Genomic DNA, 72,089 nt, shown 5'->3' with positions numbered 1-72,089 from the left:
GCATCGGTAGCCTAGGGCTTGTCTTCTTGTGCCTGGGCCTTGTCTAGCATTGTTAGCCAAGCAGGAGCCAAGGGTTGGGCCTAGAGGTGACATAGATCAGGAAGCCCAAGGCTCGGGGAAGCCCCTGAGCCCCAGGCGGAAGCTGCGGTCGAGTTAGGCTCGACTGGGTCTCTTTGCTAGAGGGTGCGCACGAGCATGCCCTATGGGCATAGCCTCAGAGCCCCTAGGCAATCCTAAAGGGGTCGGTCGGGGGGTCTTCTTCGTTTGGCAACCATTGGATCCGAGGCTTAACACACCTGCATGTTAGGATCTCGTTAGGAGCCCCTGAGCCATTCGTGGCCTCACCTGGTGTGATGGCGAGGAAGGGCTGAATTCGATCTTCTGGTGACCAAACCCTCCATGGTGGGGATAGCTTCCACTGGTGAGAGTGTTGTGCCTTGCTCGTGGCCTTCTTCTCTAGTGTGATGGATGGTGCTCGGCTGTCGAGGCTGAGCGAAGATGATGTTGATCCCTTCGCGAGTCCATATCGCATGGGTCTTCGACCTGAGCGAGAGCTCAACGGACTCGTCTGGGAGTCGCTGACTACAGGCCTAGGGCACCCTCCTTTCTGACTGGAGCCTACTGTGGGTCGAGTGATCAAGGGCGTTGGGCTCTGGCTCGGGGCCATCTGATCATCCGGAGCTCCACGCCCTTCTGAGGGCTGCGATAATAGGCCCCGATCCTCTCAAGCCGGCCTTCTAGGGCTGACCCTCTGCAGCCATAGATCAGGGAAGTGGGAGCGCTCCGAGGCTCGAACAGGGGCCCTCATTGGGCCCACTGCTCAGCGGCCCTCAACCCAACTCTGGGGAGTTGGTTGGTTTTTGGGGGATGCGCCACCCGAGCACTCATTGATTGGGGGGTCAGGCTGCTCCACCTGGGAAGCCGGCGCAGCCCCCGATGCCATTGTGGGGCCTCCTTGCCAGCGAAGGGGGTGGCTCCTGGGCGTGTCCCATCTACTGATGCCTTGCGTAGGCGGTTGATGGCATCTGGGCCATCGTGCCTGGTGGAGGAGTTATGACATGCGCATACCCCCATGCCGTCCCATCTCATCTAGGAGATGGGACGCTGGGGCCATGTGGAGCAGATCTGGTGGAGGAGGAGCCATGGCACTTGGTGCGCGTGGATCCAAGACATTGATGATAGCCGGTGGGACCGAGGGGAGGCGGATCCCCCAAGTCCTATGAGAAGGCATGCGTAGAGTGGGCGGCATGCGCGGCGGAAAGTGGAGCGGGGACTTGACTCATTGTTAGTGGTTCCTTGACTCCACCTTTACTACGGCCATCATCATGCAACCGCCTAGAGGCATGCTACGGGGATTAAAGAGACGCCTAGCTGGTTCCCCAGGGTCCTTTGTAGCCGCTGATGGCTGATCGAAGGGCCCAGAGCCGCTCACAGCCCACCACCTTTGGCTATAAAGGGAGGCCCCCAGGGGACATGGCATCTTCAATCCCTTCCTCTGGCCCCCTCTCTTCTTCTTCCTCAGATCCATCTTCTTCGGCGGCGATGGCGATGGCGATGAAATGCGACACTTCCCTCCGAGTGAGCTTGGTGTTGTCCACCGGGTACCTGCGTCTTCGTGGGTGGAAGGACTCCAACGAAGGAGGGGCGACAACATGACGCTAGAAGCGTCTGCTGCGTCCCCCTTCCTAAAGGGCGTAAGGACCAGCGATGTCGCTGGAGTTCTTGTACCCTCTAACAAGGGAGGGGGGTTGCGACGCGCCGGTCGCTGCCCCTCCGTCCTAGCGACGACGAAGGAGGGCCCGGGCATGTTGGTGGTGCAATGGCCATCGTTGTCCGCCCCCAAGCCCCAGGGAGGAGGCCTAGGGTTAGCCCGTCAGACCCAAGCCATGCTCACCGCGGGGCCCTGACCCAGAGGTCGGGCGTGTCCCATGGTTTCTATTGTTGTATAGGCGGTAGTAGATTGCGGTTTCTGCCGACGTATATTGTAATCGGACCGTTCTCAATTAATGAAACGAAATTACTTTTGTGTGTAATCCCATTTTGCTCTTGAACCATGCTCAGAGACTTGATCGCTCATTGGGCTGGGCTGTTACGACGATGGCCTCATTGGCCAAGATCGCCGTGCCTGTGCTGCTAGTGGGTAAGTCCATGAGAACCCCAGGTTTACGGTTGTTCCGTGCCCCGGTCATGTCCCCTAGAGGGGAGATCCTTGGCTTCTCGACCGAGCCACTCGTATAGATCCCGAGCCCATCTATCGGTACTCGGGGGCTCACTGCCTCCCTCGTTGGGTCACCACGAGTGGCTCAGGCCAGTACTCGGACATCGTTCATCAAAACGGTCGGGGCGCTCTTGGGCGCCCCAGCTACAGCCACGTGGGCTCGCCTTCCGAACGTCCCTCGCACTTTTAGTTGCTTCGAGCGACCTTGAAGCCTAGTGGGCCGGCCTTGAACCCTCGGCTATGCCCATTTAGTAGGAAAAAATATACTAAATGTTGAGTGTAAAAACACTAGGAGAAGCCCATATCACTAGGAAAAGTCTAAAATTCTGGTTGTGATGCTTCGAATACAGTACCAAATATGTTATAGCCAAAACTTTTTTGTACGGCTAGCAATGTTAAATTAGTTGCAAGACCTAACTATGATCTTTGTTGAGGGAGGCCTCGGTTTGGAGGACCCTAAAATCCATTTGTTGAAATGTGACTTCACAAACCGACTTTGGAAGGAACACTTTGAAATGAGATCAAGACCACTCTGGCTCGGGGCTTCACCAAGAATTTGAGAAGAAAGCCAAAGAGACCACTATAGGCATCACCTTCAAAGGTGTCAATGAAGAGAACCCAAGGATGGCCGACCTCAAAGACAGTGGCGAAAGCACATAGCACACAAATATTACTTAAACATAAGATACGCTCATATAGCCTTCTTGGACCCAAGCAAGTCAACGAGAAAACATGCTGAGGCATTCATGGATGTGACGTGGAAGATCTGACAACACGATTGGTTGAGGTTTTCGAACAATTCAAGATGAATAAAAAAACCCACATAATTCTAGCCTACAACTGCGAGTATGCGTTCTCGGCTCTTATTTTTATGCTTCTTTTTTAGTTAAGATTATTCATTAACTAGGATTTTATGATTGCAGTAACCATTTCGTCTTCATTGCTATCGATATTAGTAAAAATCATATCAAGGTGTGGGACTCAAAGAAAAAGCCACTTTCTTTGCTCGATCCCCTTGTCAAAGTGCTGAAGTAAGTGAACCTAATAACATATTATTTTCTAATCACACATAGCACATTCTAATGTTGCCCCTTTTCACACTTTATAATGTGGCATAGTGTCCAGGGAAGAATGATCGATGGGATGAAGGTCCCATTCCAGGTTGCACCACTGGAATTGAAGAGCCTAAAGCAGCCGGCGGGAAACAATGAATCCGGATTCTACGTAATGTGGGCAAGGCTTCGCTACCTTGGCGGGAAATCAGATAAGGCAGATGATTTGTTGTGTATAATCCTCATTTCATTTATATCTATTAATTCAACAAAATGATCTACTATTTCTCTTACATTTGTGCCTTTCGATATCATCTTTTTTTAAACTACAGCGCAAGAAATTTAACCAAAGGCTGTTAAAAATGGAGATCATAGCACTATCATCGGAGCTAGCATCCTTCATCTTATCCGAGATATTGGAAAGAAAAGGAGTATTCTCCATTGCACAGTTCTAGAAGTTCAAGGCACGCTAGACTATTGTAATTTCTGTTTTATTTTGAGGGGTCGAGATCTTGATAAGTACATTTGAACTGTAACAGTAACATTTGTAATGTTTAATGTTAATGGACCCATCATCTACGTAGCAAATATAAAGCAAAACCTGATTCCATAAAAAATAATAAAATAAATTATGAAATAATAAAATGCGAAAAACATATCAGTGCCGATTAGCACAAAACTGGCATTGATGTTGAAAAGAGCACTGCCGGCTTGAGTACAAACCGACAGTGTTGTGCAAGACATCACTGCCAGCTTGAGATACAAACCGGCAACAACACTACCGGTTTGAGCCACAAACCGGCATTGATGGACAAGAAAACACTGCCGACTTGAGCCTTGAACCGACAGTGGTGGTCAAGGCAACACAGCCAGCTTGAGCCACAAACCGGCATTGTTGGTCAAGGCAACACAGCCGGCTTGGGCCACAAACCGGCAGTGTTGTTTGACAGAACACTGCCGGCTTGAGCCATAAACCGGCAGTGTTGGCTCAAATGGACACTGCCGGATGGCGTCAGGAACTGGCAGTGACATTTCATATCACTAGTGGTTTGTAGTAACCGGCAGTGACATTTCATATCACTAGTGGTTTGTAGTAACCGGCAGTGATATGAACCCCCTCACTGCCGCTATGTCACTATTGGTTCAAAATCCAATAATGAAGGGGGGTTTTGAACCGACAGTGATGTGGAGGGGTAGTGAATGGTGCCTAGCTAAGTGGGGCAGTTGCCAAATTTTACTTTGCTTTGCATTCTTGTATGTGTAAGGACCATTTTAACCCCGGAATAGTTTAGACAACAAACCCAAGGGGCATGAGAAAAATAGTTTGTATATTGTAAATAGTGCATGTGCTTATACACAATGAAAGGAGACCGATTGGACGGTGCATATTATCATTCGTTGTCTTTTTGCTACTTTTCACCCTGATGTCGGAGACTTTAGGCTCTGAAAATAATCTCTATGTGGTGGAGTACGGGCCATGTGAGGTTGGTGTTGACTTCTAGATCTTTTGGCCCCGTTTACTCGGAGGAATTTGGAGGAATCTACATGATTTTGGATGAAGCTGGAGGAATCTTTTGTTTGTTGATAGTCTACTATAAATTCTCTTGGTCAATCTGATGTATAATATAGCACAGAATGATTATTTAAATAAATAGTGGATATAGACTCTAAACAATAAAAAAATACAAATAGGAAAGATATGTAAATAACTCCAAATTTCTATACCAATAGGCAAGTTATCTTTTCTGATTGAAAATCAGGCACTAGGTTCGTACCTTTCTTTTTAAAACGAATTACTAGTGGTGGTTTAAAAAATAAAGTAGTTTTTTTTAAAAAAATCATAAAATACAAACTACAGTAAAACCATCTAGAACATCAGATTTGTTCGATATTGATAGGTTAATGATCAAAGATTCCAGGTTTTAGAGCTGAATGTCAATAGTCTCTTGTAGGCAGGGTGACCATGGGGCGATGACTGAGTTCCTCTATTCCATCTGGATCTGGCCTCTCCATGCATCTTGTCGTCTTTGGCAATGGATACTTAAACGGCTACGAGATTATTGTTTGGTTGGACCTGACGACGATGTCCAATCTAGCTGGGTAATTAAGATGGTTTTATAGGGCCCACGTTATCTGATCGTCGTACGAAGAAGAAAGAAACCAAATGGAATCTGACACTGCGGCCGTTGAAAGACTACTAGTAGTAGTAGTACCGTGCATGCATAGCCAATTGACCTATCCACCTCACCCAACAACCCCAACAAACTAATATAGTACTAAGGCCTTTTTTTAGATAGTAAGTTTTTTCACTCTCTTCATCCCATCAAATCTTTGGACACATGTATGGAGTATTAAATGTAGATAAAAAAAATAACTAATTACGTAGTTTGATTGTAAATTACGAGACAAATCTTTTGAGCCTAGTTAGGCCATGATTAGACAATAATTATCAAATATAAACGAAAATACTATAGTGCCAAATACTGATTTCTAACCTCAATCTAAACCGGTCATAGTACACGAAGCAAGGAAGCTGTCACCTTCTCTAGAGACTAGTACAACGTAACCTGACAAAAACGCAGACTTGAGAACTGTACATTGTACTGTTATTATACTGTATGGTGGTTATAGTTCGTTCACTAGGGAACAAATAAATACGATTAGCCACTAAATACAAAGTGGTACAAGCCACTCGTGTGTCTCTGTGATCAGGAGTCAACGAGTGTACGTATGTACCCTGGCAAGATAGAGAAATCTTGTTTGTTATCGCTCGATCAGTCAATTAATATGCATGTGACTCGTATTGTGGGTGAAAAAGTAGGAAAGTTTCAACCATTCTGAGATTATCCCTTATCGCTTGGGCTTGTTTGGCTTATAAGTTGTACCTTTTCAGCTAACGAACAATATTTTTCTCTCACACCAAATCAGTCAACAGTACTTTCAGCCATGACTTATCGACCAAACAAGTTCAAGCGAACAGGGCGTATAGCTAGTCTAACATTTGTCAAACTAAGGGCCCGCAGCCGTCGTTCTATAATATCGATATAGATACGTAATGGATTACTAGTCATAGGCTCTGCTTGGGTGCCCATATGTTCACCTCAATCTATATGTGTTATAGTCCAACATTGATGAAGCTAGACAAAGTTTTTTACAATGCCGAATGGGACTGCACCATTCACCTCCCATGTTCTTCACGCTCTATCCACCTCCCTATCAGACCATGTCCCGCTACTACTCTCCAATCAAAGTGGCCCGCGGCGGCCAAGGATATTCTGTTTCGAAAATTTCTGGACCATACTTCCAGGATTCAAAGAGGTGGTGACGAGGGCATGGACAGCAACCTCAAATCATCATGAACCTTTCCACATCCTCTACAACAAGCTGCTTGTCACAGCCCAAAACCTAAGAGGTTGGAGCAACAGAATCATTTCAGATGCTAAAATGAAGCTGCACATGGCTCTAGAAGTCATTTTGCGTTTGGATGTCGCCCAGGAAAATAGAAGTTTATCTCCAGCGGAACTTGACCTCAGAGCTAAGCTTAAAAAACGGGTTCTCGGCGTGGCGGCCATTGAGAAGGAAGAACCACATCCAAAGATTAAGCTCTGAGGTCAACACTAAATATTAAGCTGGGAAATATCCAAAGCCTCGCGTGTCTCCAATATTAAGCTGGGAGATGCCAACACTAAATATTTTCACCGAAGAGTTAACGCTAGAAGAAGGAAGAACCACATCCAAAGATTACGAAATGGTCAAGGCTGGGCGGTCTCACATGCCAAAAAAGTGACGGTGGTCCAGGAGCACTTCCAAAATATCATGAAACGTCCGCCGCAAAGACGTGCTGGTTTAAATTGGGGGAGACTGCAAATTTCTACGCATAATCTTAACATGCTGGCTGGCGACTTTACAGAATCCGAACTCAGGAGTGCCATAAATCAGATGTCGACTGATAAGGCGCTTGGACCGGATGGTTTTATGGGTCTTTTTTTCAAAGAATGCTGGGATATTATCAAAGGGGACGTCATGAACACGGCTAATGCTTTCCATTGACTATGCACCTCCAATTTAGCTATCCTCAACACAGCAAACGTCGGGCTTATTCCAAAAAAGGATGGGGCGGACTCGGTATCAGATTTTAGGCCCATAAGCCTAATCCACTCCTTCGCGAAGATCATTGCAAAGGTCTTGGCAATGCGCCTGGCACCTCACATGAACAGTCTGGTCTCCAAGAGCCAAAGCGCCTTCATAAAAAAAAGAAGCATCCATGACAATTCATGTCGGTCCAATGTGTTGTGCGTCGATTCCATAGATCCAAGACCGCAACCCTATTTTTCAAGCTCGACATAACCAAGGCATTTGACTCAGTTCGATGGGAATATCTACTCACCCTAATAAGCAAGCTTGGCTTCCCCCAAAAATGGTGAGACTGGGTGGCTGCCCTTCTATCATCATCATCTTCCCGCGTCCTTCTCAACGGAGTCCCCACTACACCTATCAAGCACGGCCGAGGATTGCGCCAAGGCGACCCTCTTTCACCCCTGCTATTTGTCATTGCTATCGACCCACTACAAAAAAATCCTTGACCTTGTGACGGAAGAGGGACACTTAGCAAAATTCAGGGGAAAACACACTGTCATACGGACATCCATGTATGCGGACGACACGGCAATTTTTGTTAAGCCATATAAGAGGGATGTCACTACGCTCGCTGAAATTCTCGCCAAGTTCGGGGACGCAACTAGGCTGAAAACAAATGTTGAGAAGTCATATGTCATCCCCATAAGATGTCAAGGTGTCAATCTGGATGAGGTCTTGAGCAATTTCCCAGCAAGATGAGCTCGCTTCCCAACAAAATACTTGGGGCTACCTCTAACAAGCACCAGATTGCGAAGGATCGATTTTCAGTCTCTTGTTGACAAAGCCGTGAGCAAGCTCACTGTTTGGAATGGCAAGAATATTAACCATGCAGGAAGGTCCACCTTAGTCAAAGTAGTACTCACCTCCCAAGCTGTGTACTGCCTCGCATCCCTAAGAGCTCCCAAAGCCACGCTGAAGGAAATTGATAACCTTAGGAAGAGTTTCCTCTAGGCTGGATCCGAGAAGTTAACCGGGGGGAAATGCAAAGTGAATTGGCCACGTTCCACAAGACCAACCGAATCTGGGGGTTTCAGCATTCTACATCTTGGAAAATTTGCAAGAGCACTACATCTCAGATGGCTATGGAAAGAATGGGAGGGAGAAAGAAGGCCGCTAACTAACTTAGACACACCATGTGACACGAATGATAGGCTCCTATTCGCTGCGGCAACATCAATCACAGTTGGCGACGGTAGGAGAACATCCTTTTGGAGCAGCGCGTGGCTCCAAGGTCAAAGGCCCCAAGATCTAGCGCTAAATATCTTCCAAATTTCAAAAAATAAAAACAAGTCGCTCAAGGAAGCTTTGCACAACAGAGCCTGGATTAGGGACATAGACCTACAGCATGCAGGTTTCACTTCCCAACACTTCGTGGAGTATGTTCAGCTTTGGCACGCCCTAAACCACCGTCAGCTCTAATCGGACAGGGAAGACAACATCATTTGGAATTTCGTGCCAGATGGAAAATTCACAACAGGATGGGCCTACCATGCGCAATTCATTGGATCAACGACGACCAATTTCAAACGACTGGTTTGGAAAGTCTAGGCGCCACCAAAATGCAAGTTCTTTGGGTGGCTCGCCATCCAAAACAGAATCTGGACCGCCGATAGACTACAAGCGCGAGCATGGCCAAATAATGGTGTGTCCTCTTTGCAGACACAATCAAGAATCTAGAGTCCATCTCTTTCAAGACTGTTGTTACACTAGGCGCATTTGGGAGGGCATTGCAATGTGGCTAGGCAACGAACACCTGCGGCCTTCCATCTGGATGCTAGGAGACTCCGTACAAACTTGGTGGGAAAACCTAGATCGAACACCGTCGACGGCGAGGCGAGGGCTGCGCTCCATTATCATTCTTGTTTATTGGGAGGTGTGGACCGAAAGAAATGCAAGAATCTTTGAGCGCAAAGAATCCGCACCAATGCATCTCCTCTAGAAGATCAAGGAAGAGGCTGGCTTGTGGGCAATGGCGGGAGCAAAGCATATCTCCAATTTATTATTGCGCGTGTGATTTGAGGCCACCTGAGGTGGAGCGTGTCGGGCTTTTGCCCTCTTTGTACATATTTGTATATGCTTGTACAGTGCCTTTCTAGGCTTCCTTCTTTTTAATACAATAGGCAGCTCCTTTGCCGGTTCCGTTTCAAAAAAAATATGTGTTAGAGTGGTTTAGTGTAAAATTTAGTTTAAATTTCATACCAAACCACTCGGACATATATAGATTAAGGTAGATATACGAGTATCAAACAAGGCCATAGAAGTGAGAAGGGTGTCAAACTAGAAAACGGCCAGGGCATTCTTAGCATTCTTCTTCATTCTAAAAATGTAGGTCATTGCGACGATGATATGCTCCAATATAATATTTCCAGCCACTTTCAACTTTCGGGGAAAAAAAACTACTGCTTTAAAGTTTGAACAGAAAAGGTTGTATATTATGAACGTGTTTACATGATGACAAAGAATGAACAAATATAGAGCAATATCAACTATGCATATGTTGTAGAAATCCCATAACTTTTCTTATATTGATGGACAAATGAATACCGATGCCGAAACATACTAGAAATTTAGACAAATTCAGTACTAATTTAATCCATAAAAATTTTGACAACGTGTTTGTGACATCAGAAAAGTGTATGTGTGATCTAATCGCAAGCAAGATAACAAGCATGATACAGATCTATCATGGTTTTAATCATAAAAATAAAATACGGGCCACTACAACACCTGGTGGTGTAGTCGTCACGCTTGATGTAGTGCAGAACATTAGCAGTGCTGATCACTAATTAACATGAGCACCTGCTAATCACGGTGGTAGAAATAGAAACTTTCGTCATCAAATGACCAAAGTGGCAAAACCTATCCTGGTCCCGCACCACATCACGTCGTGACGAGCCTATCCCGTGCATGCTCACGACTCGGCGGCTTCTTGGGATTAGAAGAAAAAAATCCCACGTGGGACTAAAACTATTTTGCACATAGCATTTTATACGGCCTAGCTTAGGATTTATTTGATTGAATTGGATTAAAATAGACCAAAGCACATAATTAAATCCAAGAAAACAAATGCGATGTCAGGATTATATCAGGAAAAAAAATTAAGGATTGATCGAACCATCGGATGATGAGCATGTCGTTAGCTATATATCCGGAATCGGTAATTCAGAATATATACAGCTGACGACGTGTCTCACATGTCAATTTCCATAGGACAAGAGTTGAATGTGTCGTCAGTCGTCACACATGTATCCTCACAAGGGCTAAGACAAGTAACGAACTACGTAGAGTAGACATGTTTGAATTTGAAAAGGCAAGCTCATGCATTTTAAGTGATTATTTAGTTTGGTATAAGCCAATGCTTTACGCATGCATGATTCTTGGGTCGTCGTAGACTCCTCGTCGGCTATGGTGACGATGATATGGTCTACCAAACACGTAGATAAAGGAGACACGTATATAAAGCAGCCTCACCCCTCGCCTTGCCGCTTGGCGTGCAGATATGCCCTTCTATTCAAAATCATCCGTACGGTACCGTTGCAATATATGGATCTTTATCTGACTCTGCTTCAATTCGTTCCGCTACGCCGCATGCGAGTTAATTGGCAATTAGCCAATTAGGACTGTTTGCTGCCATTGGAAACATCAAATAAAAAAACTAGTAGTAGGTTAGTTCCTGGCATGGGGAACTGAATGGAGCTAGAGTTGCCAACAGCCTGCAGGTAGTTAGCCATCGATCAACTGCTGAGCTGGCCCAACACGACGGACGTTTCTTGCACGAGTCTCCAACGACGACGACCCAGCAGCCACATTGTCACATACACACATCAATGATCCATCCTTCTCTTAACCTGTCACCAGCACTAATAAATTAAATTAAACCAAGTCCAATCATGCACCCCATTATTCCATTAGAAGTTTTCCCCAGGCTCCTCCTCCCAGCTGATGAGAAGAACAGCTTGGGACAAGGAGGTGGTGACGTGGTGAGGAACATGCATGCTTGCCGTGCTCGGTTTTCAAGAAAGGGAAAAGTGACCTAAAAAGTGCCGTAGACGAGATGACCTATACTCATCTGTGTGCTCGATTTTCGTCCGTGTCATTAACACGAACCAACATGCATGATGTGTGCTCGCCCTCGCTTTCTTCTCCTTGATCCTGGTTATTCTTTCTCCCGGGCTCCCGGCCGGAATATCGGTTACTTCTCCACTCAATTATTTCATCCCTTGAGAGATCGTTTGGATATAAAAATTTCACACGGCAAGACTCCTGCATTTTAAACAGGGCTTGAGTTTATCGGCGGATCATAGGATTAATTACGAATGCATTACCGGAGAGCAAAATGATCCGAGGTCATGGTAGACAACTTGAAGCAGTCCTCTGTCCAAGAATACAATTTCTTGGGCAACATAGGAGGGGTTTAAGGCGGGGCAATCCCCCTATCACCTTTACTGTTTGTTCTAACAATTGACCCTCTGCAGAGGCTTTTTGATAGAGCCATCTAGCTGGGCATGCTACAACCAATTCAACTCAAATATGTGAAGCTAATAGTGAGCCTATATGCTGATGATGAGGCAATATTTTTGAACCCAACAACGCAATACATCGGTGCAACCACTGGAGCTTCTGGTCTGGTAACCAGTCTTCCGAAATGTGCATTCTACCAGATTGCTTATGATCCCTCATCTCTAGCTGCTCTCCTGGATGGCATTCCGTGTGAGGTCAAGGCCTTTCCATGCAAATATTTGGTCATGCCTCTAAATGTCATGTCATTGTGTGGAGGGTTGAGGTCCAGCCGTTGATCGATAAAGTGATTGCAAAATTGTTGAATTGGAAGGCCAAGTTACTAGATACGCATGGGCGGCTTACTTTGGTAAACTATGTGCTATCTTTAATTCCAGTTCACTTCCTCATAGTCTTTCCAATTAAGAAATGGACAAAGCAGATTAACAGGACTAAGAGGGGGTTCCTTTGGAAAGGGGAAGCTAATGTGAATGGGGGTTACTATTTGGTGCAATGGCCAAAAGCAGCAATACCCCAAACAAACTTGGTTGGCTGGGGATTCTATACTTGGAAAGATTTGGAAGGGCTTTGAGACTTAGATGGCTTTGGTACAAGTGGACCGATCCTTAAAGACCCTGGGTTGAAATTGTTCCGCCCTGCGATCAAACAGACAAAGCTGTTCTTCATGCCTCAACGGTGGTGACTGCTGGGCGAGAAGACAAAGTGAGTTTTTGGCACTCCTCCTGGCTAAATGGCCGAGCACCAATTGATATAGCACCAAATTTGTACCTGTTGGCTTGGAGAAAGAACCAAAGGGATTTAGTGCAAGATCTATCGGTGTACCTAGCGCACTTTAAAGGATCAGTATCCCCGGCCCTTTGAATTCCAAATCCATCTGGAGGGTACATGCTGGGGGGGAGGGGGGGGGGGGGGGGGGAATACTAGTTCATTGCATGATTACTAATATGTGATGAACATGTAAAGATCCAAATAGAAGATAATTTAATACAAAGGAATTGGCCATGTAATCCAACATGTCCAATATGTGATGAACATCCAGAGACAACGATGCATCTTTGTGTCCTTTGCCCTTTTGCTTCAGGAGTCTGGTTACTTGTCAGAAATTGACCAGGATATTGTATAAGGCTACCATAACCAAATGCGGAGACAGTGCAACAATGGTGGGAGGGCTCACTATAGGAGTGTCACAGACGATTTTAAGGATAAAATGAGATGCAAAATCTTATGTGCGCCCCGAGATCAGTCACACACATAAGCCGATAAATTATGAATAGTACAATCATAAGTGTTTATTACATCACGAATAAGACAAAGTTTTCACATAAATATAGCGGAAGTAAGAAAAGATCTCTCACGGAAGCTCCATATCCCAGGGACATCAACTAATTGACCAGAAGTCTAGTAATCCTCAGAGAAATCGTCATTACCATAGCCAACTGTTACCCATCCGGGATTTTTATCCAAATAATGAAAATAAACAAGCGTAAGTACATGTCGTACTCAACAAGTGTAACATGGGGTTCATGAGGCTCAAAAGGCTTGACACAGGTTTAACAGCATTCAGCTTTTAGTTGTCACAATTTTAGCTTAAGAGTAGCAACAAGTTGTTTCAATTCCCAATGCAAAACACATGATCAATGTAAATATGAATAATGAATAGCATAAAAAGATAATTCTTAGTGTTCATATATTCCGTAAGGGTTTCAAGGCCGCTCGTGACCGTGAGCACGGCTGATATACCAGTTTTACACTCTGCAGAGGTTGTACACATTCACTATGAGTCGTGATACCCATATGCCCAGGTTTGCAACTCCCGAAACACTTCCAAGGTGAGCAGGCAGGGGTCACTATGAAGCCTTTCAAATGTTCGTCTAACAAATTAGGGCCATTAGATTCACTCGACAAACAGATATAGGACCCCCCCGTCGAATGGCACAATTCCATCGCGGCTATACACATAAGAGTAGAGGTTGTCCTATACCTGATTCGGCAAACCATTCTTACGCCAATAAAGGTAACCACTAACAAGCTAGAAAAGGTCCTCATACTAAGCTAAAGCTAGAGCCATGTAGCCCTCACAGTTGTACTGTAAGTCCCGGATGATCACTTATAGATAAGTCCTTAGGGAGAGGAATCTGAAGCATTTAGAAAGTAGCTAAACACTCCAGCCCCATGTTTCCAAGTTGCTAAAAAGTCATAGTTTAATGTTTATTGCATATACCATTAGTCAAGTTACAAGATCATGGTTTAATTGAGCACTAGCAAAGCTACCCAATGCATATTCCGTAGGTGACAAGGTATAAGTTCAATTCTAGGAAATTCCTATGAAGGCGACACATGCAACATGAACTTAATGTATTAAAGTAAATAGGAAACAAGAATGATTCCATGCTATAGTTGCCTTGAGCAAAGTACTCCTGCTAATCCTGCACGTCAAAGTAGTACCCATGATCTCCCACGAATTGCTCACCGTCTATACTCGATAATCACAGCAACATACAAGCATCCAGGAGCAATCATGCATAGCAAACAAAAGCTATAGATTAGAATAGTACACCAACAGCATAAAATCAAGATAAAAAGTTTGAAAAATGAATCTACGTCTCGCTATGAACACACAGACGCGAAGATCACAAAAATCGGAGCTAAAACGAAGAAGTTATGAATTAAATAAAATTTCCTAAAGTAAAATAATAGATTAAATCTAACCTCAACATTTAAAAGTTGAAAACCTACTTAACAGTAGTATGAACATGTAGATTATAGAATTACGAACCTAACACAAGTTCAACGGATCAAATCGAAGTTAAAACGAAGATTTTATGGCTAAAACAAATCTAGTGGCAAAACTATAAATTGCTGAAAATGTATTTTAGATCTAACCGAAACAAAGTATGCTTTCAAAAGAAGAAAACGAAATCTAGAAATATGCTTTGGACTGTAGGTTAAGACTCAAATAATTATAAGGGGGGTTTTGCAAATCTCGCAGCGAACGGGTATCGGACATCCACGGCCGTTGAATATGAGATGGGCGGTGGAGATTAGATCGAGCGGATGAGAGGGAGCCTTGCTGGCTGGAACAGGGCCGAGGGCGATGTATCCACGGTGGTGCCATGGATGGGCTCACCAGAGAAGATGGTTAAGAGCCTACGGTGCTCGGTTTTCCAAACGGAGAAGCCCAGGAGAGAGAGGAGAGGGTGGGGAACTCAACAAAACCGAAAAGAACGAACGGGAAGCAACGGAGGGCGGCGCGGTGCTTGGCGAAACAACGACGGCTCTCCAAGCTCGTGATGGTGCTAGAGTTGGCTGCCTTGCCTCGTGCTCGAGTAGGGGCGACGCTTGCTTCGGGGTTTGGATAGGGAGGCACGGGCACGGGGCATCCGGTATTTAAGAGGCAAGGGAGCTTGGGCGGCACAGCACACACGGCGTAGCGGAGGCGGACACGGATGGCATCGGCACAGTCGTACCCGAGGCGGACACAGTGCGGAGGAAGGAGAAGACCCTAAAAGCTGGGGCCTAGCTATCAGCGGGAGGAAAGGGGAGCGCGCGGCGCAGACTTGGCCAACGCTGCTGGGCCGTGGGGAGCGGGTGCGGGAGGGAGTGAGGAGGGCCGGTGCTAGAATCGGAATAGGCCGTCATGCTGGGCTTCGGCCCGAGCGGGGAGGAGAGGAGAAAAGGCCAAGCGGCCAGCTGGATCGGTGGGGAAACAAGGCCAGCGGACCGAATTTGAGAAAGGGAGAAGGAAATTCTTTTCTATTTTTCAAACCATTTTCCAAACCAATTTGAATGTGAAATTCAAATCAAGTTGAAATTTGATTTCAAATCACACCACTCAAAAATTAATATGCAATAGCATGAATGCACACACATGATTGTCAACCTATATTTGATTTTTAATTTGATAAAATTCATTATTTTCCTAAATTCAAATGCCCACAAAAATGTATAATTAATCATTTTCTCCTATTTCAAAGTTATGCAAATTTTAGGGTGTTACAATTCTACCCCCCTTAAAATGAATCTCGTCCTCGAGATTCGAACGATGCTTACTCAAATAATTGCGGGTATGTTTTCCTCAAATCCTCTTCTCTTTCTCAAGTAGCCTCATCTTCTGTGTACCGATTCCACTGAACCTTACACATCTTTATAACTCGACTCCTTGTAACTCTTTCTGCTGTCTCCAAAATCTTTACCGGAAACTCCACATAAGTAAGATCTTCCTTAACTGTAAGCTCTTCTAACGGTATATGCTCCTCTAGTATACGCAAACACTTCTTTAACTGGAACACATCATGTACACCTGACAAACTCTCAGGCAATTCCAACTGATAAGCTACTTCTCCACGTCTCTCTAAAATCTTGAAAGGGCCAATATACCTTGGTGCTAATTTTTCTTTCATGTTAAATCTTCTCACACTTCTCATAGGTGACACCTTCAAGTAAACATAATCCCCTACTTTGAAAAGCAATTCTCTTCTTCTAGTGTCGGCATAACTCTTCTGTCGAGACTGAGCCACTCTCAAGTTATATCTTATCATTCTTACTTGCTCTTCTGCGTCTCTCAAAACATCTGGTCCGAACACTTGAGTTTCTCCCATTTGATTCTAAAACAATGGGGTTCTACACTTTCATTCATACAAAGCTTCGAAAGGTGCCATATTGAGACTCTTCTGATAATTGTTGTTATACGAGAACTCTGCATAAGGCAAACTCTTGTCTCAACTTGTACCGTACTGCAATGCACAAGCTCTCAACATGTCCTCTAATATCTGATTAATCCTCTTAGTTTGCCCATCTGTCTAAGGATGATATGTTGTACTAAAATTCAACTTTGTTCCCAACAAACTATGTACTTGCTGCCAAAAATAAGATGTAAATTGAGTACCTCGATCAGACACAATTTTCTTGGGAACTCCATGTAGACACACTACTCTCTCCATATATAATGTAGCCAATTGGCAACCAGTATAGGTAGTCTTGACCGGTAAGAAATGAGCAACTTTAGTTAACCGATCCACTATTACTCAAATTGAATCATAACCTCTCTGAGTGCGCGGTAACCCAACTATAAAATCCATACCAACTTCTTCCCACTTCCACTCAGGTATCTTCAATGGTTGTAGCAATCCTGTAGGTCTTTGATGTTCAGCTTTGACTCTCTGACATGTATCACATAAAGCAACATATTCTGCAACATCTCTCTTCAATCTGTACCACCAGTACTTCTCTTTCAAATCCAAATACATCTTGGTACTTCTAGGATGAATAGAGTAAGCAGACTCATGTGCCTCATGAAGAATTGCCTCTCATATAGCCTTATCCTCAGGCACACATAGTCTTTTCCCAAACCATAGAGTTCCATTGTCATCCATATGGAAACCTAGTGCCTTACCAATCACTATGTTCTCCGCTATCTCTTTCAACTTCGCATCCTGTAACTATCCCTTATGTATTTCTTGCTCCAGTTTAGGCTCCAACACCAACTCCACTGCATTAGTGACAAAGCCCAAATTTAGTCGCTCAAACTCAGCACACAACTCACTTGACATAGGTGCCACTTGCACCTCATTGGCATAACACTTCCTGCTAAGAGCATCGGCAACAACATTCGCCTTTCTAGGATGATAGTGTACCTCCAGATCATAACCTTTAATCAACTCCAACCATCGACGATGTCTCATATTTAGATCTATCTGAGTGAAAATGTACTTCAGACTCTTGTGATCAGTATAGATGTCACTCTTATGCCCGATAAGATAATGCCTCCATATCTTCAAAGCATTAACCACTGCTACTAACTCCAAGTCATGAGTAGGATAATTTAACTCATGCTTTCTCAACTGTCGGGATGCATAGGCCACTACTCTTCCTTCCTGTATAAGAACACATTCAAGACCTTGACGAGATGCATCACAATAGATTGAAAAGCTCTTGTTCAAATCTGGTAAAACCAACACCGGGGCGGTAGTCAACCTCTTCTTCAACTCTTCAAAGTTAGCCTGGCACTCCTCAGACCACACAAACTTGGCATTTTTCTCCAACAAAGCTGTCATAGGCTTGGCAAGTTTAGAGAAACCTTCTATGAACCTTCTATAGTATCCAGCTAATCCCAAGAAACTATGAATCTCTCCCACATCGGTTGGTGGTTTTCAATTCAATACATCTTTCACCTTACTTGGATCTACTACTATTCCACCATTGGAGACAACATGACCTAGGAAAGAAACTTCCTTCAACCAGAATTCACACTTGCTTCACTTAGCATACAATTTGTGTTCCCTGAGCTTCTGCAAGACCAACCTTAGATGTTCCGCATGCTCTTCTTCTGTTTTGGAGAATACCAATATATCATCGATAAATACCACCACAAACTTATCCAGAAACTCCATGAACACCTTATTCATCAAGTACATAAAGTATGCATGTGCATTGGTCAAACCAAAGGACATAACAGTGTACTCATACAAACCATACCTCGTAGTAAAAGCTATCTTGGGTATGTCAGTTGCACAAATCTTCAACTGATGATAGCTAGAACGAAGATCAATCTTAGAGAAAACACAAGCACCTCTCAACTGATCAAACAAATCATCAATTCTAGGCAACGGATATTTGTTCTTGATAGTAACCTCATTGAGTGACCGATAATCAACACACATCCTCTGTGTACCATCCTTCTTGTCAATAAATTAATATAATAGGTGCTCCCCAAGGTGACGAACTAGGACAAATGAAACATTTCTCCTATAACTCCTTTATTTGTTTCTTAAGTTCCTCTAGTTCATTAACCCCCATTCTATATGGACGCTTAGCTATAGGTGTAGTTTCAGGTAATAAACTCAATGTCATGGTCAGGTGGCATACCTGGCAAATCATCGGGGAACACATCCAAAAATTCATCCACCACTGGGTCATCCTTATTGACGCGATCATCAAGCTGGTTCACTGTGGCTGTCGGCTATGCTTGTACCACAACATCAACACTGATTCTATCCCCATTCGGTGCGGTCACAACAACTATCTTCTCCTGACACTGAATGACTGCTTGTTGTTGCTTCATCCAGTCCATACCCAGAATCACATCAATGCCAGACATTCTCAACACAATGGGGCTCACTTTGAACTCTACCCCCTTAAGAATAGACTAGTCAGAAGACAACAATATGAAGCTTGCATACTACCTCCTGGTGAGTTTACTAATAGAGGATTTTGCATGGCACATAATGGTATGCTATGGTTTCTAACAAATACTTGTGATATGAATGAATGTGAAGCTCCAGAATAAAAAATAATAGTGGTAGGGGTTGAGTTGATATCGAATGTACCGAGCATGACTTCTGGTTCCACGAGCGCTGTCTCGGTAGACACATGGTTCACCTTTCCTATGTTGGGTGCTGGCTTCTGCGGCATTCCCTTCTAATTACTATGCTGACTCTGGGGTGTTTGATGATTCTACTTCCTAGGGCAATGGTTAGCATAATGCCCAACTTCTCCACAACAATAGCATATGTTGGGGGTACTAGGTGCACTGGTCTTCATGGGAGTGTTGTTGGGTGTTCCCTGTTGTGGTGTCTGCTGACCACTATGCTGCTGGGGACGTTGATTACCATTCTGCTGCTGGTTCGGGTTGCACTAAGGGTACTGACCATGATTCCACTGATTAGGTGGTCCCTAGAACCTTTGCTAGAAACCTTGCTAAGGATTGGTGCGCGGATGAGTATTACTTCCAGAGGCTTGTTCCTAAAGCCTCCTCTTCTTGGCCTCCATCTCCTTGCGCTTATTGTCAATAACAATAGTGCGATTTACCAGCGTCTGAAAGTTGGGGTATGTATTGGACATAAGCTGGAGTTGTAGACTATCATACAGACCCTTGAGAAAGTGGCGTTGCTTATCAGCATCATCAGCCACCTCATTTAGAGCGTAACGTGACAACTGAGCAAACTTGTCACGATACTCAGCAACGGACATGGATCCCTGCTTCAGAGCTCTAAATTCCTCCTGCTTGAGCTCTATCAATCCTTCAGGTATGTGATAGGATCAGAAATTTTCTCTAAACTCCTGCCAGGTGACAGGAGGAGCATTAGCAGGACGTCCATACTCAAATGACTCCCACCAGTCTTGAGCTTCTCCCTGGAGCTGTCCTGAAGCGTACAACACCTTCTGCTGATCATCACACTGCACTATGTTGAGCTATTTTTCCACTGCACAAAGCCAATCATCTGCTTCCAGTGCATCAGTGGCATGAGAGAACACCGGGGGACAGCCCTTGAGAAATCCACCACGCTTCTCACGCGGTGCTCCACCAACTGGATGGTTTTTGCTGATTCTGCACCAACGCTTGCATGAGCTGTGTCTGCACTACCAGAAGTTGCTCAATTGTCAGTGGCGGTGGTGGTGGTGGATGTGGGGGAATACCTCCATGACCTCGGCCTCTTCCTCTTCCATACATCTGACATCCAACACAAATATTCAAAATTTAGAGATTTTCAAGTTAGAACACATTCTAAAAATTTTCTGGACGAGTTCCAACATCGGCAGCTCAGTAAAATAGTCATATCTCGAGTTCTAGATATCCAAAAGAGATGTACTTTATATGGATGGAAATCTTAAGAAATTATATACAACTTTTATTCATACCACATTCCTAGATTCTATCATTAGTTTACTTAAAAATCGGATACAACCGAACTGTTCCAAATTCCAGATTGAGCAGAAACTTTATCTCGAAATAGCGATATCTCACAAACCAAATCAGATATAGGGGTGATTCCTGAGGCATTGGAAAGATACTTAAGTCTAGTTATTCCCATTAAAATTTCATAATTTGTTCTCTAGTAGATTTTAATTGGCATTAAGATAAGGGTAGACTGCTCCAAAAAACAGATTCCGAGAGAACAAGATATACCAAACCCAACTATTTATTTATTGACCTAAACTTTAATATTCTTAACTATGAAACTTCCGGACATGCCCACAAAGTTCCAGCACATATTACAAAAATCCAACTCACACATAAACATAATAACAAATTAACTAGGCACACCAATGTTCACACCGCACTAATAGACTCGACTAGACTCAACTTGACTTGTTCTACTATCGTTTTATTACATAAAAGGGACTCCAACATCTATGGGCGAGGTTTATGGGGAAGCTCCTCATACATCTTTGGCAGGTTGAGGCACACCCTTTGCTCATCTATCACCTGTTGGTGTCTCTTAATGGTTTTCTGTTGTGCCTTCAACTGATCCTTCAGTCGGCAAATCTTTGCTATGGATTCATAGCCAAAGTGTACCATCACTTGGGTAGTTGGATCCGTGCCTTGTGGGTCCATCATTGCCCATCCCAATTCCAAGTGTTGGTGAGGGAGGAATCGATATTGGTCCTCCTTCATATCCTCAAATCGACGACCACGGAGGCCTATGCAAGCTTCAGCGGCTCCATCTTCTATGCTATCCTCCATGGTGGCACAGTGAGCATGATGCGTATAGTTTGAATCTAGCTGATATGCGCCTTTCTGTTCATCCTTGATGGAGATGCACACCCTGGTCTTCCAATAGGTGTCCTCCAGAGGGTGCGTATGTTCATTGCAGACGTACTCCACAGTTGCATCCCAATCTCTGTAGTAGGTCTGAAGAATGCCCATGAGTCGGTGGTGCGAAATGGAGGATTCACACCCTGGCTTATACCAGACCTTTGTCGTCCATCCTAGGGGAGGGATTGGCTCATCCTCTTCAATGACATCTTCCTCCTCCTCATCATCGGACAGTTGGATGGCCTCGACTTCTTTGGGTTCCTCCTGGACTGGCTCAGGCGTAGGTACAGGTGTTGGCGAATCAAATTCTTGTTCCTAGGGTTCCTCCCCCTTAGGCTCCATGGACAAACCACGAGGCGGGTAGTAACCTCTGATGCTGATGCGGGCAGTCTTACTGGCATGAGGCATCTACAGAATTAGATTTAGTTAGATTAGAAGCAATAATTTTCATAATAGAGTAAGGCAAAAGAAGCATAAAACTTTAGCAAATAACAAGGGTGAGATAGAAAGCATGAAATGAGTGAAGCAAAAGAAGCTAAAACGACCATTGCTAACTAGGTTTGCGTCCTACAGTCAACACGGCTCTGATACCAATCTATCACACCTGATTTTAAGGATAAAATGGGATGCAAAATCTTATGTGCGCCCTGAGATCAGTCACACACATAAGCCGACAAATTATGAATAGTACCATCACAAGTGTTTATTATATCACGAATAAGACAGAATTTTCACATAAATGTAGCGGAAGTAAGAAAAGATCTCTCGTGGAAGCTCCATATCCTAGGGACATCAACTGGTTGACCACAAGTCTAGTAATCCTCAGGAAAATCATCATTACCATAGCCATATGTTACCCATCCGGGATTTTTATCCAAATAATGAAAATAAACAAGCATAAGTACATGTCATACTCAACAAGTGTAACATGGGGTTCATGAGCATTCAGCTTTTAGTTGTCACAATTTTAGCTTAAGAGTAGCAACAAGTTGTTTCAATTCCGAATGCAAAACACATGATCAATGTGTCGGTGAAGAAAGTGACCAACACGTAAATATTTGTAGTTTTTGTTGTACGTTGTGATCGGAGGTGGCCTAGCACTCAATGACACAGGGTTTATACTGGTTCAGGCAACGTGCCCTACGTCCAGTTTGAGTCGGTCGGTGACTTTATTCCTGAGCCCAGGTGCTCGAAGTTTGCTGTGGGGTTACAAACGGAAGGGAGAAAGATGGGGGTACAAGAGGTCCGGTCGAACTCTAGTCTGAAGGGCCGAGAGTGACGGGAGCTCCGCTATGTGCTAAGTGTTTGAGCGTGTGCTCGAGATTTGAACCTAGTGGTTCTGTTGTTGTGTGTTAGTGAACTGATTGATCCCCTATTGAGAGAGAGAACATCCCCTTTTATAGATGAGGGGGATGGCCTTACAAGCGAGAGGGAGAGAGTGTATGTATGCTAAGTCTTGTTGCCCACGCCGTTGGGTACAAGATGATTATAGGTGCCCATAACACTGTTGATGTCAGATGCATGTGGGAGGTTTGCGTCGTCTTCTTTTGGTATGACAGACGTCGGTACCTGCCATATTGCTGATGCCTAGAGGCATGTAAGGGTTTTACCATGCTTGTCCGGTATGGCAGTTGTTGCGGGCACCCACAACACTGTAGGGCAAATATCAGCACCCACAACACTGTTCTAACATGCTTGGAAGGTTGTAGGGCACTCTTCTGATATGTCCTATCGGTACTATCCTGTTGGTGTACAGGGTATGGTCCTCGGTCTTGCGGTTGACTTGAGTGCCCTACCTTACTTGTTTCATATGTTTCCTGGTCCTCATCGAGCGGGCGTCCACGGTCGGTGGGTCCTAGTTGGCTCCGACTGCACCGGTCGAAGAAGAGCTATAAGCGGGGGTTCGGTGTGTCCCTAGTTTGGAGATGCAATTTGGAGTTTGGAAGTGGCATTCGGTCAGGCCTTCCGGTCGGAGAGGCGGGCCAGAGTCGAAGGTGAGCGCTATTCCTCTTTGGCCAGACCTTCTGGTCGGAGAGGCGGGCCGGAGTCGGAAGCGAGCGTTTGTTTCACTTTAGCGAGGCCTTCCGGTCGGAGATTGGATAGTCCTTCTAGCCTGTCGTTTAGGTATTTGGGCCAGCATAGGAGTTTGCACGCCGTTCGCAAATGTTGTCTGCTGGGCCGAACCTTTGATGAAAAGCCAGTCCATGGGGGACCCCGGGTTTATGAACCCGACACAATGTAAACATGAATAATGAATAGCATAAACAGATAATTCATAGTGTTCATCTATTCCGTAAGGGTTCCAAGGCCGCTCATGACCGTGAGCACGGCTGATATACTAGTTTTACACTATGCAGAGGTTGTACACTTTCACTGTGAGTCGTGATACCCATATGCCCGGGTTGGCAACTCCCAAAACACTTCCAAGGTAAGCAGGCAGGCGTCACTATGAAGCCTTTCAAAGGTTCTTCTAACAAATTAGGGCTATTAGATTCACTTGACAAACAGATTTATCGGTGTTCCTAGCACACTTTAAAGGATCAGTATCCCTAGACCTTTGAATTCCAAATCCATCTGGAGGGTACATGCTGGGGGGGAATACTAGTTCATTGCATGATTACTAATATGTGATGAACATGCAAAGATCCAAATAGAAGATAATTTAATACAAAGGAATTGGCCATGTAATCCAACATGTCCAATATGTGATGAACATCCAGAGACAGCGATGCTTATTTGTGTCCTTTGCCCTTTTGCTTTAGGAGTCTAGTTACTTGTCAGAAATTGACTAGGATATTGTATAAGGCTACCATAACCAAATGTGGAGACAGTGCAACAATGGTGGGAGGGCTCACTATAGGAGTGTCACACCCGATTTTAAGGAAAAAATGGGATGCAAAATCTTATGTGTGCCCTGAGATCAGTCACACACATGAGCCGACAAATTATGAATAGTACCATCACAAGTGTTTATTACATCACGAATAAGACAGAGTTTTCACATAAATATAGCGGAAGTAAGAAAAGATCTCTCACGGAAGCTCCATATCCCAGGGACGTCAACTGATTGACCACAAGTCTAGTAATCCTCAGAGAAATCGTCATTACCATAGCCATCTGTTACCCATCCAGAATTTTTATCCAAATAATGAAAATAAACAAGCTTAAGTACATGTCGTACTCAACAAGTATAACATAGGGTTCATGAGGCTCAAAAGGCTTGATACAGGTTTAACATCATTCAGCTTTTAGTTGTCACAATTTTAGCTTAAGAGTAGCAACAAGTTATTTCAATTCCCAATGCAAAACACATGACCAATATAAACATGAATAATGAATAGCATAAACAGATAATTCTTAGTGTTCATACATTCCATAAGGGTTCCAAGGCCGCTCATGACCGTGAGCATGGCTGATATACCAGTTTTACACTCTGCAGAGGTTGTACACTTTCACTATGAGTCGTGATACCCATATGCCCAGGTTTGCAACTCCCAAAACACTTCCAAGGTGAGCAGGTAGGGGTCACTATGAAGCCTTTCAAAGGTTCATCTAACAAATTAGGGTCATTAGATTCACTCGAAAAACAGATATAGGAACCCCCTATCGAATGGCACAATTCCATCGTGGTTATACACATAAGAGTAGAGGTTGTCCTATACCCGATTCTGCAAGCCATTCTTACGCCAATAAAGGTAACCACTAACAAGCTAGAAAAGGTCCTCATACTGAGCTAAAGCCAGAGCCATGTAGCCCTCACAGCTATACTGTAAGTCCTGGATGATCACTTATAGATAAGTCCTTAGGGAGAGGAATCTGAAGCATTTAGAAAGTAGCTAAACACTCCAGCCCCCTGTTTCCAAGTTGCTAAAAAGTCATATTTTAATGTTTATTGCATATACCATTAGTCAAGTTACAAGATCATGGTTTAATTAAGCACTAGCAAAGCTACCCAATGCATATCCCGTAGGTGACAAGGTATAAGTTCAATTCTAGGGAATTCCTATCAAGGCGACACATGCAACATGAAATTAATGTATTAAAGTAAATAGGAAACAAGGATGATCCAATGCTATACTTGCCGTGAGCAAAGTATTCCTGCTGATCCTGCACGTCAAAGTAGTACCCTTGATCTCCCACGAATTGCTCACCGTCTATACTCGATAATCACAGCAACATACAAGCATCCAGGAGCAATCATGCATAGCAAACAAAAGCTATAGATTAGAACAGTACACCAACAGGATAAAATCAAGATAAAAAGTTTGGAAAACCAATCTACGTCTCGCTACGAACACACAGATGTGAAGATCACAAAAATCGGAGCTAAAACGAAGAAGTTTTGAATTAAACAAGATTTCCTATAGTAAAATAATAGATTAAATCTAACCTTGAATTTTAAAAGTTGAAAACCTACTTAACAGTAGCATGAATATGTAGATTATGGAATTATGAACCTAACGCAAGTTGAACGGATCAAATCGGAGTTAAAACAGAGATTTTATGGCTAAAACAAATCTAGTGGCAAAACTGTAAATTGTTGAAAACATATTTTAGATCTAACCGAAACAAAGTGCGCTTTCAAAAGAAGAAAACGAAATCTGAAAAGGCACTTTGGACTACGGGTTAAGACTCAAATAATTATAAGGGGGGTTTTGCAAATCTCGCAACGAAGGGGTATTGGCCATCCACAACCATTGAATCTGAGATGGGCGATGGAGATTAGATCGGGCAGATGAGAGGGAGCCTGGCTAGCCAGAACAGGGCCGGCGGCGAGGTATCCGTGGTGGCACCATGGATGGGCTCACCGGAGAAGATGGTTAAGAGCCTACGGTGCTCTGTTTTCCAAACGGAGAAGCCCGGGAGAGAGAGGAGAGGGTGGGGAACTCACTGGAACCGAAAAGAATGAACAGGAAGCAACGGAGTGCGGTGTGGCGCTCGACGAAACGGTGACGACTCTCCAAGCTCGCGGTAGTGCTAGGGTTGGCTGCCTTGCCTTGGGCTCGAGCAGGGGCGGCACTTGCTCTGGGGTTTGGATAGGGAGGCACAGGCACAGGGCATCTGGTATTTAAGAGGCGCTGGAGCTTGGGCGGCACGGCACACGGGGCGTAGCGGAGGCGAACATGGACGACGTCGGTGCAATCGTACCCGAGGTGGACACGGCACGGAGGATGGAGAAGACCCTGACAGCTGGGGCCCAGCTATTAGCGGGAGGAAAGGGGAGCGAGCGGCACAGACTTGGGCCAGCGCTGCTAGACCGTGCGGAGCGGGCGCGGGAGGGAGTGAGGCGGGCCGGCGCTGGAACTAGAATAGGTCGTCATGCTGGGCTTCGCCCCGAGCGGGGAGGAGAGGGGAAAAGGCCAAGCGGCCAGCTGGACTGGCGGGGAAACAAGGCCGGCAGACCAAATTTGAGAAAGGGAGAAGAAAATTCTTTTCTATTTTTCAAACCATTTTCCAAACCAATTTGAATGCGAAATTCAAATCAAGTTGAAATTTGATTTCAAATCACACCACTCAAAAATTAATATGCAACAACATGAATGCACACATATGATTGTAAACCTATATTTGATTTTAATTTGATAAAATTCATTATTTTCCTAAATTCAAATGCCCACGAAAATACATAATTAATCATTTTCTCCTATTTCAAAGTTATGCAAATTTTAGGGTGTTACAGGGAGCAATGCGCTTTGCAGCAAAGAACAATGCCAGCAATACTCATGTACACGGCGTGGGATATATGGAAGGAGCAAAGTCAAGGAACTTTCCAAGAAACTAGTGAGATCGCCTTTTACAAAGTGCTAGGATTTACAGAGGAGATGGGGTTTATGAAGCAAAAGCCTGCGGATGCACAGATGTTCACTAATGTTTTTGTCGGGATCATGGTACCCCGGGTGTCTCAAGACACCGATTAGTTAGCCATTCGGACAGCCTACATTGGCCCAACTGACAGAGGCCCAGCAACCGCGGATCACCTAAGCCACAAAGGCTCCGGGCCAAGCACCAAGCTACGTGGTCCATCACGACCTCTTCCTACTCCTTCAGTTGCACGCTACGCAGCACCACATGCACGACCTCTCCTCTGTCTCGGCCTCCAGGAAGGATGAGGAGGGATCGGGCTCCATCAACTATGCCAACCCTGATAGGGACAGGCACGCTCCACTCACTGCACGGCGGCCAAGCACCAACCCTAACGGAGTGCCATCCCTGCACGCCTCTGCACGAACAAGACAACACCGCTAGACGGTGACGACTAGTATGGCGTCTCGTCGTCCAAATACGACCCGACAAGACGGGCGTACGGCCCCACCCGCTACGGGATGGGGCGCATGACCCCGGCCCTGACTTTCAAGACCAGCTAAGCCACTAGGGACCTCGACCCCGTAGCCCGGGATCGAGGCCACCGGCACCATGACCAGCAAAGGCGACCGATGACCCGAGAGCGACTACCTACTCCCTCACTATCGCCACGATGCCATCAGGGGAACAGGAGACGATGACGAAGGTCACGACAAGACCATGTCGCACAGGACAGATAGCGAACCACCATCGTGCCAACAGTGTCGTCACGACTAGCAATGTAGCATCATGCCACGCTATGCCGCGACGTGGGAGCGGGACCACGACGGCGACCGTACCAGGATATGTGCTGACGCCAGGACAAGACGGGCTTCCTTGTAGGCCAAGTTTACTTGCTTCTCCCTCCCTCATGCTCACGACCACTCGGGCAGAAAGAACCTCACTCTGTATGTAACGTAGCCCCTAGACTCTATATAAGGGCAGCTAGACCTTCCATCCAGGGGGACGGACTCTCGAGACTTTATTCGGGTCTTCGTCCACCTCACTCTCACTCATCCTACCTCTATCTCTTAGCTTACACACCCCATTGAAAGAACTTCAGAGCATCCAACCGGGGGACACGCACTCGAACTCTCTGAGACTGGACGTAGGACTTCGGCCTGAACTAATATAATTCCTTGTGTCTTTGGATGCTATCATTGTCTTTCTAAAACAGCGCGACACATATAAATTCACTAGTAGTCGGCTGACAAAACATCGACAATTTTTTTTTCTCTTTTTGTATTGTGTTTGTGTCCCTATTTTTTCATGTAATTTTCTTATGTAAACTTTGACTTGTTTTCTTCTTATACGATATGACAAAGCTTCTGTAATGTTTTTTTTAGAAAAAAGAAATGTAGGTACATCATATACTTTGACGTTAATTTTTCTAGCATTATATGTCGTAGAACTGTACGTTAGATAAATGTTCATTTTTCAGATTACTTCTCAAAAAAATCACTTTAATATGCTCTCCATCGTGTGAAAAATGTTAACAGTTTAATTCTGAATTATATTAGTTGCCAAAAGTCAACAATTTTTGGCAATTGAGATACAAAATGGTCCCGTGGAAAATTTATTTAATATTTTTTATTGACACGCTAGTTGACATCGACATCGCTGTGCTCAAGTTGTTCCCAACCCAAGTATCTGTCCAAACACATAACCACACAACACACAAAATATATATACTATAAAAACATATAAACTATAAATTTTTTTTGGAAAAGTGGACAGCTTAAATCAGGCAAAGTTGTTTTCCAGAGATGTGGATCCAAAGATAAAGTTAAGAATAAGAGAGGGTGTTGAGGAGAATGTACTTATTCGACTTTTATTATAAATTGTAAGTCTAATGAGTGGGCATGGGCATGTGAACAAAAAACAAAAAAAAATTAAGAATGGAATGTACTTGTGGGTAGATAATCACCGTTAAGGCTCTGCTCGCTTCTCTTATAATTCGTCTTTTTCAATTTATTTTTTTAGTCGGAACAGTATTTTTCTCACATGACAAATCAGTAATGCTTCGGCCTGTTTTTCTAGCTAGAGGGAAACGGAGCCTAAGTTGGCATGCGTGAGCAGCTCATCTGTCACTTCGCTTTTACAGTTAGGCACTGTCAGCAGTCCAAAACCGGATTAAACTTGGCGTGCACAGAGAACTAAGGTACGGTTTAGAGGGTAAAATTTTTGGTGAAATGCCACTGTAGCACTTTCGTTGTTATTTGGTAATTAGTGTCCAATCATAGTCTAATTAGGCTTAAAAGATTCGTCTCGTGAATTTCGTCTAAACTGTGTAATTAGTTTTATTTTTTATTTATATTTAATGTTTCATGCATGCGTCTAAAGATTCGATGTGACGGAGAATCTTGAAAAATTTGGCATTTTGGAGTGAACTAAATAGAGCCTAAAGTTGCCCGGAACAGTAATCTGACGCCGACGAGGTTGCATCAGACTGGTAGTCGGTAGTTTTCCCAGAGCCAGATTCGCATCCACAGGAAGCAACCATGATCCTCTTGCCACATGCGTCGCCAGTGCCGCCTGACAGCGCAATCTTCGCGCTTGTGTACTTTTTTAGCTGATGAATAGTATTTTCAGCCGATGTTACTTTCAGTCGTGGCTTCAAGCGAGCTGGGCAATGTCCTGCTCCTGACAGTGCACCTGCCGGGAGACATCAATTAGTTAAATTTTACCGACGCTAATCATCACCTTGATCATCATCCAACCCACTAACGAGCTAGCTAATCAGTCACCTCGACCCCCCTCCCCTTGACGGATGGAGATGGTCGAAGGGCGCAAGCATGCCCGCCGCGGCGAAGGAGTGAGAGCACAGAGCAGTTGAGCTGAGTGCCAGAGCAGAGCACGCAGGCCACCAAATCCACCACCTGACGCGGCCACACCCGCTCACACCTGTCTCACGGCTCGGCTGCCTTACCATGTCCTCCCGCCTGCCGCTCCCCCTCCCCCTCCCCACACGCTGCCGCGCACTCCCATGCCGCCGCCGCGCCGGCTCCGGCTCCACCTCCATGCCGCCTTCTTCCTCTTCCTGCTGCCCATCTTCTTCCTGCTGCTCGCGACGCGGGGGCCCGGCGCGGCGGCCTCCGCGCTCTCCACCTTCGCGCTGGCCAAGGCGGACGCCACCACCATAGTGTGCGCGCTGCTGCCGTCGGCGGCGTCGCCGCTGCTGGTCGACCTCAACTGCACGGCGGCCGGCGGCGACCACGCACACCAGGAGACGTACCCGTCCTCGCACCCCTTCGCCGCGCTGGCCGGCGGGGAGGACTTCCTCTGCGCCGTGGGGCCCTCCGGCGAGCGCGCGGGCGACGTCGACATGCGCTGGTGGGACCTGTCCGCCGACGGCGGCAGCAGATCCAAGCGAGTCTACATGGGCCCGCCGCTCCGGGCGCTGTCCTCGGGGGCGTACCGCGTCTGCGGGGTGCTCGACAGCGGGGAGCTCCACTGCTGGCGCTGGCGCGGCCTCAACATCTCCCGGGACCTCCGGTTCGTCGCCGCCGCCGTCGGGGACGGCTTCCTGTGCGGCATCCTCAAAGGGACGCCGGCCTCCATCCGCTGCTTCGGCAACGACACGGCGGACCCGGCCGTCGCCGCCGCGCCGGCGGACGGGAGCTTCGACGTCGTGGCCGCGTGCGGCCACCACGCGTGCGCGCTGTCCACGACGGGGGCGCTCACGTGCTGGGGCCTCGACCCTCCCAGGGTCGACGCGGCGGCCACCGCGGGGTACGCGGCGCTGGCATTGGGGGAGGCCGGCGTCTGCGGCCTGCGCACCAATTTCACCATCCGCTGCTTCGGCGACGGCGTCGCCCACCCGCCGGCCGGCCTCGCGCACGCCCAGTTCCTCGACGTGCGCGCGCAGGGCAGGGCCTTCTGCGGCGTGCTCATGGCCAACTACTCCCTCGTCTGCTGGGGCGGCGCCGAGTTCAACGCCACCAACCGCCTCGTCTTCGGCGGCGTCATGCCGGGCCCCTGCGTGCCCATGTTCTCGTGCCAATGCGGCGTCTTGCCGGGCTCCGCCAACCTCTGCGACGCCGGCCGCTGCGTCTGCGTCGACTGCGCGTTCGAGCTCAACGTCGCCAGGCCCAGCGCGTCGCTCGTGCCCGGGAAGGGCGGCAGGAGCAGGAGGACCATGTGGATTGCCATCGCGGCGGCGGGCGGCGCTTTCCTCGTGTTCTTCGCGGCATTGCAGCTCGCGCTGGTCCTGTGGTGTCGCCAGCGCCGGCGCCGCCGCAGGAACGAACAGGATACCTCCGGTGGCGCGCAGCAGTGGCTGATGCCGCCGAGGCTCGGCTCCAGCAGGAGCAGGGGGCCGGGCAGCATGGTGGAGCACTTCACGCTGGACATGCTCCACGCCGCGACGGACGGGTTCTCCGACGACAGCCGGATCGGGACCGGGAGCTTCGGGTCCGTGTACCGCGGCACCCTCCCCGACGGGCGCGAGGTCGCGATCAAGCGCGCCGAGGACTCAGCCAAGGCGTCGAGCTCGGCGGCGCGCCCGGCGCGGCGCCGCGACCGGGAGACGGCGTTCAACTCGGAGCTGACCGCGCTGGCGCGCGCCAACCACAAGAACATCGTGTGCCTGCTGGGCTGCTGCGCCGACTCCGGCGAGCGCGTGCTGGTGTACGAGTTCATGGCCAACGGCACGCTGCACGACCAGCTGCACAGCCGCAGCCCCATGGCGGCGGCCGTGTCGTCGTGGCGTGGACGCCTCACCATCGCGCTGGGCGCGGCGCGGGGCATCGAGTACATGCACGTCTACGCCGTGCCGCCCATCATCCACCGCGACGTCAAGTCCGCCAACATCCTGCTCGACGACGCGTGGACCGCCAAGATCGCCGACTTCGGGCTGTCCTCCGTGCTGGACCCCAGCGCGGGCGCCTGCGGCGGCGGCGGCGACGTCGACGGCGCCGGTGTGCCGCAGGAGCCGCTCTACACGGGGGGCACGGTGGGGTACATGGACCCGGAGTACTACCGGCTGCAGCACCTGACGGACAAGAGCGACGTGTACAGCTTCGGCGTGGTGCTCCTGGAGCTCATGTCGGGGTGCCGCGTCGTGCAGCGCTACGCCGAGAGCGTGACGCCCAAGAACGTGGTGGAGTTCGCGGTGCCGCACATCCTCGCCGACGACGTCGCGCGCGCGCTGGACCCGCGCCTCCCCGCGCCCACGCCCGACGAGGCCGACGCGCTGGCCTACGTGGGCTACCTCGCCGCCGACTGCGTGGGCCCCGTGGGGTGCGACCGCCCGTCCATGACCGAGGTCGTCGACGCCCTGGAGCGCGCCCTCGCGGCCTGCGGGGCGGCGCCGCTCTCCCGCGCCGGCACCGGCCGCCGCCCCGTGCTCTCCCGCTCCGGCACCGACCAGTTCGACCTCACCGACACCGACTAGCCGCCATTGCCGTCGTCTCAAACAAACTCTGCAGCTGCTGACGAAACGTAGCCATTCGCATTGCGTCATCGGCCACTTCCATGGACCGTGGTGCGGGTGCTTGCCAACAGCAAGCCGCCGCACGCGCGTCGCCTTTCGGGACACCCCTTTCCCTGGGCCATGGTTTTCCGTTGAAAAAGGCGATCGAGCAGGAGCGGGATCAGAAGGCACTCGACGCCGACATCTCCGATGCCGCCGCTGCTGCTGCTGCTGCTGCGTGATCAACGGTTTGATTTCTTGGTGAGGTAACCTTCGATTGACTTGCGAACAACCCCCACAGCGACAGGGCAGCGGATCAACACATGGCCCGTCCGTCCTGCAGGTGAAACGATTGACGAGACCAGCACAACGGAAAAAGATCATTCATTCTTTCTTTCTTTCTCCCCACTTTCTTCTTGCTTGCTGTATTCGTTGTATACTTGTATCTTTGCTTTCGGCTTTTCCTTGTTGGAAGGTTTCCATGTTCTTTTGACAATGTGCATAGATAGATCAGTGACAAAGATTGAGAAGAAAAGGATCACGATTTACATTTGCTTTCAATTTTCTAGTGGGGATTGTGGCATGTGTATTATTCATCGATTTTTTTTCATCCTGCTGCAACGACAACAACGGGAGCTATAAAAGAAATTGAAAAAAAAAAATTTGCTGAGACCAGCTCTGGTGGTTTGAGTGCTTTGATCTGGTTGTAATAGGTGCCGGCCGCACAGGATGCTGGGATATTTCAAGTGAATCAATCATTACATCGTGGAAAGATTTTAGTTTCTGAAGCTGACATTGTTCGTTATGTGCATTGCTGAGGTCAAAAGGATCAAAAGGGAAACTTTTTTTTCCTGCAGTGCTGCCTCATCTTTCTTCGCTTTTCTCCAAAACGTTTTCACTGGGGCAGATCTAAAGTTGTTAAGCTCCTTTTGTCAGCTAACTGCGTTGCATGCCTGCTGCATCCATCACCTTTTGGGCATGCACATGAAGGGCTGTAGCTTTTTGGAACATGGCATTAGGTAGGGAGTAGGTAGCACCGGTTTCCAATTCAGAACGAAGGATCCTTTGGTGTTCTTTTATAGCCCTCGCTCCTATAGAACAACTAGGGTTCTAGAGTCATGGGTGTGGAAGGTATGGTCGGATGGACCAGGGGCGGATCCAGCGGGGGGGCGGGGGGGGGGGGGGGGGGGGGGGGGGGGGGCTCAAGCCCCCCCTACCCAAATCAAATCAGTGCAAATTACTGTAGAGCCCCTATGAATTTTTAGGCAAAGTTCTATAGTGTAGGGGGCTAAGACTTAAGATCGAGCAGCAGTGTTGTTCAGTCCCCCTAAAATATTTCCTGGATCCGCCGCTGGGATGGACCATCTTACATTCTTACTATTAACTAGAGGCACTAATGGAGTCTCTACATATACTAATTACAATGAAACATGACGTTACTATTTATAAGGTGCTCTAGAAAAAAAATCCTAAAAACATCTCAGAGAAAAAAACACCCAACCATCAGCATAGTTGCTAGACTACAATTATCATCGACAATGATAACCATTAGGCAATGTTTCTAAGGAATTGTCCACATTTGTCATTAAACATAATCTAAAGTAACCATGTAGATTGCATCAAATTACTCCTATATGTCATTGTAATAGATAATATAAGTAAAAAATTTAAATTTGCATATAAACTACCTACTCCACTGCTATAAAAAATAAATTATAACATTTCCTCAAATTTACTTTCAAATTCCCAGTGTATGCTCCTATAAAAATATTAAATAATCATAAAGTATGCATATATATATATGTTACTAAATTACCATTTTTAGGCTCTGTTTGGAACGTAGAAACTAAAATAGAGGTAGGGAAAAAATACATGAATATGATGTAGTATAAGTAAAAAAAAACACAGGAATCCGAATCAGAAGAATGTCTAAATTTTGCTGTTTGGATTATAGGAAGGAAGAAAGCAACGAAGATGTGTTCTAGATGTTTTATTTCCTGTAAAATGCACATGGCCTGTTGACTTACCAAAGGAATGGAAACCAGAGTTCCTCTGTTCTTAACGGTATGACATGAATCCTTTCCAAAAGGAACGGAAGACTCCAAAATTCCTAAGGAAAAAACTTTGTTCCAAACATGCACAAACTAGCTCTAAGTAAATCCAGAATCCATTATATTTTAACTTTTCAAGAAATAGGTAGTATAATAAAGCTGCTACTCAAGATAAAATTTTACAGTGATCAGAAAATTGTAATATAGTTTAATTGTAATTGCCCTATTTTTAGAAAGAATACTAAGATATATACCTAATTCTTTGATATAGTAAAGTCAATAGCTAGAGCACCAACTTGACTATTTATGACATTGCAAAAACTAATAACACAATCTAGGATCTTGAATCATCTTTTAATAAGAAATACATTTAGTTCACAAGATACAAGGATGAACTTGAGTTATGTTTAGGTGGAGATCAAGCATTAACACCTAAAATGATGATCTAAGACAGAATCATGAAGATCCAAGAAGATAAGGAAGAAACTCTATACATCAAGGAAGAGAAGGCCATACAAATAGACGCGAAGAAATACATTCAGAACAACACCATTGTGGTGCACCAGAGTTTTCCAATGGCACCGGAGCTCTCTGGTGGGTGCATTGGATTTTCCGGTGGAAGGAGTCTGAGGCAGAGTTGGAAGCAGCGCATGTCATACTTCCTGTGTGCACCGAAATGTATGCATCAAAACTCTACGGTGCAAAGCATCGGAGATTGCACCAAAGTTTAGGTGGAAACCAGAGAGCACCACATGCATCAGAACTATACAGTACGTGCAATGGAGGAAGCACCGGAGCTTCAGTTCTTAGAGCGTTGCACTTGCACCGTGCATAGGAATGGTCCAGTGGTGCACCGGAGCTACCATGAAAGAGGTGGGCTTCCAATAGCCAGCAATGACTAGTCCATATGGCAGCGCACCGGATTTCTTCGGCAAGGTTACCGGAGCTATCCAATGCTCAATGGTTTTGTAGCCCGTGACCTTTTATGGCAAGTTTGGTTGGTTGATGGGGCTACCATACCTGGCTATTCAGAGGGTGTTAGAGCTTGCTGAAGCTATAGTTGAGTTGAGGGTCATTCTTTTTTTTTTGCTCTAGCCACCACATGCACTTAAGAGAATATTAGATAATTAATAGAAGTGCTACAATTAGTGCTTAGGCTAGTTAGAGGCCATTTTAATGCTTACTTCAGGTTTGGACCTAGTGTTTTAGTGAGGTTTGTGCATATCTCATTGTTATTGGTGCTTGCGTGCACCTAGAGTTGTACACATGAGGGTTGTAACCTTGTGAGATCACATCAATTACGTTTGTGGTGTGACACTAGTGTTGTATGAGAAAACAGAGGCCTCGATGGTTTCGACGAAGCTCCCTATAGTGAAGATGGCAAGAGCGGTTCTAGACAGGCCACACGAAAACCCATTTGCACATAAGGAGGGCTCGTGGGCTGTCCATGTAGTTATCCGACTAGGAGCTTAGCGTTTGCGGGGGCATCCTTACGAGAGGCTCTAATGAGGATTAGAGGAAAGCGTAGGCCTTTCGATACCTTGGGAAAAACATCGTCGAGCGGGAGTTTGCTTCTCAAACCCATTTACATTGTCATATTTACTCATTGCATTCCTTGCTTGTGTGATTTTACCTTCCTAGTATAACATGCTAGTTTATTAGTTGATAGGATTTGATCCTATGATGCAACTCTTTGGCGTTAGAGATAATAACACTTTGAAAAATCTAGTGCACATCTAGATGGAAAATTTATAGGGTTTTGTTTGTGTTCTTTGGCCTTAGTTTTTAAGTGACCTAATTCAACGCCCCCTCCTTAGGTGTCATGGTACCTTCAACACTCCCCGTCACAAATAATTCCCCTATGGCTATTGATGTCGGATCCTATTACACACCAACAGAAATATCCATCTACTCCATCTAGATAGTTTGTCATGTTGTGCATTCCGATTTTAACTTTTTTAAAAGGAATTCTTTATGCTGGTCTTTGCAAGAGTTTTGCATTCAACCATCTATTGTTACAAGGCTCTAGCTTCCAATTAATGAAGAGAAGCTTTCAAAAAGCACACAAGCAAACACACAGTATAAGACTAATCGCAAACTAAGCACAAAGCCTATTAAAAGATGGTCACCCATTTTTACTGAAAATCTCCATTGATGTCACTTCACGCGCTTGTTTCAAATTGAATTATGAAGTAAGGACTAGGACCGTGTCTAGTAGGTTACCCTGAAAATAACGTGTAAATAAGACTGTAATTTTTTTTCCCAAAAATTACATCATTTCTAGTCAACTACATAGAAAAAAAAAGATTGCACTTGCTCCCACCAAAAATTTGATATTGCAACTTTGGGTTAATTGTTGTAACAATGTTTGGAAAAAAAAATTCACATTTGTTGGTGGTTGCAAGTCAAAAGCTACATGAGCAATCCTCCAAAGTAATTGTGCTACATGACACCCAAAAAAACAAGTGAGCATCTCTAAGAGTTCCCAACAATTTCTTCCTAAAATCATAGAGTTTTTCAACTCGCCAAAAAATATTGGGAGGAATTAATAAGATCATCTCCAATAGTTTCCAATACTTCACCCCTAATATATAGAAGACAATTTTACATTAGGAATTCTATATTATTTCTAAATTATTCTAACCACTATTATATATTCCTTCTCTCTTGTACATTTGCATCAGGAACCCTTTCCTACTCTTTATTCTTTCCCAGGCCCTTCCACCTTAGATTGGCACACCAATATGTGCGTGGAAGAAGCGAGGATATATCCGCGTGTTTGGTGATTTTTTTTTTCAAGTGTCATAAGATTGGGAGGCGGGATTTCGAACTCTTGGAGATGGCTTTTTTCTATTCTTCCTAAAAAAACCTAGATTGTGAGGTTTTATTGGGAACTCTCGGAGATGCTCGATAGTTTATTTGTCAAAAAAACAACACTTTTCATCACCCCTCTAATTCGATTTATGCGATGGTCTTTTCTTAAAATCACCTCTTTTAGTAAGAACTAAACAAATACCTTGACTTTTTGTGGTAACTTGATCTTCCATTTATTTCTTGTTTCTTTTTAGTTGAATCTGATATAGAATCTTTGGAACAAACTAAACACTACTGGGTTATCACAACGATCTAGGAGTATGTTGTCGATCCTTTGTCTAATTACTGATGATATTTATATGAAACGTTCTGATTGATAATTGGATGATCATGCCGATTAAGGTTTGTGTCATTCTCCTTTTCATTAGTTGTATTTGATATTAAATCTTTGGTTTAATGTTACTCCCTCTATCCTTTTTTATCTATCGCGTATGGGAAACGTGCTGGTCAAACTTTCTCAATATTGAATAGGTTTCTAGAAAATATTAGTAATATTTGTATCTCTAAATAAGTTCATTATGAAAATAGATTCAATGATATATATTTAACAATACTAATTATTTACCATAACATTAACATTATATATATATATATATATATATATATATATATATATATATATATATATTTGGTTAAAATTGAGTACATTCGACATCTGAGAGTGACAAATAAAAAGGCACGGAGAAACTAATCGTTAGACGATTATAAAATTCATGGGATGAATATTTTATTTTTAATTACCATGCTATAGTAGTAGAAGAAGGTCGGACATACCACCCTCAATCCCAAATTATACGTCGTTTTGGTTTTTTTTAGATACATAGCTTTTGTTATACTCCTGTAGATACACAAATATGCGTAGATACATAATAAAAGTTATATATTTAGAAAAATCAAAATAACCTATAAAGTTGAACCGATGGAGTAGTGTAGAACTAATGCTAACAACAGGCATGTCTTTAATCCTTGTCCCTGTGTAAATGTGTAATCAAAGGATGGACGACTAGGGAGACAGGAACAAAGCAGCAGTTAATTGTCCGTGAGGAGTGTCAATTATTGACCAACAACACGCCAGTCACGCCCCGTTGGACTAGCCAGCCCCGTTGGACCGTTCCGACGACCAGGCCGGCCCGTGGGACCATTCCACGGGCACGCGCGCTTCGGTTGACGGAGACGGCTCCGGGGCTCCGGCGTCCGGTTCGCTGTCTGCGCGCGGTCTGCCGTCTCCATCTCCGTCTGCGGCCACGGCGCACGCGGGTGTGGTGCGCGTCAGCGCGTGGGCGGGCTCGGTTCCTGTTCCTGACAGGGACGCCTTTGTCTTGATGCGGCCAGCCCGGCGTGGGGCTGCGCTGCTGCGCCAAGGGATGACGCGTGCGGTCCACGGGGGACAAGGTGGTCTTCGCGCCGTGACGTGGCGTAGTACAAGGCCAGGCACGGCCACGGAAGTTGCCGTTGGTGCATCGCCCTCGCCCTTGATTCGACTATACCACCTCCGTCCGGGCAAACAAAGCTCTAAAATTTGTACCTAGTCAATTTTTTCTTAAGTTCGATGAAAATTATATATAAAAAAAGTTTATTTACGAAAAATATGTATACCATAAAAGTATAGGTCCTGATGAGTCTAATAACACTTCTTTTTAATATCATAAGATATTCACATCTTTTATAAATAAATTTATTCAAAATCAAAATGGTTTCGCTCGCTACTAACTTTGTTCATGGTTTGGGCAAACTCGGTAACTAACCCCAGACCTAGCAGCCCAAGGGTGTGTTTAGTTCGCGAAATGAAAATTTTTAGATGTCACATCGGAGGTTTCGGAGATGTCGGAAGGGATTTTCGGATATTAATAAAAAAAACTAATTACATAGCTCGCCTGGAAACTGCGATACGAATTTATTAAGCCTAATTAATCCATCATTAGTGCATATTAGTTACTGTAGTACTTATGGCTAATCATAGACTACTTAGTCTTAAAACATTCATCTCGCGATTTTCAACTAAACTGTGCAATTAGTTTTTATTTTCGTCTATATTTAATACTCCATGCATGTGCCGCAAGATTCGATATGATAGTTTGGGGTGAAAATTTTTAGGAACTAAACCAGGCCCAAATTAAATTGTATTCGAGGAGATGAGACACCTTGGGTTAATTGGTTTTGACATCAAACTGTACAAAACATACATATTAAAATTAAAATAAAAATAAAAATACGATTATATGAAACTAGTAGCGGGTTGAGACCAAGGTAATCGAACACATGGCTAATACTGGTGGTGCCAGATTGATGGTCTCTTGATCATCTTAGATGATGATCAGGTTGATGCTCCTTCAATGTACTAGATGTGTAAACAGAAGTTTCCAAGCGTTGGATTATGTGACATTTCCAAAGTTTGGGTCTGTTGATGTGGATGGTTGGAGGGCGACTCTCCTACCGTGTCATTGACGTCGTTGAATTTTGACATATCAGAATTAGGCAATCGTCAACGACATGGATTGAAGGTGAAGAATGTCATTAGTGGACGCTGGATTAGTTACTCTTGGGTAACTTATTGTCTAGAGATAATTTAGATATAAGCAGGGATGTAATGGCTCTCTCGATTTAATAGAATCCTTCCCCTTGTCAGAAAAAGAATCCAACAGGCACTAGGAAACATTCAATTGGTTTCCTTATGATACAATGGAATGATGCATCTCCAAATTAAAATTCCTACCGGACGAACAAAAACATTGAACACATTTGTGTTTTCTAACATATCCCGCTATCTGTCTCTCAAATCCTACCACCACTCCTTACTCATATATAAGTGAGACATGGTCTTCAAAACTAAACTCTGACTAGCTTTTACCCCTGTTGTAATAAATTGATGGCTCAAAGCAACAAACATAGTTTTCAAGGCGGTAAGGCGAGGTGCGGCGCTCCACCCCCTTCCAGACGCCTAGGCGAATTAGGCGTGCGGTGAGGCGATGCCATACACATACACTAACATTCCATAAGACATCACAAACATACACTTATACATACCTTTATGCTACCAATTCTGGAGCAAGCAACAAGAAGCAGCAGCAGAGGCTCAGAGTAGAACAGAGCAGAGGTGCATCTAAGCACAAGAAGCAAAGGAGAGTAGAACAGAGCAAGCAGAGGAGAGTAGAACACAACAGAGGTGCAGGAGAGTAGGAAGGGACATCAAAAGAGAAATAGGACGGGGAGGCACAAATCAGGGACGGCTCCTCATACCTGTGTGACATGGGATTGCAGGCTAGCAGACGGGGAGACACGAATCAGGGAGGATTCGTCGAAGAAGAGGGAGGATTCACAGATTGATTGAAGGAGGCAACGCGCCGCCGGCAGGGAGTCCAGGTTCACGCGACCTCTTTCCTTTCCCCCACGTGGACAGATATACTCCGCTCCGGGCGCCTCTTTACCCTGCGCGCGCAACTCTCCTGCCCGCGCGCGTGCCTCTTTCCTCCGCGCGCACCTCTTTCTCCCCCCCGGCGCATCTGCTCTTGCGCGGTGTCCGCTTGGACGTCCAATCGTGCCTAGGCGACGCCTTCCGACGCAAGGCGACGACATACGACTGAAGGTCGTGGCGAGCCCGACGCCCAGCTTCAAAAATTGCCCGGACGCCAAGTCGTTGCCTATGCGACGCCTTAATAACTTTGGCAACAAAAATATGAACCCTATTTTGAATAAAAAAATTCAAATATCTGAACTCAATACAAAAAAGGTATATTGTAATCAAAGTTTGATTTTTTATTAAAGGGGATATATATCATTGAAATGGGAACCCTAAAATGTTCCATTATAATAGGTTCCTTGTGATGGAATAAGGTTTAAGTTCACAAATTAAAGTGGATGCTCATATTTTCTAAAAGTTAACATTACCCATCCTAGTACCACAAGCTCGATTTCTAGGACGAGTTAAGTTTGTAAAAACGACTGCAATGGTCGGTGATAGCTCGATACTAGATCGCGCGAGTTACTGAGGATAGATAAGTGGATAATATCTATATATGCTCTCTTTATGTATCTATAAACGCAAACACCTAAATTAAAGTGTCCGATATTTTTTTCTGAATATAATAATTTCTAGAGACGTAACATCACTAACCCACAAATATATATATAGAATCATATGTTGATTACTAATGATCTAATAAAGTTAGTAGAAATGAACTTTGACAAGACCGAGGTAATGGCCAATTGGCCATATGGTGGGGCACCCTGCAGGTGTTGCTTATCGATCAGACGGCCCTGGACACAACACAATACGTTAGCGTTGGACAGACTCAGGAGTAGAGTAATTTGACCGTCTGTAGCCCTGGAACGGTTGTCTACAACTACAATAAAACAAGACGTCAGCGCGGGGAACATCCGGACATGAAGGCAAAGAGCCGACGACGTAAGGAAGTGCTCAGTTCGGCTGGTGTTAAATCGTCTTCTGTTGATTTGTATGATTTGTATGACTGGTTTGTTGTGAGAGAGAGAAATACTATTCCACGGCTGATTTGTACGAATTAAAACCGGCTGAATAGCACGCCGATGGAATATCCCGTTAGCAGAGAAGCTAAACAAAAAGAAGCAGGTGGAGTGGTTTGTACATGGACTCCGCCGATGGATGTCGATCCATTGGAGTCGACCTGCACCTGCTGGATCCGCGGAGGTACAGTACGGGTACAGGTCGACTACTCTACGTCGCTGCCGAGCTGGCGGCCTGTTGGCGCCGATCGGCCGTCGTCTTCATGAGCCCGCGCGCCGCCCTCCGCCCGGCCGTCCCGCATGCGATGCGATTGCGCGTGCTCGCGTCTGTGCCGCCTTGTCTCATTGCAACATGGGGACCATGCGACCGCCGCCGCGTGCCCCACGCCGCAGCCTTTTCCATGCATGTCGGTACGCGCCTAGTACAGGCTAGAGGCTACAGTATGCGCTGCTGCCGTGGTCTGACGGCTCGAGGCCTTTCCCAACGCTCAAGTTGGCATGCTGCCTCGATGCCATGTCAGCACTGGGGACCGGTGGTATCGCAGGCCTTCAGAACAGCCCGCACAATCGTAGGCTTCCTCTGGCAAAAGTTTAAAGCAGTAGTTGAAGTTCGGGTTGGGGGAGAATGCAGACACCACTGTTTGGCTTGGGATCGCATCAAGTTGAGAATAAACTACACTCGCATGCATACCCGCGTTGTTGAGACCGATGGCTCAAACCCTCCCTCATCTACTTGTACAATGCTTTTTGGCAGAGGCTAGCAACGGTGTCAGCCTGCGTTGCTGGTGCCCATAGCCACACACTAAAGGTCGTGTGTCGCACCCTCCGAGCGCTGAAAAACGCCTGACGAATTCCACGTGGAACAAAAAATAAATGAAAGCATCGATATCCATGACATGTCCAGAGTCTCTAGGAGGAACGTCTAAGTGTACCCTCAATGTTATACTAAGCTCTAGTTACTAGCTCTAAGCTAAGATAACTTCTTCGATAATACAACTTTTATCACATACGGAGTAACTCATATTATGAATAGCCATATATAACATTCTCATATATATGATGTTAAAATGTGCATGTGACTAACTCTTAACTACGAGATATATTTTCTCTCTTCTATTAAAATATAAAATAATATACTTAGAGTTAGCTCATAAGACACCATTAGAGCCGCCCAGAAGAGATCAATAGACGATAGGCATGTTTCAAGGCTTACCTTGGCAAATCTCCCATAACTAAAAAAAACTAAAGAGTGGATACTTTTTTGATGCGACATTCTAACATACATCCATGGTTCTGCCAGCTGCGATCCCGCACCCCCTCACTTCCCCTTGCATCGCCCATGCAATTTGCCCCTACGGCACCCCCTCACTCCTTCCTCCTTTTTTTGCGACAAATTAAAAGAGGTTTTTACCTATGTGCCACTATAAAAGTTGATAATTATCTACAAGTCATTAAAAAAGTTGAGTTCTCACAGGTGCCACTGCTGTAAACTCTTCCGTCAAATTGGACTCTAATGGTGTCAAACCGTGGTTGTGAAAAGTCTAAAATACCCTCAGATCTGAATATGCAATTAATCTTTTTGGGCATCTTAATGACCTCAAATAAAAAAAACTCAAAACTAGAAAGTTGTAGATCTCAACAATATCTACCATTTTTATATAAAAATTATCTTTATTTAATTCTGTACAAAAAAAATGATTTGATATTATTAATGTCTTAGAAAAATCACATTTTTTTTGTACGGAATCAAATGAAGATAATTTTTATAAAAATATTAGTTTTAAGTTTTTTCATTTGAGATCATTAAGATGCTAAAAAAATTAATTTCATATTTAGACCTAAGGGTATTTTTGACTTTTCACACCCACAGTTTGACACTGTTAGAGCCAAATCTGATGGAAGTGACGGAGAGGACAAAAAAAAAAAAAGTTCAGAGCAATGACAACTCAACTTTTTAAATAGTTTATAGATAATTACCAATTTTTATAATAGCACAAGGCTAAAAGCCTCAAATTAAAACCCCTCCTTCGCTCCTTCCACCTTGCTTTGCGACAAAATTCAGCTGCGCGCGCCGCCGCCGCCCTCTGCGCCCGCGCCTCCCACCGATCCTACGATCCTGCTTCAATCACGCTCCGTCACACGCATGCCCACGCCGCCGCCTCCTTTCCCACGCTGCCTTCCACTCGCTGACGCTGACGCCGACGCTAGCCCACGCCTCTCTCCCTGCCACGAGGCGCGAGTGCCTCTCTCCCTGCCACGAAGCCGCTCGTCGCACTCGTGCCGTCGAGCTCGCCGCTCGCGCCAGCGCCGTCGTCCTCGCCCACGCTCGTCAATCCTCGATTCACGGTCGACAGATCGCCGAGAAGACCGTTCCGCCGCCTCGCCGAGAAGGAGAAGGACCCGCACCGTCGTTCTCGCTCCGCCCCAATCCGCGTCCGCGCCCCGCCCCGACCTGCCGACGCCGACGACTCCTTTCCCTCCCCGCTGCGAAGCAGCGCCTGCTGCCGGCAGACGCTTCGACACCGTCGCGCCGCCGTCTCGACGCCACCGGACGCGCCGCTGCCTCCACGATCTGCCCTGTTGTCGAGGTGGCTGGACTTGCGGCCGCCGGACATGCCACCCCCTCCATGACGCCGGAAACACAGGTGGTCCTCGCCGTCGAGCGGCCCGCTGTCCTCGCCGTCGTGCGCCGTGGCCAACGTCGCACGTCTCTTGTGTCTGCCTTGACCAAAGGTGTATGCATTATAGAAGGATGCAGCGTCATGGCGCCCTGCTGCCGCCAATGCCACAACGATGCCAAGGTGCATAGTCTTTGTTCGGTTCATCTCCCCCTATCGCTCTCCATTTTACATCTAATTGAACAAGATCTGACTGCTGCATAATTGATGACCTGGACCTAGAATTGGATATGATTAGTGTCGTGTTTGCTATCTAGATCAAGTGATGTGCCCCAACATGTGCACCTGGACATAGTAGCAGACTAGCAGTGAATTTGAGATGTCAATCGGCTAAAGCAATCACATTTTATTCTTTTCTTTTGAGAGTACAGTATATATGCCTGATTCTTCTTCGTATTGGCATATAATAAAGGGCGTACCCAGTGCAGAGAGCTCCCACAATATGCGGGGTCTAGGGAAGGGTGTCAGTGGGAAGCCTTACCCTCGCCTGTGCAATGCGAGGAGACCGCGACTCGAACCCGGGACCATCCGGTCACAGACGGTAAGACTCTACCGCTTGCACTAGGCCTGCTCTTCTCGTATTGGCATATAATGGCTACCTAAATATTCCTACCTTTTCTAGATAACGAAGAATTCTCTAGAAAATATGGATGAGTTGCTATGTTGATATGTTAAAGAAATATTGGAGTATATGTTTTTTTGGGGGCAGTATGCGTGTATGCCTGATTTTAACAGGTAGTCTAACACTGTGATTCCTAATCTAACACTGTTCTATTCCAGGTCTCAAATGACCAATACCATTGTGATGGATGTGCCATATGCAGGTAACTACCATACTGACAGGCAGTCTTCCACTTACCGCTCAAAAGTCTAACTTTTGCTAATTGTTCAGAACTGGTGGTGCAGATAACTTTTTTCACTGTGATAAACTTGTTTCACTGTGATAAATGTGGTAAGTTTCTGCACAAACTTCTTTCTGCTAATATTCCATTGCATGTTGTGCAACAAAGATTTTATTTGCACCCCTGGTGCCCTTGTTGCCATCCAACAGGGTGTTGCTACAACAATGTCATGAAGGATTCCCACTGCTGTGTCAAAAGAGCAATGTATCCCAACTGCCCTGTCTGCTTCAAGGTGAGAAACCTTCATTTCAATGAAACATCACTCTGCTACTGAGGATAAGGAGCATGAGAAGGCGGTCAAAGCTGAGGCGAGGGGCAACGAGCACGAGGTGCCCGCGAAAAGGAATGACGATGTGGGTAACTTAGCTTTTATTACATGAGCCCCAATACTAACACATAAAATTATTGTGCTTGAAGCAGGATATGCAAGTGTAGTTTTAACTGTGATCAAGCCACGTTTCTGTTTTTAGCATATGAGGTGAGAACTGTATGAGCATTTTGAGTGTTCGAGAAAAAAAAATTGTATGGGCAATTTTAAACAAGAAGCAGAGTAGCAGATTTGTTCTGTTCCTTAGGCTATGTACGGTGTGCATGTGTAGGAGGGAGCAAACAACAAAGTACATGAACTAAGGACTTGGCAATTTGACTTGCTATTTTCAGTCTTACTGAAGCTATAAGCTGTTGTTATATCTACAACACTAATGGGATGGGAGATAGAAAGATGAATGATGTCTTTAATGATAAAGTAATGCATTTGATATAAAAAATAGATAGAGAAAAGCAGCCTCTATATAGTAAGACCATCCCTTATTAATGATTCAGAGGATGATTGACAAATCTTCAATGAGAAACAGAGGTCAACCTCGCCATGAGCCTTCACGTGTTGTCACGACTGCACTGCTAATGCATCTCCGGCATGAGTTGAGGGAGGGCGCTGCTGTCTTGGGAGGCTAGATGATCGGGAGCTAAGGAGCAGATGGTCAGGTGGGGTTTATTAGGTACAAAGCAGAAGCCATTGATCGTTGGAACATCATTGTGCTGTATTTTTTTTTGCAAATCAGTGGATGGTTCCTCCTGGCAAGTCATTGATGGCTTTGAATGGTGCTTTTATCAATATTGAGGATCTTCATCTTTGCCTGTATGTTCTACCTTACTTCCTGGATAGTGTTGTTTCTTATTTTTACTCTTTGTTTTACCTTTCCTTGGCTAAGAGCACCTTAGCTATTTGCTTCTTGCCTTGGGCATACCAAAATAGGCTCAAGTCAGTGTACCCTTAGTTTGGTGGGTTGCCTTAATTTTCTGTTGGTGGCATGGTTGATCGATCTCTCTGTGCGTGTGTGCGAGCCGGGGCCTGCCTACGTGTGGTGTGCCCGGCTTTGCGCACCGTTTTCTGGGGCTTGTGGTGTTTGCAGAGTTTGGGTGGCGTCGGTGTGAAGAAAACTGGTGAGCTGGCGATGCCTTTGTTTTTTTTTGTCAGTAATAATATCACAAAGATGTAAGATTGTGTTGCTGATCGTTCTTAGGTCCTCTTTTTGTTAGGTATTTACTACTAATAATCCTGCAGTGATGCTGGTTTTGGCGGTCTTTTGAAAGTAGTGTTCACCTCTGAAATTGACCTCCTCACCCAAGATGTAGAGATTGTTTACTGAATTGATATCAGGCTGACCAAGTATATTCACATCTAAACTGGCTCACTGTTCACCTCTGAAATTGTTCAACTCTGAATTTTTTTTACTGTGGCTGTGTGCACGGGTGCAATGACTGCAGGCAGCAGCAACCACCTGCTTCACCCCTTTACCTGAGGTTGTTCACTTGGCTTATAAGCCGTACTTTTTCAGCCAACCAACAGTATTTTTCTCTCACAACAAATTAGCTAATAGTACTTTCAGCCATGGCTTATCAGCCAAGCGAATAGGGCATGCATCGGTAGAGTTCTCTGGTAGCGTATTGACTGTGTGCGGCGATGGCTGCACTACTGCACGGAACCACTGGTGCAAAGTCACCAAGGGAAGATGTCATAGCCTCCAACAGGCAGATGCAAATCAGCCACATCAGGGCAAGGGCTACTCCTCTATTGTTGATGTCAACAGTGCCGGTCCTAGTATTCTAAGGGCCCTATGGCGATCTCATCGCAACGGCTCCTTTTGATCATGTATAAAATCTTATAATATATAGGTGCTAATTTTACTTACAAAACGAATTCAATAACATATTTTTAATTTAACATGTCTGATAATTATCGAGGAACAATATAGATTAAGCAATATATTTGTAGATGTATGATAATTATCGAGGAACAATGTAGATTAAAAAAGTAATATATTTGTTTTCTTTTCTCACCCATGACAAATGTTTCTTAGGCAACATTCTAAAATTCTAACACCTAAATTAGAAGAAAATATGACTATATGGGTACAAAATACTAGAAGTCTGAAATACTATATAAATAATTAATTTGGATTAAAAATAAAAAGGAAAAAATACCTTGGGCCTAAACAACTGATCGGTGATCGCAATTCATAAGAAGTCAAGAATCAAGATGTCGTCGTCGTAGAGCCCTGCCTGGTCGCCGTCCTCGTGCGTCGTGTCCGTGTCTCCGGTAGTCTAGCTCTTCGCGGCGGCGCGGCTCGCCAGCTCCGCGTGTGTAAGGCGCACGTCGCGAACTCACGATCAGAGTGTGCTGTGTGCAGCGTGACTCCTCGCCTCCTTTCTACCCGAGGGCCGTGGGGAAAGGAAATTAGGAAAGAAATGCCGATGTTGTCTTTTTGAGCCACCTGGGCAGTTCTATGTCTCTCTTCTTATTAGTTTGTTAATGCCTAATGGACTATAGGATCTGCGGATTTGTATACCTGGGTTTGGGCCCCTCCTCCGTTTGGGCCCTCGGCCGTCGCACCTGGTGGCCTACCCTTAGGGCCGGCACTGGATGTCAAATTTGTTAACTAAGTGATATAAATACTACACTGACATATATAATACTTGATTAACCAATTAATATATTTGTGGATGGCAAGAGTGATTCCATCTGCGATCTGCTAATTGGTGCACTGCTTTACTATTTGAACTGACGCTCAGGAATTTTTACTTCCATTTGAACTCAGTTGTGCCTGTGCTTATCTGCAGTATTATCTACTTGAGATGTTTGGCATGTTTGTTTATTTTGAGTGCCACTAACTGAAATGAAGTGGAAAGCAAGAAAGTATGCTCTCTATTTCTCATCACATTCTGAAAATTTAGAACCTTCTATAAACATTTTGTCCTCTGCTAATTTCTTGGCTTTTTTGTCATGAAGGAATTTTGGCCTAAGTTATTGTGCACAAGATCAAACAGCGGCTGACAAAAATGATTCAGTATCGTATAAGAATGAGGAAACTTCAACTGAAAGTGAGGTAGGCACTTCTATTTTAAATACTATAGGATGTAGCGTAGTTTCTTTAAAAATATTCTTTTTAATGTTCAATGAGTGCCAGGGAGGTAAATATTTTAAATGTTATAGCATATAGTTTAAATATAATATAATAATTAATTCATGTCTGATTCTGTTCAGTAGGTATCACCGTGTCCTTTATATTGATTTACTAAAAAATGACACACAAGAAGGTATATTGATCCTAATCCATTTGTACATTCTGAACCAATTTCTTTTTATTACTTTAGGAGAGCCTCTGAATTTCAGGCTGAAAACAATATTCATTTTGGCATAGCAAGGAAAAATATTCCAATGTGGAAGTAGTTATGTGTAGTTCACGAATTTACATTGCAGATCACGAAGGAGAGGACTATTGCATGAGAAATGCCTTGTGCGTAGTTTGTACAATCCTGGTGAAACAATAGCAAAAAGGTGATACTTTAGGTCGCCAGGACTCTGAGGAGTTGGAGGTATTTATGGCAATAAAGCGGGGGAGCCTTTTATCTAAAAAAATTTGCACCCAGTCATGTCTTTTGAAAAAAAGCAGTTATCTCATCTTTAGTTTCTTATGCTTGTCCCTTCTATTGTATCATCCTCATCGCGTTAGCACAACTGTAAAGTCAACGTAGCGTTAGCACGAGCGTATTACTATAAAAATAAATGTTGAAATACATTACATATATGTTTCCTGTATAAAAATAAATGGTGAAATACAAAACATATATGAGGGCGCAAGATAGTGCTTTGTTTCTAAAAAAACAGGTGTTCGCAAATTATAATCTTAATCAAGAGACACATATATAGAAACCAAAACCCATCGTGCTCAATCATAGCCTAACGTTTCCATTTTTTATCGGATTATAGTTGCACCATCGCCCGCTTGAGACTCGCGTCTTCGCTCGCCCGCGCCAAGACCACCCCCACCTACGATCACACGCGACCCCCGCCCCATGGCCTCGTCCAGCTGCAAAGGGCTCCTCGACTGCATATAATGGTGCCACCTACGAAACCCATCGGATTCTTCGCTACATAATAAACCTTCGCCCTTCCTCACCACCAGTATCAACGCGTGTATAGACTCCCTTCCATCAGCAAGTGTACTGCTACTCGCAACGCCTACTGCTTGGTTTTGTGAGAGATTTTCCAAGACACATAGTATTAGCCATATGACATGCACTAATATTTACATGTATACTCGAACTTGTGTACAGGATGGTATGAAGATGTGGCATGACTTATTTGTGGATTTATTGGTGCATGAAAGATATGAATATTGAAGATTTCTTTCGGCCGATATAAAACATTTGGGCTGTTCGGCTGATGGTTTCTGCGGCTGATAAGCCGACTGATGTTGTTTTATTGTGAGATAAAAATACTGTGCCATGGCTGATAAGCCGCATCACGGAAAGCTCTATACAATAGAGTTTGTGAGCATGTGACGTCGCGCTCTCCGTAGCCGTGTTAATTTCACGAACTTAATTTGCTTTTTGGATTAAATGTCACTTTAACGTCTGTATTTAATTTCACCGTATTGTTATCTTATCGTGCATTTTTAGTAAGTTTAGTTGTTCCATAGCAATTCATGGGCACGAACCTAGTTTTAGTATAAGGCTCGGTTTAGATCTAAGGGGCTAAAGAGATTAGCCTTCCCCTTTTAGCCCTTGGGGATCCAAATAGGAGGGCTAAAAGGAGGGGCTAATCTTTAGCTCTCCATTAGCCTATTACCTCTGTAAGGTAGGCTAAGGTGACTTTACTCTCTTTCTCTTTCCTCTCTTTCATCTTTTAGCCACCATTTAGTTAAGCATCCAAACAACCCAAGCGGCTCATTTCAAGCGCTAATCGTTAGTCCTGAGCTAAACTTTAGCCAAGGGATCCAAACAAGCCCTAAGTTTGGATACAAATGCAAGTATGGCTGACAAATCGAATTTATATAATCAAGATAAAACTCAGCGTCAAACATTAATTTAAGAATGGTTTTAATTGACGTTAGGATTTCTATGGACCGGCACTAGTACAAAAAGAAGTGTGAGCGGTGAGCCTATGGCTATGAATAGCCAGTGTAAACATATCTATGCTGACATTGGTTTTAGGAAAACTGCCAGTATAAATCCTAGATTTACACTGACAACATACTTAAAACAATGGCCAATATAAATCTAATCTATATTAGCGGTTGGCCTATGTGATTCTCAGTGTAAATCTAGGATTTATACTAAATGTGGGACCTACAGTTACTCATCCGTGATGCTTGCAATTCGTCATAAAAGTCTCCGCTCCGTCCGACGTGTAACTACGGGACCCTTCAGCATCCGACCTGTGAGACCCGACGGCTTACGTGTTACGTGTGCCTGTGGGACCGTTCTCCATCTCCATCTGACTCGTGGGATCCGACGGCTTGCGTGCCACGTGTACCTGTGGGACCATCCGACCTGTGGGACCCGACGGCTCACGTGTCACGTGTACCTGTGGGACCTTTCTCCATCTCCATCCGACCTGTGGGACCCGACAGCTCACGTGTCATGTGTACCTATGGGACCTTTCTCCGATGGGTTGCGTGCCACTTGTACCTTTTGTGCCGCCGGGGTCTAATAAATTAAAAAAAACCTCAATGCCTGAGAGTTGAATCTGGGACCAGAGGAAGGAATGCATGGCCTTTACCATTGTGCTAGATGCCTGGTTATATTGACATGTCTTTGAAGTCATTATAGTATTATATTCTTTGTGTGGACGCCCTACAGGTTGACCTATATTGGATATTTCCCCTTCAAGTGGAAACAAATCTGTGCCTGTTAGACTAGCGACGGCAGCAGCGGCGACGAAGGATCCCTGGTGTGCTGTGGTGGCTTCGGCATCCTTTTGGAGGCTAGGCGGTGGGGCTTGCCGGTGGAGCGCGGCGGCATTGGCGTCCGTGTCCGTTGTGTGCCATGGCAGAGGCGACAGATCCGATCCGCAGGTCTCCTTTCTCGCCTTTTCCTGTTCGCTTCACTGTTTTGGTCCTTGCTTGAACATGAGGTATACAAGAAACATTCTAGCGTTGGAGATCTGGTGAGGCCAATGATATGATGATGAAAAGAACTAGGAGGTGGCACTAGTTGATTTTCTCCATATGTTCAGTTTTGTTATTGTAAATGCCTGTGTACAACTAGGCCTGTTAATTGTCAAGTGCTTGCATGATTATACCTATCTGTCTAGGCAAACAAATAGGCACACTGCTTCTGCCTTCAAAACTGTTGTAATTGTCATCCTCTTAATCTTAGTCTGTCTCCTATGGAAGAAGCTCTGAGCTCGTGTACTGATTGTAAGTGTGATGGATAAACTTGATTTAGCTAGAATTGTAATGGTTATAGCTCCATTAACTGCTACTCTAGTTTGTGTTATATATATCTATGTGGTACTACTCTAAATTTGTTTGAGATCGTACCATGAAAATTGTTAATGGTTATTAAAATTGCACTTTAGTATGAGTTGTGGACTTCACTGTTGGATCTTTGTTAGATTATTTTCCTCTTCAGTGATCTCATTACTGAGCAAGCTCTCATCCTAATGCACATAGATGAAATGGAGGAGGCCTCCAACAAGAGGAACGCACTAGCCAGCCTCACGGACGATGCCGTTGTCGAGATCCTCCGTTGCCTCCCCGCCCACTCCTTGTTCTGCTGTAAATGTGTCTGTTGCTCCTAGAACAGCCTCATCTCGGACAACTATAAGTTGATGCCCTAGACTGTGGCCGGCTTCTTCTACGATGGATTCTATGGCCAATGAAACTTCATCAGCATCTCCGGCTTTTACCCCTCTTGTCCTTCTTGCCCTTCACCATGAATGATGTAGCTGTCTCAGATTGCTGCAACAGCCTCATCCTTTGCTGGTGCCTTAGGGCTGATGGATACCGCTATGTCGTCTGCAATCCGGCAACCCATAAGTTCAAGGAACTGCCGCCTAGAATCTATTCTGTTGGTGAGGCTCGATTAGGGTTTGATCCAATAGCCTCCTCACACTTCTATGTGTTTGAATATATGGAGGAGAGTGGTCAGTGCGTGGGTGTGGACATCTACTCATCTAAAACTGCAGCATGGATCTTTAAGGAATCTAAATGGGGCGAGAAGGCTCAGTTGACATTTTTAAAAATAGGAACTGTGTTTCTTAATGGTCGTCTGCACTATATTGGGTTTTGCGATGGTTACTGTCTTATACTTGCTATGGATATAGAGGGAAAGACATGGAGGAAAATTCCTAATGGGACGCGTGTTTTTTCACTCGCCTTCCTTCAAAATCGGGGTCACTTTGTGTCAATGTACTGTTGGTGGTCGCAATATGTCCAAGTTTTCAATCTGGATCCTTGAAGACTATGGTACTAATAATAAATGGACATTGAATCATACTATGAGCCTGCATAAGTTGGGTTACTTTGATTTTTAGTCGTGCTATAGAGCGGTTATAGTTCACCCAGAATGAAATATGTTTTTCTTTGTTGGGGTTGGGGTGAAAAGCGTTGTCATCGCATATAACATGGACAATAGAAAAGTTCATGTCATCCCTACACATTACGTTCAGTATGATAGACATCACATCCTACTAGAAATGAACGGTAGACCTACCAATCTTCTTTGTGTTCCCTTGTTCTCGAAGTTGGAGTCATTAGCAAAGTAGTAAATAAAGTTGCATTTGATGTATCTCTTTGTCATGACATGTTTAAATGGATCAATGTTGTTTGATTGTCTATGCATATGTTCAGTGTTATTACTGCAAATGCCTATGTGCAACTAGGCTTGTTAATTGTGAAGTGCTTGCTTGATTATACCTATTTTTCTAGGCAAACAAACAGGCCCATTGCTTCTGCCTTCAAAACTGTTGTAATTGTCGTCCTCTTAATCTTTGTCTGTCTCCTATGGAAGAAGCTTTGAGCTCGTGTACTGATTGTAAGTGTGATGGATAGACTTGATTTAGCTAGAATTGTAATAGTTACAGCTCCATTAATTGCTATTCTAGTTTGAGTTATATATATCTATGTGGCGCTACACTAAATTTGTTTGAGGTCATTATTGACGGTCACTAACACCTGTTTTGACCATCAACATCCCACCCAAATGCATGGTAAAGTGAGGAAAATCATCAGCACATGTGTAGGATTATGTTTATAATTCACCTAGTTCCACTTGTGTTTGTAGAATTATTTGTATGCAGGATATATGGCAAAAATAGGCCAAAATGGTGAAGAACATGGACATATGGAGCAAGTGGACGTGGTAGGGCCACTTGGGCCGATAGGTAGGCGCTGCCTAGCCCCACAAGGGCACCACCCGCCCCCCCAAGTAGCCATGCCACGTCAGCAATCTATGGGAGCTCCTCCTTAGACAATGAGAAGCCTCCATTCAAGTCGGTTTGATCAACAGATGAGATTTGATGCCAGTGGATTCATGGGCCCATTGTCATAGACTTGGGAGCTCTCCGCCGACTTACCAACTGACCTCCTGCCCAAATTTTGACATGTGTTGTCCAAGTAACTGCCATTGGGTGCCAACCATCGTCATTGGATCGTAAGGCGGTGGAATGGAGGGTCGATCGATGCCCCCTAGCACCGCCCGGTGTCCTAGGTGCTCCACCGACCTTGCCACTGCCTACAAATACCCCTCCCCTCACTATACACTATAAATAGTGGGTGTGGAGCTCGGTGGAGAAGTGCCCCATTCATTTCCAAGCTCTCCAAGCTTCTCTTAGCTTTCTAGATTAGCTTTAGCTATAGAGTAGTACTCTAGTAGTGGAGTAGAGCAAGAGCAGAGATTCTTGGAGTCCAGAAGAGTCTTTTGGGTCTAGTATAGCTCTTTTATAGTTCTTTTATTTCTACATTACTTTATTCAATATTTATTTTAGTACTTTATTCTAGTATTGCTTGCTTTACTTTAAGTACTTAGTCATTAGTGTTCATCATTAGTGAGCTTAGGTGCTTGTTGTTTGGCATTAGTAGCATAGGTTATCTTATTATTAGTAGCCTTTCGTTAGTACTGGTTCCACCATCTGGTTAGGGTGCTTTGATCTAATTTCATCAGAGCTCGGATCGAAGTAGTAAGTTTATAGATTAAGCATGGTGCTTAGGCTATAGATTACCTGTGGATACGGCTAGGCCTCCAGATAGATTGTGGTCGGTGGCAAGTGGTGACATCCTTGTCCATCCTCTGTATTCCACCACGATAGGTCTAGTTATCAAATCATAGGGCTCATGGTAGACTTTGTCTATTTAACTCTCCTAGTTGGTAGGTGGGCTGTGCCCCAAAGTACTATCGTATTTCTCCTAGTTATTTGTTTACCCTTAGTTACTAGAAAGATAATCGCTCACTCTCCCACCTAGCTATATCTGGTTAGCTTGTATTTAGTAGTTAGTTTAGGTAGTTCACACCCATCCTTCACTATCGTTCACCTACCTAGGATCAACTCAAGCCTTCCTCTAGCAAATCCTAGTCCACTTATAAATTCTAGCCTTCTGCCTTTCTATGGGATAAATTATAAATTCAACACTCGGTACTCACTGAGCGAAGTGCTACGTGATAGTTCTGTATGCTTGCGGAATCCTCCAATAGTCGTTAAAAAATATCAACAGTCGTACCATGAAAATTGTTAATGGTTGTACTTTGGTATGAGTTGTGGACTTCACTAATGGATCTTTGTTGGATTATTTTCCTTTTCAGTGATCTCATTACTGAGCAATCTCTCATCCTACTACACACAAATGAAATGGAGGAGGCCCCCAACAAGAGGAACGCACTGGCCAGCCTCATGAACGATGCCGTTGTTGAGATCCTCTGCCACCTTCCCGCCTGCTCCTTGTTCTGCTGCAAATGTGTCGTCGCTCCTAGAACTGCCTCATCAAGGAGTACAACAACCATAAGGTGCTGCCCCGGACTCTGGCCGGCTTCTTCGATGACTTCAACCAAGGCCATCAATGCTACACCAGCGTCACCGATGAACACCCGTCCTTGTCCTTCTTGCCCTTCACCTTGGACAATGTAGCTATCTCAGATATCTACAACGCCTCATCCTATGCTGGTGCCGAGGGGCTGATGGATTATACTGCTATGTCGTCTGCAATCCGGCAACCAAGAAGTTCAAGGAACTACCGCCTAGCATCCATTCTGTTGGTGAGGCTCGATTGGGGTTCGATCCGACAACCTCCTCGCACTTCTATGTGATTGAATATATAGAACTAGAGCAGGATGATGAGTGCAAGGGTGTGGACATCTACTCATCTAAAACTACAGCATAGATCTATAAGGAATCTAAATGGGGACCGAATACTTGTGTGACAATTGAGAGATCAGAAGAAATGAGATCATCAGAAACTGTGTATCTTAATGGTTGTCTGCAAATTATGGGGTACTTGGGGTTTTACCCTCAGATACTTGCTGTGGATATGGAGGGAGAGACATGGAGGAAAATTCTTTGCTCGTGTGGTTCTTCACCCTCCATCCATGAAGCTCAGGGTCACTTGTGTGTATGTACTATTCATGGTCGCAATATGTCCAAACTTTTAATCTGGATTTTTGAAGACTATGGTACTAATAAATGGACATTGAAGCATACTGTTAGCCTTTTGAAGGTGTTTGCAAAGACTAACATTAAATTTTGTTGTTACTACGATGTTAATGAGTACTACTCAGTGGTTCACCCACAATGGAATTTGCTTCTCTTTGTTGGGGTTAGGAAGGACAATGACATCGTCGTATATAACATGGACATTAGAAAAGTTCATGTCATCCCAACACATTACAATTAGTTTTTGAAATGTGGCATCCTGCCATGAATCAATGGTAGACCTCAGTATCTTCCCTATGTTCCCTTGTTCTTGAAATTGGAGTCATTAGGAGAGGAGTAAATAAAGTTCCATGATGTATCTCTCTGTCATGACATGTTTAAATGATTCAATGTTGTTTGATTGTCTATGGACATGTTAATTTCCTCTTGGATGGATGTTGTCATTATTTTGCAGCAACTTTAACTTGTTTATAATGAATGTGCAGCGTGTCAGACGTGTTCAAACCTACAGAGGTCGAACTTTCTTGCGTGTGGAGTAACATTTCAACACCAATGGCTCCTCTGTAGTAGTGATTTATTAACTATCGTGATCTCTTCTGCAACTTCGCTTTTTCTCGTTCCTTCCCTGAGCCCTCCCATTCCCACTATAGATCTAAAATTGCTAGGAACATGTGGTTGTCTTCTCCAAACCTACTTCACTCTTAGCGATCGCCATGGTGAAGGGCGAGCCTTCTACGAAGCACGCACAGGAGGGGAATGACGCCGTGCCCATGGTGAAGGAGGATGACGCTGTGCCCGTGGTGAATCAAGATGAAGCTCCGATGGATCCCTTTAGAGATAGAGACGATTGGGCTATTGGCATCATGAGTAAGGCTTTCTTGAAGATTAGGCATGTGCTACAGAACACCAGTCTGAGCACCCTTAATCCGCTTCTGGAGGAAAAGGTGAGCAGTTATGTCTTCATTTTTCATCAACTCGCTGATGTCCTAGAAGAACTGCCAGCCTATCTGAACAAGAATCGCGTGGACAACGCGGAGTACATCCTTGCCCGCTACTGGAGCTGGATAGATGGCTTCGACACTAGCGTTGCAACATAGGGAATCATCACTACCCATAGCACTAAGAAGCACTGGCACAACCTGGTTCATGCCGATGCTGAGCAGGTGGCCAACCGCATCAACACTGATGAGGATGACGACGACATTGATACCAACGAGGAGGACAAGGATGAGGATAGTGATACCGATGATGAGTAGAGGAGTAAATTAAGTTCCATTTGATGTATCTCACATTGCATTTGATGTATCTCATGTTGTATTTGATGTATCTCATATTGCATTTGATGTATCTTCCTTATGTTGGGAGTACGGAGGGAGTGCATGTTGTTACTCTTTCCTTATGTTGTTACTCTTTCCTTATGTTGTTACTCTTCCATATGTATCTTTCCTTGCATTTTATGTCAGACGTGTTCAGATGTACAGAGGTTTTGATTTGTGAAGTCTTATTTGCATGTCTATGTTTACTATATTGTGTATTAATTAGGTGGGTTAAACTCTATTGAGCATGGTGTAGATCAGGTCCTTTGGTCATTTGGTAGTCGGTTTCTAGCCACTGTTGGTTGGTTTTGCCTATAGGTTTCTTTTTGGTTCCCTTTCTGATCTATAGTATGGTAAACATGCATAACGGAATTCATCTGATCAAGTCTCGCGTCGATATAATGCCTAACGGAGGAGCCACATAGCTATTCAAATTTTACAGCACACGCAAGAAAGTCCGAGCATTGTAAATCTGACTGGGCTAGACACATCTCACATTATTGTAACACCCTAAAATTTGCACTCTTTTAAAATAGTTAAATTGATTTATTTATGCAAATATGTGTGCATTAAAATATAGGAAAATAATAAATTTTGTGGAATTAAAATTAAATATAAGGTTAGAAACTTCTTGATGCATACATGCTGCTGCATATCTAATTTTGTGATGATTGATCTTGATTCAAAGTTCAAATGAATTCAAAACCTAATTGAAAATGCTTTTGGAAATCTATTTGGAAAAAAATGCAAAATTCATTTCCCCCCTCTCTTCTTCATTTTGGCCCGTAGGCTTTTTCCTTCTGCTAGCCCAGCTCCCAGCCGCGTGCCTCTCTCGGCCCAGCGCCAGCCGCCAGCCCTTGCGCGCTGCGCGGCCCAGCACCGCTGCTGGCCTAGCCCAGCCGAATGGCCTGGCAGCAACCGCCGCCGCGCCTTCCTCGTGCCCGCAGCCGCTGACCGCCTGGCCTCGCCCGTCAGCATGTCCCCCACCTCTGCCCCGCGCTCGAGCCGCGCGGAACCGCCTCTGCTGCAACCGCCGACGCTCCTGGTGTCGTGGGAGCGCCTCTCCCCCGCTCCTCGGCCTCGATAAAAAGGAGCTGAGCCCCCCCCCCCGCACGCCCCCTGCTGTTCCCCACGCCATTTTCGCTCGCTCTCGCCTCGGAAGCCCCAGCAACCGTGCACGGAGGAGCACCGCCGACTGAAGATCGCCGTCCGCGTCGCTGCCTTCCCCGAGCCATCTCCGACCAGTTTCTTCCCCGCGGTGAGAACCCCCTGGCCTCCCTCTACCTCCCTATACCATTAATTTCGATTTTCGTGGCTTCTAGAGCCCTGGCCGCATGCGCCGTGTGCTCCACGCCGTCATCCATGGTGACTGCCGCCATGGCAGCACCCTTCGGCCATCTTTTTGGCCCAGCCTTGATCCCCTTCACCCCAGCTAACTCCCGGTGCCTTTGGTTCTTCGAACCGTGGGCCGTAGGCCTATATCCATGCGCGTCAGTGACCTCCACGCCGCCGGCCATGGAGTTTGCCGCCGGCGTCACTGTGCCGGCCAGGTCTCCTCTCTCTTCTCTCCCCCAGTTTTGATTCTAGCCGTCCGTTTTCCGATCTGCGGTCGAGATTAGAAGATACCTCTTCGGAGGTCAAATAGCTTAAGAGCCCCTCGATTTTCATCTTATTGAACCCGCAGTCCAATGCGTAGTTCCCCAAATACGCATTCTTATTTTGAAAACGTAAAGTTCACTGCTTAAGTCTAAAATACATTTTCAGTATTTACAGAAATGCCATTTGAACTGTTTTGCTTATAAAATTTTCGTTTTAGCTCCGAATTGATCCATTCAAATCACGTTAGCTTCATAATTCCATAATCTACATGTTAGAACCACTGTTAGTCAAGTTTGGAACTTTTTAATTTCATGGTTAGATTTAATTAAATATATTGCTATAGGAAAACCCGTTTAAATCATAACTTTCGCATTTTAGCTCCGTTTTTCGTGAACTTCGCGTTGACGTGAATGTAGCGAGACGGAGATTATTTTCACAAACATTTTACCTTGTTTTCTATACTGTTGGTGTACTGTTCTAATGATAGGAATGTTTGCTTTGCATGAATGCTTTTGGAATGTTGTATGTTGCCGTGTTCGTCGCATTCAGACGGTGAGGAGAACATTGGAGACCAAGAATTCTTCGACGACCAGCAGGACCAGCAAGAGTTTGCAAACCAAGGCAAGTATAGCATGGGCCTACCTTGATGTCCTATTACACTTTAATCAATTACTCATGTGCATGTGTCTAATTTTGATAACCCTAAGGACATTCTAGACATTTGATGCCTTGTTCCCTTGACTCCTATGGGGTAAATGCATATGGGTAGAATGCTAGTGCTCTAACTGAACTTGATCTATATGATGATGAATGATTCTATGGAACTAAGAGTTTAACATGATTTATAACAACTGTTCCATAGGGCGAATGTGCAAATGACTCTTGATCATGTTGCTCCCAGCCCTCCATAAGGACTTATCTGTCGGCAAAAGCTGGGACTGACAGTGCAACCGGGAGAGTCATATGACTCTGACTTTAGCTCAGTAATAGGACCTTTTCTAGCTAGTTAGAGGTTACATTTTTGGCGCAAATGGGGCTTGCCACGTTGGGTATAGCGCTACCTCTGTTCCTATGAGTATAGCCGCGATGGATATGTGCCATAGGAAAGGGGGGTTCCTACATCTGCCTGCCATGGAAACCTAGCGGCCCTAACTTGGTAGAGAAACCTATGAAATGGCTTCATAGTGTACCCTGCCCGCTCACCTTGGCAGTGACATGGGAGTAATTAACCCAGGCATATGGGGATCACGACTCGCGATGAATGTGCACCACCTCTGCAGAGGGTAACAAACTGTTATAACAGCCGTGCTCACGGTCATGAGCGGCCCGGAAAACTCACAGAATAACTGGTTACCTGTTGTTGATAGTTTAAGTTGTTCTATGATGATATATGATACATTTGACTCTGATATCTGTTCATATGGGGTTAAATGGGAGCATAAGCATAATTTGATAATATCTGTTAATAAAAGCTTGATGTACTAAAAATGCTAACTGCAGTAAACTAGTGTCAACCTTTTGAGCTTCATAACCCCATGTTAACTTGTTAAGTACGAGATGTACTTACGCTTGTTTATTTTCTTTATTTGGATAAAAATCCCTGATGGGTAACAGATGACAACGGGTATGAAGATTTTCCTCATGATTTTTAGGCTTGTGGTCAACCAGTTGACCTTCCCTGTGATGAAGCCCCACGAGAGAGTTACCTTTTATTTTCCGCTGTGATGTATAAGACTAAGTTATATTATAACTCTGATGCATGAGACACCTTGATGATACTTTATGTAATTTGTCAGCTTGTGTGTGTGATTGATTCCTGGGCACACACGAGTTTTGTGCATTCAATTTTATCCTTAAAATTGGGTGTGACAAATTGGTATTAGAGCCAGGTTGACTGTAGGACGCAAGCCTAGTTAGAAAACGGTCGTTTTAGCATCTTTGCTCCTATGGTTTCTTGCTTACTGTCTTATTCTTGTTATTTTATTAAAACATTTATGCTTTTCATACCTTAATCTATTATTTAAAATTGTTGATTCTAATTCTATCTCACTTTAAATCTATAGATGTCTCATAACCCGAAGACTGCTCACCTCAGCACTACCGGCTATCGTGCCCTGTTCACCCCGTGTGCCCCACAGGCGGAGAAGGAGATTGTGATCATCTCCGATGATGAGGAGATGGCTACCCCGACGCCTGCACCTGCTCCTACTCCAGTTGTCGCGCTAGTCTATCCTGTTGTAGCTACCCCTGAGGAGTCGACGGCTACTTCCCCCTACACCTACACCATCCCCAGCTGTTCCCGTGGTGGATGAGGAGATTGGTTGGAAGTGTAAGTACTACTTCAAGCCAGCTCCAGAGACGGCCTACTACCACACCCTCCTCACTCACGTGCTGGATGACTACTACCCCGACTTGCACGCCTCCATCAGCTACCACTGTGTCGAGTACCAACATCCATTGGAGGCTACCTTCTGGAAGGTAGAGCTGGTGGTCACTGCATGGAACGACGTCAAGAATGGACATGAAGTGGAGACTATCCACTGTGCCCCTGCCAGGAGAGCCCATGCCTTGGATGGTATGGAGGATGCAGCACAGAACGCCTACATCCACTACCATGGTCGTCGCTTTGAGGCCATGAGGGAGGATCGCTTCAGGTTCCTTCCTCACAATGATCATGAGGGTGTTTGGCAGGTTTTGGCTCCCCCAGAGAGTGACCCAACTCTAGAAGCAACGGTGCAGCATATCCACGCTATGCAGGGGGTGGATGAGGAAGTCAAAGGAGAACTGCGTGTATCTCAGAGGGCTCAGAGACGCCTCCAGAAGCAAGTGGATGAACTTCGAGCTCAACTTGGGCAGCCATCCATCTACAAGAAGAAGCGTCGGTCCTTCACCATGATTGACACCGCTCCATAGGTGTTAGGTGTCTTGATCTAGATTACCACGTCGTTAGTTCGTGTTTCATATCTAGTTTTGTTTGGTCTTGTGAACTTGGATGATTAGATGTTTAATTTGTGAACTTGGTTGATTTGGTATTTGTTTGATTGCTGGAAGTTTGTGGGCATGTCCACAACTTCCTTAGATTGGAACTTTAAGTTTAGAATGAAATCTTAATGCAGATGTTTCGCTTTATCTTATCTCTGCTGTGCTGATTTCTGGAGCAGCCTGTGTTCTTTATCTGGTATCTTGAAATCTGGGCTGTTAAAAATTCTGAAAATTTTGTGGAGATAACTAGACTTCTGTATCTTTCAAATGTCTCTGGAATCACATCAATAGCTGTTCAGGTTTGTGAGATCTAGCTGACACAAGTTGATGTTCCTGCGCTGTCTGGAACCCAGAACAGTTTTGGTTTAGCTCTACTTTTGACCATGTGTGAGTCAGAATTTGTAAAAGTGATCTAAATAAAAGTTGTAGCTGATCTCCTAAGATTTCTAACAAATCTTGGTGCACCTCTGTTGGATCTCTAGGACTTGAGTTATAACAGTTTTACTGAACTGCTGAATTTGAATCTTGTCCAGAAAATTCTTAGCAATGTTTCTTATCTTTTGTAAGCTCTCTATAATTGGAAAATCTCTAAATTTTGCACATTTGTTGGAAAACAGATGGCCGCAAGAGGAGGAAGAGGTAGAGGCCGTGGTCATGGGCGTGATGCTCTCATAAATCCACCACCACCGCCACCTGTGACCATGGAACAAATATCGGGAATGCAAGCGCAGCTGATGCAAGCTATGATGCAGCGCTTGGACAATGAACCTACAAGAGGACCACCGCCTGTTCAGGTCAGAGATAAGCGTGGAGAGTTTATGAAAGGTCGTCCACTGGTGTTCACCCATGCCTCAGACCCTATGGAGGCAGATGATTGGTTGCGTGCTGTGGAGAAACAACTAAACATAGCACAATGCAACAACCTTGAGAAGGTGTTGTACACCTCTGGGCAACTCCAAGGAGCTACTCAGGATTGGTGGGAATCATTCTAGTTTGGATGTCCCAACAATGCTCCTGCTATCACCTGGCAGGAATTCAAGGACAATTTCCGGTCGTACCATATTCCCGATGGACTAGTGGAACTGAAGCAGGAAGAATTTAGACCTCTCAAGCAAGGATCCATGACAGTGGTGGAGTATCGTGACAAGTTCGCACAACTATCACGCTATGCTCCAAATGATGTAGCGGACGACAAGGATAAGCAACACCGTTTCCTCAAGGGACTCTATGATGGACTGCAGCTCCAGCTGATGTCTAATACCTACCCTAACTTCCAGTCTTTGGTGAATCATGCTATCATGATTGACAATAAGCGCAAGGAGATGGAAGCTAAGAAGAGAAGGCTCCAAGGGCAAGCTTCTGGAAGCAACACTCGCCCATGTGCTTATCCCCAGCAAGGTTTCCAGCAGAGGAATCAAGGACCAACTCACCAGGGAAACCGTGGTCAGTATCCTTTGTGAAACCAGTTCCAGCAACGCCCTCAGTACCAGCAATAGTTTGAAAATCAGCATCCCCCGCAACAGACCAGCAATCCTGCAACACACCAGGGAGTGCCCAACAATGCTCCTGTGAAGAGTGGTGCACCCAACAATCCCAACGCCTGCTATCGCTGTGGAGAAGTAGGTCACTATGCTCATCAGTGTCCTAAGAAGCAGAACCAATAAGCACCTCAGAACTAGACCAGCAATCAGAAGTTCAACGCCCGACCACCTCACACTGCGAAGGTGAACTTTGTGTCATCTGATGCAGCTCAGGAGATGCCTGAGGTCATGTTGGGTACGTTCAGCGTCAACTCTATCTCTGCTACCGTACTTTTTGATTCTGGTGCTTCGCATTCTTTTATCTCCCAAGCTTTTGTTAGAATGCATAGCATACCTTTGTGTGCCATGAAAAACCCCATACTAGTAAATTCCCCAGGAGGTAGTATGCCCGCTTCTTATTGGAGCCCCTCAACTAGCATTTCCTTAAGGGGGGTAGACTTCAAAGTGAAGCCTATTGTGTTGAGAACAACGGGAATTGATCTTATTCTAGGAATGGATTGGATGAAACAACACCGGGCAGTGATTCAGTGTCAGGAGAAATCTATGGTCATGACATCACTCAATGGAGATAGAATCTGTGTAGAAGTGATAGTGCAAGCTCAGCCTACAGCCATAGTGAATCAGCTAGATGGTGAAGTCAATGAACAAGATCGTGTCGTGGAGGAGTTCCCGGATGTCTTCCCCGATGAGCCAGGTATGCCACCTGACCGAGACATTGAATTCATTATTGAATTATTACCTAGAACTGCACCAATAGCTAAACATCCATATAGAATGGGGGTTAATGAATTAGAAGAACTTAAGAAACAACTAAAAGAGTTGCAAGAAAAAGGTTTCATACGCCCCAGTTCTTCCCCATGGGGGGCACCTGTGATCTTTGTGGATAAGAAGGATGGTAGTCAACGGATGTGTGTGGATTATCGCTCACTTAATGAGGTTACAATCAAGAATAAATACCCTTTGCCTAGGATTGATGATTTGTTTGATTAGTTGAGAGGAGCCCATGTGTTCTCCAAGATTGATCTCTGCTCTGGTTATCATCAGCTTAAGATCCAAAACTTAGACATACCCAAGACAACATTCACTACACGGTATGGATTATATGAGTACACCGTTATTTCTTTTGGATTGACCAATGCACTTGCATACTTCATGTATCTGATGAATAAGGTGTTCATGGAATTTCTGGATAAATTTGTGGTGGTATTCATAGATGACATACTGATATTCTCCAAGACTGAAGAAGAACATGCTGAACATATAAGGTTGGTCTTGCAAAAGCTTAGAGAGCATAAGTTGTACGCTAAGCGGAGCAAGTGTGAGTTTTGGTTGAAGGAAGTCTCTTTTCTGGGTCATGTTGTTTCCAATGGTGGAATAGCAGTGGATCCAGGCAAAGTGCAAGATGTATTGAATTGGAAACCACCAACCACTGTAAGTGAGATTCGTAGGTTTTTGGGATTAGCTGGATACTATAGAAGGTTCATTGAAGGTTTTTCCAAGCTGGCCAAGCCTATGATAGCTCTGTTGGAAAAGAATGCTAAGTACGTATGGTCAGATAAATGCCAGACAAACTTTGAAGAGCTAAAGAAGAGATTGACTATAGCTCCAGTATTAATCTTGCCTGATTTAAGCAAGAACTTCTCTATATATTGTGATGCATCCTGTTTGGGCCTTGGATGTGTGCTTATGCAAGAAGGAAGAGTGGTGGCATATGCATCTAGACAACTAAGGAAGCATGAGTTGAATTACCCTACTCATGACTTGGAATTGGCAGCTGTGGTTCATGCTTTGAAGATCTAGAGACATTATCTAATTGGACATAAGAGTGATATCTATACTGATCATAAGAGTTTGAAGTATATCTTTACCCAATCAGACCTGAATCTGAGACAACGTCGTTGGTTGGAATTGATCAAAGACTATGATTTGGAAGTGCATTATCACCCAGGAAAGGCAAACGTCGTAGCGGATGCACTTAGCAGAAAGTGCTATGCCAATGAACTTCAGATGACATCTATGTCAGCAGAGTTGTGTGCTAAAATGGAGTATCTCAACTTGAGCCTTGTCACTAATGCAATGGAATTGGTGATAGAGCCTACCTTGGAGCAAGAGATACGCAAAGGTCAATTGGAGGATGAAAAACTTAAGGAGATAGCAGAGAATGTAGTGCTTGGAAAGGCACCCGAATTCAGAATGGATGAGAATGGTACTCTTTGGTTCGGAAAAAGGATATGTGTACCTAAAGTGAAAGCTATTCGTGATGTAATTCTGCAAGAGGCCCATGAGTCTGCTTATTCTATACATCCCGGAAGTACAAAGATGTACTTGGATCTCAAGGAGAAGTATTGGTGGTATGGTTTGAAGAGAGATGTGGCAGAATATGTGGCTTTGTGTGACACTTGTCAAAGAGTGAAAGCTGAGCATCAAAGACCTGCAGGGTTACTACAACCAATGATGATTCCTGAATGGAAATGGGAAGAAGTTGATATGGATTTTATCGTAGGATTACCCCGCACTCAAAGAGGCTATGATTCAATATGGGTAATAGTGGATCGACTCACCAAGGTTGCCCACTTTTTACCAGTTAAGACTACATATACGGGTGCAAGACTAGCAGAGTTATACATGGAAAGAATAGTGTGCTTACATGGTGTTCCCAAGAAAATTATGTCAGATAGAGGCACTCAGTTTACATCGCAATTCTGGCATAAAGTACATAGATCGTTGGGGACAAAGTTGAATTTTAGTTCTGCTTACCACCCGCAAACTGATGGACAGACTAAAAGGATCAACCAGATTATGGAAGATATGTTGAGAGCCTGTGCATTATAGTATGGTGATAGTTGGGATAAGAGTCTGCCATACGCAGAGTTCTCGTACAACAACAGTTATCAGAAGAGTCTCAAGATGGCACCTTTCGAGGCGTTGTATGGATGTAAATGTAGAACGCCTTTGTTCTGGAATCAGACTGGAGAAACTCAAGTGTTTGGACCCGATGTCCTTAGAGATGTGGAAGAACAAGTGAGAATGATTAGAGACAATTTGAGAGTAGCTCAATCCTGACAGAAAAGTTATGCTGATACTCGCAGAAGAGAGCTGACTTTCGAAGTTGGTGATTATGTGTACTTGAAGGTGTCACCAATGAGAAGCGTGAGAAGATTCAATATGAAGGGAAAGTTACCACCAAGGTATATAGGACCTTTTAAGATCCTAGAGAGACATGGAGAAGTAGCTTATCAGTTGGAACTGCCTCAGAGTTTGTCAGGTGTGCACGACGTGTTCCATGTTTCTCAATTGAAGAAGTGTTTGAGGGTACCAGAAGAGCAAATTCCTTTGGAAGAACTTGCTGTTAAGGAGGATCTTACGTATGAAGAGTATCCGATAAAGATCTTGGAAACTGCCAAAAGAGTTACGAGAAGCCAAACTATAAAGATGTGCAAGGTGCAGTGGAATCGGTATACAGAGGATGAGGCTACTTGGGAAAGAGAAGAGGATATGAGAAAGACTTATCCCCAACTGTTTGAGTAAGCAATCACCCGAATCTTGAGGACGAGATTCATCTTAAGGGGGGTAGAATATTATTCAAGAAAACCTATTTCGTACGAATACATTCATTGAATTCCTAAAGAAACAAATAAAATTGAAACTAGTTACATGTTCTACTTGTTCAAATTTACGCTGCTTGGACTATCAGGCGAGCATACGGTTTATAAGAAATAGGTAAACATCATTTCGTCGAATATACTAGAGGGACATGGTCGGGGGAAAAGTTATGATCATTTGTTGTAGAGTACACATCCGTGGTATGGTAACTAGTTGCCATCTGTAAGCATGATTTCGGTTAGTGTCAACCGACGGAAGGGGAAAGCCACTCACGGCGACTACTACTACTACTGATATAAATGTTATGATCGAGTGCACTCCATAGGCAATAGTTTTACTCATAGCTCTGTACTATATAGTGTCTCTATATGTATTTGGTCAAAATTCAGAATCTTTGCGGGAAGGGGGACGCTCCTCCCATATAGACCTTACACGGTTGTCGAGAGTGAAGTGAATGCGTAGGAAAGCTGGACACACGAAGTGCATCTTAGAAGAAGAGCTTTTGATCACTATGAGTCCATGACATGCTTGAGACTTGAAAGCTTGGTGCAGTTGTGAAGAGGACTCATAGCAGTCGAGGGGCAGTTAGGCAGACCAAAGGCAATTTCTCTTGGTCGGAGGAGCAGAGGCAGTTAGTTAGCTAGAGATGGCTATACAATAGGAGTGAGGCTAGGCTTTGTACACACAGGGACGCTAGGGCTAGAACAGGCTTCTAATGTGACCGCATGATGTTCATCATTACTAGTATCCAAGTAGTGAATATTTTAGATGGTCGGACCTTCTATCATCCGACAAAGTATACAGTGCACTCCAATCCAAGCAGTAGCAGGCTCGCAACATCCGAGGACAGTAACTAGCTAGAGATGGCTACATGGTTTCATAGGTTCTGATCGACTGCACTCCCTAGGCTGTGGTTGACGCTGCTCCTTCAGGAATGCAACTACTAAGTAAAGATGTACACTTACCTTACTAGTATTACTTCATGCATGAAGCCATAGCTGGTGTAGCTGTTGTTTGAAGCACAGTCGATCAAACAAGTTCTACTCACATAAAAAATTAATGTTTTTTAATGTATGACATGGGGTCGGGAGTACTTTTATCAGCTATGAACAAATGCACTCAATTTGCTATGACTTTCAAATGTACAGACAACACTATATACTATCCTATGAAATGAAATGTACAACGGGCAGACTTTCTTACATGTGCAGTAAAAAAATTCAACAGCTATGCCTCCTCCATTCTGCATTAGATGGAGGCGAGACTTGTCCAAATAAAATCATCGCTGCATGGTTCACTGCATTAGACCGAAGCCACTCATCCTACTGCTACTACTACTTAGATGTGTTTGATGAGATCAAAAGACATCCTACCTAGGCAATAATTCTACTCGCAGCCGTCCAACGAGATCAAATGAACGACGTTCGAACTTTTTTGCGTGTGCACTAAAATGTGAATAGAAAGAAACGTTCAGATCAGAAAGAGAACCAGAAAACTCCATATTTCTCGGTAATCTGAACCGTCTCTTCCACCCGATCACTCGCCCATTGGGTAATCTAAACCATGTCGTCGTTGGGAGTTCCCATGCCAGTTTGTAGGGTATTTAAGAACTCCTAATGTAACCTTTGCTCAGCTGCCTCCCCCGCCTCCTCCACAATCAACGTAAGATGATCGTGCCGCTTCGCCTCTCTAGCCCTCCATCTCGCAGTCGTCCACATGACATAGCTCCATCCACGGACACGCCGTAGCTCTATCCACTCTGCCATGCGAGCCCTTGGTTGGCCTCCTTGTGCTCCGCATCGCACGACGTCGATGCCAGCAATTGTGGTGGTTAGGTGGCACCCCACGTCATTGTTGCTGGCGCTCCCTAATGAGCTAGACATTAAGATCACCGGCCACCTTGCTACGACCTTAGAGCGGCCCATGGAGGACCTCCGTAGCCTACAGGTGACCTACTCATCCATGTGACACATCTGCGGCAATCCCACCGTCAGTCGGTGCATGGCACTAGACCAGTGCAGATGTGGGCTAGGGTGGGACGATGTCGGCAACTACTACACCCACGTTCACCTATTGAAAAAATAGGCAAATTCCAAATACTAGTTAAATTAAATAGCATGAACACATACTAGCTAGTGTGAGCATTGCTCGCATACTCAGTTAAATGAAGATAAACAACATGAATAGTGGTACGGTGATGATCTACCTTTGAAGGGGGAACTAGTGGTGGGTGAGAGACCACGTCGATGAGAGGTTCGTCTGTCGAAGGAGGATTGCTGGCGTGGAAGGCATCTGGGGCCTCCCCATCGCCACGATCCGGTGTGGACACTCCAATAGCTATCATCATTAGATTGTTTACCTCCTCCACATGGATGGGGATGCTCGACTCGATTGTAGCGTCCCTCGTGCCCTAGAACTCCCACTAGGGGTGGCACCTCATCTTCAATGGGGGACCCGACGACTGAAGAAGGTACAGATCACCCTCAACACCATTAGTCCCCGGTTCTTCAGTTCCTCGATCGCATCAAGCAATAAGCAAAAATGTTGTGGTTTCGACAGGGTTGGCATCGTCGACCATGATTCCGGCGTGTTGGGATGCAGCCGATCTTGAGAAAAAGTTGGCACCGGTGGTAGCTCATTGTTGGGGATGTAGAGCCACCTGTGCTCCCAATTTTGGTCTATGGCATAGTGATGGTCAAGGCTCAGGTAGCGCTCCTCCAATCTAGGATGATCTTCGATCGAGGCACCCCCATCGAACAATGACGGTGCCAAGAGTAGACTGATTGAACCACCTAGAAAAGAATCTGCCATAGATCATAATGGGTAGGTATTCTCAGGAAGCCCAAGCATAGCATGATGAAGACTAAGAGGTGGAGGATCCCCTCTGGGGTTAAGTCTTGGAGGCGGAGCCCATAGTAGTAGAGCAACCACTTGAGTAAGGGGTGCGCCGGTAGCCCAAACCCAAGAAGGTGGAAAGGGATGAAAGAGACGACCTCATTTTCCTTCGGCCTTGGCTCCACTTCGCTTCTCACCGAGACTCTCCACCCGAGCTCCTCGGTGGCCTCTAGGATCATCCCCTCTCTCGCAACTAGTCAAACCTAGCCCGGTCGACAGACGACCTCGTCCACTTTGACATGGTCCTAGCAGGAGGCATCGGTGGTGCAGTAGGGTGGAAGGCAAAAGCTTTCGGATGGAACCAGGAGCTTAGGAGAGAGAAGGCAGCAATTGTAACCTTCCCTCTCGCCCCTTGTCTATGCTACTACAGTTTGGGGGCCATCAACCACCCAATGACCGAGACATTTGCGTGGGTGGGCGGTGGGGTTTTGCCCCATCACGTCAATGCGACGGGCCGGGAGGCAACATCCGCTGCTACAATAGGCTATTGATGCCACCCATGCGTGCGGGCCTGCATGGGAATGTAGGAGCATGTCGTCTGAGTAGTCAAGATTTCAGACGACCAGATCTTGTGTGATCCTGTAAAGTATAAAATTTTTGAATAAAAATAATCCTTGAGGCATGGTTCTTGCAAGTTCAACAAATCTTATCAAATACACAAAAATAAGACAAGTTGGGTTCAACATAGATCAAGGCCACTCATGACTACTACTACTACTGATACAAATGTTGTGACCGAGTGCACTCCGTAGGCTATAGTTTTACTCACAGCTCTATACCAAATAGTGTCTGATGAGATCAAACGTGCCACATCCAGACGTTCTTGTGAGTGCAGTAAATATGAATAGCTATCTAGCTGCTCTGTTTCAGCAGTTCATTTCTCGATGCGTATTTCTCGGAAGGCATGCCCCTCAGAGATCATGCAGACGTGGCCTCATCTTACATCCCGCTGTCACCCGGCATAGGAGTATGCTAGAATTCCATCAGCTGTGCGCGTCCCTACTATAAAATAGAGGAAAAATAGGGGAGTTAGTACAGTTGCCTTGTAACCTTGTGAACTCACCTTTCCTACTCGCTGCCTCCTCCCTAGCACCTCATTCTTCAAGCCTAAACCATGGCAGCGGAGAAGCATCCAAGGGAGGAGATGATGGTGTGGGCCCTAGACGTGACCAGGCAAGCTCTTTACGCAGAGAACCGAGAGGCGGAGTGGCTATGGTCGTGCCTCTCCGCTATGGAGATGGCACTCACCATAGCCGATAGGGAGACGGCCGTCGCTGAAGCCGTAGCGGGTTAAGCGTAGGCGTAGCTCGCTGGTAAGGCATTGTCATTACCATATCTTCTTGTTTTGTGTGGCACTACATCTTATTAATTGGTAGGGTTTTCTTCATTCTTACTCTTTCAGCCATCATGGAGCAGCTAAACGCCGCGTCCGTGATGCCGGCGGGGCCGAACTTCCTCTGAGCGCATCCATGCTCTATCGGCGTGGATCCAGGAGGTAGTGACGCATGATGTTTGCCATGGGGCT

At 45.1% G+C, this 72,089-nt stretch overlaps 2 protein-coding genes across 2 annotated transcripts; both read left to right on the top strand.

The window, feature by feature from the left end:
- The first annotated feature begins 30,027 nt into the window (after positions 1 to 30,027).
- Positions 30,028 to 33,275, top strand: LOC136484911 (serine/threonine-protein kinase-like protein CCR4). The gene has a single exon (XM_066481884.1). It carries the CDS (start codon positions 30,288 to 30,290, stop codon positions 32,694 to 32,696), a length of 2,409 nt encoding a protein of 802 aa, XP_066337981.1. The 5' UTR covers positions 30,028 to 30,287; the 3' UTR covers positions 32,697 to 33,275.
- An 11,011-nt stretch (positions 33,276 to 44,286) lies between these two features.
- LOC136484909 (E3 ubiquitin-protein ligase RZFP34-like) lies at positions 44,287 to 49,397 on the top strand. Its single transcript, XM_066481883.1, has 9 exons — positions 44,287 to 44,919; positions 45,209 to 45,337; positions 45,577 to 45,620; positions 45,689 to 45,748; positions 45,848 to 46,051; positions 46,119 to 46,176; positions 46,521 to 46,836; positions 48,819 to 48,894; positions 48,988 to 49,397. Exons 1-4 carry the CDS (start codon positions 44,746 to 44,748, stop codon positions 45,738 to 45,740), a joined length of 399 nt encoding a protein of 132 aa, XP_066337980.1. The 5' UTR covers positions 44,287 to 44,745; the 3' UTR covers positions 45,741 to 45,748; positions 45,848 to 46,051; positions 46,119 to 46,176; positions 46,521 to 46,836; positions 48,819 to 48,894; positions 48,988 to 49,397.
- The last annotated feature ends 22,692 nt before the right edge of the window (positions 49,398 to 72,089 follow it).

This window comes from Miscanthus floridulus, chromosome 10 (genome assembly GCF_019320115.1).
Source record: "Miscanthus floridulus cultivar M001 chromosome 10, ASM1932011v1, whole genome shotgun sequence".
NCBI classification, from domain to species: Eukaryota; Viridiplantae; Streptophyta; class Magnoliopsida; order Poales; family Poaceae; genus Miscanthus; species Miscanthus floridulus.
The sequence above is the reverse complement of the archived record's forward strand: the minus strand, read 5'-3'. Positions and strand labels throughout refer to the sequence as shown.

Coding starts and splice junctions, on each gene's coding strand:
- LOC136484909 (XM_066481883.1), top strand. CDS start 44,746: ATGACGCCGGAAACACAGGTGGTCCTCGCCGTCGAGCGGCCCGCTGTC. Junction 45,338..45,576: donor GGACCATCCGGTCACAGACG/GTAAGACTCTAC, acceptor GTTCTATTCCAG/GTCTCAAATGACCAATACCA. Junction 45,621..45,688: donor GATGGATGTGCCATATGCAG/GTAACTACCATA, acceptor CTAATTGTTCAG/AACTGGTGGTGCAGATAACT.
- LOC136484911 (XM_066481884.1), top strand. CDS start 30,288: ATGCCGCCGCCGCGCCGGCTCCGGCTCCACCTCCATGCCGCCTTCTTC.